At 36.9% G+C, this 72,089-nt stretch overlaps 3 protein-coding genes, 1 long non-coding RNA gene and 2 pseudogenes across 5 annotated transcripts; 3 read left to right on the top strand and 3 right to left on the bottom strand.

Annotated features, from left to right (window-relative positions):
• Positions 1–14,583: 14,583 nt before the first annotated feature.
• LOC137718549 (RING-H2 finger protein ATL38-like) lies at positions 14,584–16,170 on the top strand. The gene has a single exon (XM_088698138.1). The coding sequence runs from the start codon at positions 14,715–14,717 to the stop codon at positions 15,972–15,974; it is 1,260 nt and encodes a 419-aa protein (XP_088554264.1). The 5' UTR covers positions 14,584–14,714; the 3' UTR covers positions 15,975–16,170.
• Positions 16,171–26,166: 9,996 nt separating this feature from the next.
• Positions 26,167–27,597, top strand: LOC137718624 (putative clathrin assembly protein At4g40080 pseudogene; annotated as a pseudogene). Its single transcript, XR_015964988.1, has one exon. The product of XR_015964988.1 is annotated as a putative clathrin assembly protein At4g40080 pseudogene (transcript).
• Positions 27,598–28,523: 926 nt separating this feature from the next.
• On the bottom strand, positions 28,524–32,906 carry LOC137718827 (protein DETOXIFICATION 27-like). Its single transcript, XM_068458364.2, has 8 exons — positions 32,512–32,906; positions 31,058–31,599; positions 30,447–30,533; positions 30,263–30,319; positions 29,927–30,165; positions 29,409–29,527; positions 29,168–29,257; positions 28,524–29,027 (listed from the first exon to the last, which is right to left on the bottom strand). Exons 1-8 carry the CDS (start codon positions 32,809–32,811, stop codon positions 28,947–28,949), a joined length of 1,515 nt encoding a protein of 504 aa, XP_068314465.2. The 5' UTR covers positions 32,812–32,906; the 3' UTR covers positions 28,524–28,946.
• A 1,280-nt stretch (positions 32,907–34,186) lies between these two features.
• LOC137717144 (protein DETOXIFICATION 27-like) lies at positions 34,187–39,031 on the bottom strand. Its single transcript, XM_088699190.1, has 7 exons — positions 36,766–39,031; positions 36,554–36,640; positions 35,748–35,804; positions 35,376–35,614; positions 35,109–35,227; positions 34,518–34,607; positions 34,187–34,400 (listed from the first exon to the last, which is right to left on the bottom strand). Exons 1-7 carry the CDS (start codon positions 37,299–37,301, stop codon positions 34,326–34,328), a joined length of 1,203 nt encoding a protein of 400 aa, XP_088555316.1. The 5' UTR covers positions 37,302–39,031; the 3' UTR covers positions 34,187–34,325.
• A 16,201-nt stretch (positions 39,032–55,232) lies between these two features.
• Positions 55,233–58,055, bottom strand: LOC148694632 (uncharacterized). The gene is made up of 3 exons (XR_015965157.1): positions 57,405–58,055; positions 56,010–56,195; positions 55,233–55,444 (listed from the first exon to the last, which is right to left on the bottom strand). It is a non-coding gene; the product is annotated as an uncharacterized LOC148694632 (long non-coding RNA).
• A 13,579-nt stretch (positions 58,056–71,634) lies between these two features.
• Positions 71,635–72,089, top strand: part of LOC148694631 (uncharacterized) — a 2,027-nt pseudogene continuing 1,572 nt past the window's right edge.

The raw sequence follows: 72,089 nt of genomic DNA, 5'->3' as shown, positions 1-72,089 counted from the left end.
CGCTGGAAACTCTGCTCACACCTATCATCCCACTCAAATTTAACATCCTTCCTCGTTAACCTCGTCAACGGCAAGGCAATCACCGAAAAATCCTTAACGAATCTCCGATAATACCCTGCCAAACCAAGGAAACTTCTCACCTCGGTGACGGTTCGCGGCTGTTCCCAACTCTCCACAGCTGCAACCTTCTGAGGGTCAACCAAAATACCCTGAGCAGAAATGACGTGCCCCAAGAACGCAACTTGGTCTAACCAGAACTGGCACTTGCTAAACTTAGCATATAACTAGTGTTCCCTCAACCTTTTCAACACCAAAGTAAGATGTCGAACGTGCTCCGCTTTCGACTTAGAATACACCAGAATATCGTCAATGAAGACAATGACAAATCTATCCAAGTAAGGCTGGAATACTCGGTTCATCAAATCCATAAAGGCGGCTGGTGCATTCGTCAACCCAAATGGCATAACCAGAAACTCGTAATGACCATAACGAGTCCTGAACGCCGTCTTAGGGACATCATCCCTACTGATCTTCAGCTGATAGTAACCAGACCTCAAGTCTATCTTAGAGAACACACAAGCACCTCTCAGCTGATCGAACAAATCATCGATACGAGGCAATGGATAACGGTTTTTAATCGTCACCCGATTGAGTTGCCTGTAGTCGATGCACAGCCTCAAAGTTCCATCCTTCTTCCTCACAAACAACACTGGAGCGCCCCAAGGCGAAGTACTGGGCTGGATAAATCCCTTATCCACCAACTCTTGCAGCTGAACTTTCAATTCCCTCAACTCCGCGGGAGCCATACGATAAGGAGTTAAAGAAATAGGATTTGTACCTGGAATCAACTCAATGGTGAACTCTACGTCTCGATCTGGGGGTAACCCAGGTAAATCCTCGGGAAATACATCTGGGAAGTGTCTGACCACTCTCACATCCTCAACTTTGTTAGAAACAGCTTCATCTAGCACTACGTGAGCCAGATACCCCTGACAACCTTTAGATAACAACTTCTTCGCTCCCAGCGCCGAAATAACGTCATGTCTCACCCCACTCTGATCACCCATGAAAGTAACCACAGGTAGTCCAGGTCGATGAAACGTAACTACTTTCCCGTAACAGTCAATGTTGGCACGATAGAAGTGCAACCAATCCGTGCCCAGAATCACATCAAAGTCCACAATATCTAACGGGATAAGATCGGCTGACAAAGCAACTCCCTCTACGATCACTGGACATCCTGGGTACACACAATCTACAACGCAACTCTCTCCTCTAGGCATAACGACCTCTAAATCATACCCTAGAGGTGTGGGGCGAGGTTGCGTCACTTGAGCAAACGTATGAGAAATTACGGAATGTGTAGCTCCATAATCAATTAAGACTCTAGCAAAACAACCAAGAATGTTCAACGTACCCATAATCAAGTCTGGGTTGTTCTGAGTGTCCTGCAGAGAAATATTGTGAAGATGCCCCTGTCCCTGCTGACGCCCACCGCGGCCTCGGCTCACCTGAACACCGCGTCCCTGAGCACCACGCCCCTGACTGGGCTGGCCTGACTGTCTCGAAGACCCTGCGCTGCTAGTGGCAATCTCCCCCTGCTGATACTGTCCTCCCTGATACCACTGTGAACCACCCGCTTGAGCTGGAGGATACGGCATATAGCCGCCCGAATACTGGGGATAGCCACCCTGGGGATAGGGATCCTGAGGGTACTGATACTGCCCCGGAACATAAGGAACAGCATCACCCTGATAATGGTAAGCACCACCTCGACCCGTCTGGCCGTAACTACTAGTACCCCGAATCTGCTGGAGTGGTGCAGGTGGTGGCATAAAGGTCTGATGTGGTTTCTGCTGCTGCTGACCCTGGGGACAATTCGCCGCTCTATGTCCCACCTGTCCACATGTGAAACAACCACTGCTACCACGTCTACACTCGCCGAAATGCCGGTTGTTACACCTACAGCAAATAGGGGCTCTACCTCGACCACCATCGCCCTGCCTCTGGCCTCTAGCGCCACCAGAAAATCTACCTCCACGACCCTGTCCAGTGGCACTGAAGCCACCACTCGAAGAACTAGAACTAGCTCCACTTCTCTTGAAGTTCTGAGTCTGACGGGGCCCGAGCGATGCCTGACCTTTGCCTTTGTCATCTTTCTTCTGGTTGCCGTCCTTCTCTTCATCAGAATCGCTCGACATATTCTCAGAGTCCTCGATCCTCAACAGTATCTTATAGAAGTCCCGGTAAGTCTCGCTGTGGACCGTAGACGCCATAGAACGCCACTTCTTTCTGGTGCCCAGACGGAAAAGACGGAGCATCTCCGCCGGATTACCAGCGACATCAGGGTGATAACGGGACAAGTCCGTAAACTTACGGTAGTACTCATTCGCTGACATCTTCCGCTGTTTCAGTTCGGAAAACTCCTGTTTCTTACGGTCAATGTACTCAGGGGGAACATACCTTATCCTAAACAACCTCGTAAAAACATTCCAATCAACCCTCTGATCCGGAGTCAACCTACGAAGCTCCTGCTCCCACCAAGCTGCCGACTCCGTATCTAGAAACCAAGCGGTCGTCTCGACCCACCTCTCCATAGGCAAGTTCCCCTGATTATGCAGCACCCGGAAAGTCTTCTCTATGTGTTCTAGCCAGCGCTCTGCGCTCTCGGGTCCCTCACTGCCCTTAAACTTATCCAGCTTCAAATTGTACATAGTCTCCAGAGGAGTCCTCTGGGGAGGGCGCATCACTGCCTGAAGGGCTGTAGCAAAAGCTTCCCCCAACTGAGTAATATCGGGGAAACTAGGCTCAGAAGAGCGACGGGGTTCCCGACGAGGCGGCATAGTTCTGACAGAAGACACCAAAATTATTAGAATACTCACAAGGACACAGGACTGTCAAACCTAGGCTCTGATACCAAACTGACACACCCCGACCGAGACCGGAGCGTGCTGGCCGTCACACAAAGGTGACGTAGCCATGTGCACGTGCGGAAGCTAATAAAGTAGTAATCTAAAAGTACGAATAATTAAAAACTTACATACAAGGTACTAATATAAGTGCTAGTACGTGATATACAAAATCAGAGCAGGTCTAGAGCAGTCCAAACAAAAACGATAACAGTAGTACGCCCGAAGGCGACCCTACAATGTGGAGCGTCTGTCAGAACGCCGAAAAGCTCTCAAGGGAAACCACCGCAACGGCTAAGCAACTAGAACCTGGAGGGGCGCAAAACAAAAGCGTGAGTGGGCAAAAACAAAGCTCTTTGAAAACCATTTAGCAAAATACATTATAACCCCTCGCCGTAAAACCTGTATACTTCCCAGAAAATAAACATATATACGTATGTATAGATATGCCAGTCATGCTCAAAGATCTACTACTCATGCTCAAGAATATGCCATGTCAAAACCTCACAATGATATGTAAGTGCCCAGGTATAAATCATATCAACGTCATAACATCTGGCAGCCGGAGTCACCTAACGTGACCTGTACGGCTGCATCTAGAGCTCAAATCTCAATCTCAATATCTAAACCTGCCCACGAGTCGGAACCACCTAAAGGGGTCTGTACGACAGGCCTGGGTGTAACATGTATATACGCTCTAGTGCTACGATCACGTGAAGGCTGTGCGAATAATCGCGGGTCACCTACGAGTCGGAACCACCTACTGTGGTCTGTACGACAGGCCTATGCACCTAGCTTGGATCCAAGCTGATCATATGGTGCGGGAGGTGAACAACACGTGAAGGACTGTGCCCTACTCTGGGTGGGAGCACTAACACCGGGGGTGCAGGTTATGAGCTCTCTAAGCATCTCTAACCACTATTTAATGCAATCGTTAAATAACGCTTACCTGGCACTTACCTATGCCTCCACAGCACCAACATATAAATATATATGACATATGCATAATTGAATATATAATTAAACGTATATGCCACTACTCATGCATAACCACCAATTATATAAAGAAATGGCATATAACGAAGCATTTATACTAATTTCTGGGAATTAATATGTATATAGGTATATACGGAAAACAAAAGCCCACTCACTGGTATGTAGAAGGGTCGTAGCCCCCCTGTCTCGCGTGTGCACGCTCGTCCTCTGGGTACGTGTCACCTAAATGCGACACAACTATAAAAACGTTAACTTTAAAGCACATAACCTGTTTCTCGTAATAACTTCTCATACATTGCTCAAAATGGACAAATGAATATACCCACGTGCTCTACACAACCTCAGGATCACAACCATATTTCTAGAATAATTTTTGGACCCCACACGCGCCCCCACGCGCCAGCACAGGCACGGACCTATGCGCCCCCCACGCGCGGCCACGTGCCAGGCACACTGACGGTGTCAACAGACGCCGTCAGGAATATTCCGTCAAACTGACGGAATATTCCGTTAAATCTAACCGGATCCGTTAACGGCGTTAGGAATATTCCGTCAGAGTTGACGGAATATTCCGTCGCCTTCTTCATTCGATCGCCGGCGACGTCGCCGGCGCCGGAAACTAGGAAAACCTGCAACTTAGGTTTTCTCGCTCATTTTTCATCCGTTTTTCGTGATTCTTGGACCAAACGAAAGCCCTAGACTAGTAGAACATGTCCCAACAAGTTTTAAGGGCTAAAACTAAGAGATTATACCTGTCCAAAAACTCCAAGTTCGGCCAACTTCGAACCAGGCCTTCCCGACGTCCAAATTCGTCCAACGAGCTACTCCGACGCTCCTGGGAACCTCACCAACACATCTACAAGCTTTAAAAGTCCAAAAACTCAATGTATAAACTTTGCATGAACAGTACCCAAATCGGCCATTGATGAAACGACGTGAAAACGAAGTATTCCTCACCTGAAAATGGTATGGTTGTGCTCGCCTCGACCTCACGAGTTGAATGGCGTCTTTGGTTCCTTCAATCTGTGATGGTTTGAGTGTTTTTGATGTTTGTCCGTACGTCGAAGGAAGAAGAAGAAGAAGAAAGGGAGAGAGAGAGACACGGGACAGAGACAGAGAGAGGGTGAAGAGAGACAGTGTTTGTGCAGGTGTGTGTGTGTGGCCCAAAGCTTGCCAACACCACACAAGGTAACCAAAAACAATAATACGAAAACCAACTAGGGGTAAAAGGGTCATTTCCTAAGCACGTTTCCGATATTTTCGGGACGGGATGTCACAGATATATTATTTTGAAATAAAATAGTGCATGAGGTATGAAAGTAAAATGTTTTAAAAATATTGTATGAGGTTGTAATAGACCTCAAACTTAAGTGGGTATGTAATTTACCCTTTTTTTCACACAAACATATTATTACTAATACAAATAACATCAAATTTTTTTCAAACAGATATCATGAACTAATTAATCAAATTTATAAAACTCATAACCTTCCTCTTTAATAATCTACTGGCCAATTTAATTATGACCACCTAAAATTTGTAATTATTCTTTTTTTGGTTAGGCTGTAGTATTTTTTTTTTTTTAAGGAGAAATTAGGTTCTTATCCCTTATTTTGCTACTTCATTGATTAAAACCTTATTCTTTTTCAATTTTTGTTCAAGATCCTTGGGTATTAATAAATCATTAATTATGTCAATAATACAATATTTTTTTATTTTTAAATATATTCCTTTAGTGTTAAAAATGTTACCATTAGTATATTTATATTTATGGCTAAAATTTTTATCATATATTTTTATTTTTAGTTTGTACCCATTTTTAATTTGCAAACCTTTTTTTTTTTTTTAATTTGTACCAATTTTCGTTTTCAGTTTTAATTTGTACCCATATATTAATTTCTTTTTGTGCCACATATTGTTTAAAGTTTTATTTGTATTTGTGCCCATGTGTTTACCGTCATGTGACATTGTATAATTAATCAATGATAGAAAAATTACATCCAGTGTATTTATGTTTTATGGCTAAACTTTGTATCATATATTTATATTTTTAGTTTGTACCCACTTTTAATTTGCAACCTTTTTTTAAATTTGTAGTATTTTCTTTTTAGTTTTAATTTGTACCCATGCATTAATTTTTTTTTTTTGCGCTCATATTTTTTAAAATTTCATTTGTACTCATAATTTTTTAATCTTTTATTTGTACCCTAATTTATTTATAATGTACCCATTCTTCTTTATTAATGTACGACTTTGTTATATATGAAATGTACCAATTTTTTTAACACTATGGATACATTCTTTTGCCATTTATTATTTCTTAGTGTTACATAGTTTTTATCCATTTATTCAATCAAAATGTTTGAATTTTTTTTATTGTAGCCATTTCTAATAGTATTATAATAAGGGATTTTAAATTTATAGGATTATAAATTTCATAAAATATCAAACAATTAATGTCAAAACTATAAAAATATAAATATTAATAGTAACATAATGAGGTGTACAAAGTCAAGAGACTTTGATCAAAGTTTGAATATCATTAAGGTTTTAGTCAAAGAGTGTTAGAGACTAGGGACTGCATCCAAAGTATCCCTTTTTTTTTTTTGGTTTTTAAAAAGGTGCTAATACTATTTAGTTTGCATGATAATTTTATAATAGAATCATGTACACGCATAACAATTTAATTACCTTAGCAGTGTAATAGGGAATTTTGACGAATTCTAGAATCAATCATTTTGAATTCCTTCCAAGGATAAGTTATTATGGGGATTAAGCTCGACTAATCTCATGTTAATTTATATAAAATCTTGTGATTTTGCTTCTTTTCACCCCGTTTGGACTCGGTTAGAACACAAAAAGGGGTCTAAAAGCTCTGCTTTTTGTATGTTCTTACGTTTATAGCATATGTACACTACAAAATGTCCTCGGAACGCATTGTACATTGTTGCAAATGCCACCCTGTCTGACAGTCTGAGTGAGAAGTGGCTACAATTATTTGATAACCACTTAGTTTCAATTTTTGTTTTCATTTTTTCGAAAATTGAAAAATGAAATTTTGTTTGTTAATTTTTAGTTTTCAATTTTCAAACAAATGAAAACAGAAAATTACTTTTTGGATGACCGTTTGATAACAATTTCGTTTTTAGTTTTTGTTTTTACTTTTTTGAAAACCGAAATCTAGTTTGGTTACTACTTTCATCTTTCAAAAAAAAAAAAAACGAAAACTACTTTCTTGCTGGTGATAATAATTTTGTTTTTAGTTTTTGTTTTCACTTTTTGAAAACTGAATTCTTGTTCGGTTACTATTTTCAGTTTACAGTTTACAAAAAAATGAAAACTAAAAAATGACTCTTGATAGGATTTTTACGACACGCGCAAAAGGGTTAAAAACACCTATAATACTTGCAAGAGAAACAAGGATATTGTAGTATAGATGACTTTATCAAGATCGTTCTCTACAGGAATTATTAAATAATTCATATTAAACCAAATCTCAATTACTTATTTAAAGGCAAAGTTTTGGGATGATTGATTTTATGACCTAATTAAATAAAAATGAACTTAATAAAAAAGAGTGGAAAAATATGCAATATTAAGAGAAGGAGAAAGAAATAGTTTTTAGAAATCAAATTGAGAAAGCATTAGAGTTCCGCCGTCACCTTAACAATATATGCCTACTTGGACCCCTAATATAGAGCATATATCAAACATACAATCAATCTATGGTATTTAGATCAAATCTAAACATGCATGACTCATTACGTTTTGTAAAAATCCTCTGAAAAACCATGCAACCCTTAAGACGTGGTATTCATCCTAAGTGAACTTGCATATATTAACCACAAGAAGCATTCGTCAATTTTAGGGACCGACCTCCGACCAAAATTGCATTAAATTACTTTTCTGAACATCGTAATGTCGCGAATCATCAAAACACTTAGATAGTTTAAACCGGTGATTAATAATTTAAAAACCTGCATGCATATTATCATAAATGAATTGAAAATGAACTACATATTCTTGCAAAGGCTCGTGGCCTCAAGCTAGCAAAAGAGATTAGTTACACATATTCATAATTAAAATCAAAAGGAATTGTAAAGATCAAAAATACCTTGAATGTAAAAGTTTGAAAATCTCTAAGCTTGGCCAATTTCCTCTCTCAGATATCGCATAGAAGAAGAAGGAATTAGGGTCGGCCAAAAGGCTTATTTAAACTACTATAATTAAATCCTCCAAGTAAAAGGTCTTAGAATTATAAGACTGGGAAACCAAATAAATTAAAATAAATTACACAACATAATCCTAAATTGACTAGTAAAATTCGCCCAAAATCTATATAGCCACGTTTTGGACCCATATCTGCTCCAAAACCAACCCAAACAACAGGATTTAAAGTTTGCAATATTCTGAACACTTCTCCAGAAGGCCACAAACCCATCAGCAGTCCTTGAGCTCCAAAAATGGCAATTAAGCACCAAACGTCACTTTCCAACACCGCGCATGCTTCTTTATTTTATCATCAGAAAATAACCGTATGGTGGAAAAAGCCGAAATTTTGATACGAACAAGGTAAGGAATTGCGAACATCCTCCAATTTGAATAACTCCAAAATTCGTCCGTCTGGTCACGTTTTGCTCCAGAGGAAATCGAATGTCCTATATATTATATTAACATCCCACATATTGTTGAATAAACTTCACATACTTAATACACCCCACATTTATTTTTTCAATTGAAAATTATCTTAATATACCCCCACATACTTCCTCATAATACCCTCACATTCCACATTTTCAAAATAAACATTACTTTTCTATATGCACGCCACATTCTCTATACACCCCACATTCTCCAAATTTTATAACACTCATTTGTTTCTTGAATCTCTCCTTGTTCAAAGTTTTCCGCGTTAGTACCCTTCCCATTAAGGAAACTTTGGAAGTTCTTAGCAGTAAACCCCCTTGTTTATCAACCACAATCACCTATTGCTCCTCACTTGTGAGGGCGAAAACCATGTCCATCATTGCTCCTTCCACAATCTCTAAACTTCACTTGGTTGTTCTAGCGATTGTTTCTGCAGAGTAGTCGTACTCCAATAAACATCCAGCAGGCAAAACTGAAACATTCCTACAGCGATACCGACGTGAATAGAAATCCATAATTTAGACCACCCTCGCCACTTATGGGCCGCTGCTACGAATCATACACCTCAAGAACAAAACTATTAATATTGTTGATTAGTAGCAGCAGTGACATTGTAAATAAATATTAGGCTTGAATTAATAATAGGCTTAAATAAATATTAGGGTAGTATGGTTTCCTGGGGAATCACAGGCAGGCATTTGGGAAGAAAGAAAGGAATCCTATAAAATAAAAAAATTCACCTTGATTCACAGTTTGAAGCCCGCAACTATGTTCGAAAGATAATTATGATACTTTTATAAAGTTTAATAACCCAGAAAAAGAGAAAGGGATTGGGTATGGAGGGATGGGCATATACGTGCAGTAAACGTTTTCAAAAAGGTAGTTTCATTCGTTAGAGTTTGCTCAATAATGAAGGGTAGGAGGAGCTTTGATAGTTGAAAAAGATAAACAATATGTTAAAAGTGATTTGTAGTGTATTCAGAAATTTCTTATTTTTATTAAACCTAATAAAGTCGAAATTATCATTGTATAGTAAGGTACATAAGTAATTTAGTATTATGGGGTGCGTTCAATATCACGTGGGTGCTAATAAAAAAAGTCGAATTGTAAAGCAAAATATCAAATTCTACCAAAATAATTATCAAAACATACTAAGAATATGATAAAGTATATAATATGAAATTGACTCATCAACTCTCGAGTTTTCAAAAGTTGACCTTGAATTTTCATTTTTTGGTTTTCAAAGTTTTCAATTAAAAAAAAAAAAAAACGAAACGATTATCAAATACTCCATAAGTTTTAAAATTTAACCTTAAATTTTTACTTTTTGATTTTCAGAATTTTGGGGGGAGAGAGAGAGAGAGAGAGAGAGAGAGAGAGAGAGAGAGATGAGGACGTGGAAATGAATCTATATGGCAGCTTCTGGTTGGTTGGTTTGACAGGTTTGGTAACTGCAAGCCAATGAGGAAGAAATTACTATGCTACATGTCAGCACATTTAACCCATTTTGACGAAATAGAGAATCTGATTAAAGTGGAGCATACATCGAGTTACATGATGGACAGTGACAATGCTTCAGGGAGAAAAGTGAAATTAAGTTCGAGTTCAAAGAAGTATTGCAAAAAATAAGCATATCATTTTCTCATATTATAGTATAATATTTTGGAAACATATCAATTTATGTCTTTTAAGTTATTCAGCTGTCTAATCATTCATTAAATGGGTAATATGGCGAGTGTGGAACAATTTATGAGCTAAAGTCTCAACCAACACTTGCACCACATGACAAAAAAAAAAAAAAAAACATGCACCGTAGAGCTTCCTCCTAAATCGATGATTTGTATCCTAAAATCATAACCAATCATACAATTTGGTCAAAATGTTCAAGCTTGGCTTATACAACAAATCAAAACCGTTCTACTACTACATAATGATACGCCATCAATACAATGATACATTAGACATTTAAATGAATTAAGAAGTGTAAGTTGATACAACTTTAAAACTTCATAATGCAATATGAGAAAATTCAAAACTCATAACCAATTTTGAAAACGACCTCAAAAATTTAAAGCATATAAATTTAGTAAGCCCAAAAAACTTAAAGGTACTTAGCAAAAATTCTACTTTTACCATAGTTTTCACTTTTCATACAACAATTGTATTACCTTTCTAATAAAAATGAAACCCACTTATATCGTTAAACTATGTGTCTATTAAAGAGGTAATACAAATATAATATTAATAATATAATAAATGTAAAATTACTTGGCTCTTAGTAAGGTCAAATCGTAAACCTACCTCTATTGTACCATCAAATTGCAAGTGGAGTAGCTTAAATTATTGAGTTTTCTCTACAACTCTTCTTCTATATCTTTTGGCCCACAACCATGTGAAACTTGGTCCGTACTATCTTCCATTAGTCCACACGTGTCTCAAGGGCCCCAAAATATTTGTATTCACTTTTGTTTTTGTTTGAGCCTTGGGCCTTTTTCTATGGGTCGGTGCCTTGGGCTTAAACAACTCTCTCTTTTCACATTTGACATACTATATATTTTGAGTAATTGACTGTTTCAGAAAGAAAACAAACTTGTGACAAGATTGATAGGGACGGATCAAGGGAAAGGTATAGAACACCCTTGTGTATATTTGGTAATGAGGTAAACAATCACGGGGTGATCTAGTGGTTGGGGACGAATTTTAGGTCCGAATTTTAAACGGCACATCCTAGGTTCGATCCATGATGTTGGTGAATTGCAGAATGGTGGTCAGAGGGAGACTGAAATGCATCTGTGAGTCTTTTCGGTTCCCAGAAGAGTGGACTGGCATGACTAAGTCATCAACTGGTTCCCTTTTAAAAGAAAGAAGGTGATGAGGTAATGTAGATATTCTCTCTATGTGTTTGATATGTCATTTATATATTCAATTAGTTGTTATGGTTCTTGCTGAAAAAGGACTACAATATTATAACTTGTACGAAATTAGATGTGTCTTGATTTGGTTAGCTCAATTTGATCAACGTGAAATGGGTCATTTTTATAGATCAAAGGAATGGTGGTTGATAGTGTGGCAAATAATATGAGCTTTAATTTCTATGGGCAATGTTGTGTTTGATGATATCTCGAAGGTTATTTGGATTGGGGTTGTTTCTTTATGTTGATTTTTCCTTTTGTTTGGTGTTTTGCTTGGGCCTTAAGCCCCCTTTGTAACTAAATAAACAACGGAGCAAAATTTGGATTTTTATTAACAAAGTTAAGTGTTTTGCTTCATTTTTTTTCCCTCGGTTTATGAATTTGGATTTTTATTGAAATTGTGAAACTCAAAAGTTGGGGATTATGTACAATTTTTATAGGGTCAAATATAATTCATGTGAATGTAAAAAAAATTTCAGATTGTAGACGAAAGCTGAAAACACAAAGGAGACCGATTTTTTGTTACTTGGTTTTCGAAAAAAAAATGTGTCAAAAGGATCGTAGGTACTGAACAAGGAAGAAGATGAATATGATGGAGAAGTAAAATTTCTTACTCGAGGACCACCCTGGGACTCTTGTGTTCTTCTTTTCCATTACCAATTCATCCTCGATTAAATACCTAGGCAAGGAGAAATCAAATTCATCTGCCAAGACATATGCTCATGTGATGAACAATAACAGCAATAACAGGATAAATTAGTAATTGTATGTTACAACTAAACATAAAAATTAGATGAGGGGATTTCAAAATAACAATTAGTAATTAGTAATTGTATGATATTCGATCATTACCTATTTTTAATATTGAAAATTAAGACTTTGTTAAATCAAAGAAGAAACCAGGATTAAATGTTTAACAATTATGAATACAACTCATCGTTCAGGATGTATATAATTTTTAACAAGCCCACGGTTTTAATAGGATTAGAGAGTTTGAATTTCTTCTAGTTAAATTTGTGTTTTGATTAGGTATGTGATTGAACCAATGAAATTCTTCCATTAAAACATAATAAGGAGTAGAAGCCAGCGAAGATATATTTTAATTGTGGGAATAATTAATTAAAAAACTTGACGAACAAGTGAGCTTTCTCTATCACTGACTTTTATATTATATACATCACAAACATGAATTTTGCCCATGTGTATGACCAAATAAATGAAGAAAATATTGGACAAGTAAATTAATCAATCTCTTTCGTGCCTTACATTCTAGTGTCAAATGTATTCATCAAGTTTGGAAGCCGCAAATTGAATTAATGGAACCAAACAGACAAAAAAAATTATTATAATTGATCAAGTAGACTGATCACTTAGTACTATGAACTTATGATCTAATGATATTTTTCTTCACTTGTAAGTAAGATGCTTTAAGTTCAATTTTACCAAAGATAAATTTAAACCACTTTATTGCTAGTTCATTATGAGGCTAAACTCACCTCTTTCTTAGTATAGATAATATCGTTTATTGAAAGAAAAAAAGTGATCAAGTAGACTAATCAGATGATCTCCCAGGAATAGTTTTAGCTACAACTTTTTTGCAGTCGTGGCTATCTCCATTGCCACTCACCTTTGCAATTCCTATAGAATCCAAAAATGCATTTCCTATTTTAATCTTCTTTTTTTTTTTTTTGCCTACAATGCTGATCACCACATGCCCCTTGAAAATAAGTCCTTTTCTAATTACAACTAAGCAATCAAGAGCAAATGTTTACAACTTTACATGCATGCATCTAGTTAAAAAAAAGTAGAAGAACCAATGAGACACGATTATATCCCACACACAATTTGCATCACACTTTTAGGCATGAAGAGCAACAAAAGGGGCAACACCTCTTAAAGGCCGTTTGATAACATGCATCTCGTTTTCAATTTTTTTTTTTTTTAAATAATTTTTTTATTTTTTATTTTCAATTGTGTTCCCTTCCAACAAATTAAAAAAAAATACGATCCAATCTATTACAAGCATGAGCAGGCACATACATAAAAGAATATGACCGCATCTGTTTGCCTTCCAACGCTTCTTCCTTTTTTTTCGGTTGCCTAATCCTAGATGGAATGTAACGATGTAGGAATCCATATGTTAACATAGTACCTATTTAGATATACTCAAATGACCACTTCTTATAATTGAAATATGTATATAACCCTATTCTGGTCTAGTTCGGTATAGAATGAACGTATAATCATGAAACTGACTTGATCATCATATTATGGATTATGAATTCATAACCCTAGTCTAGTCCCATTTTGAACGTAACAACAAACCTATTAATTCTTGTAGAAGCTAATTTTAAAGTCTTGCCATGAAATGACATTACCTAACAGAACAATCAATATTCTAGAAATAAACAAACACAACAGAAAAATTAGCTTGGACATGGTTGCTACTTTTCACTTCAAATAACTGTTCCTATAATACTCAGCCACTTTGATGCATTTTGAAGACAACAACAGTTATATATGTAGGCATTATTGCTGTCCTAAAGATAGAATTTTGCCGGAATGAGAAAACAAACCTAATAGTTTTTCACAACATGTCAAATGTTCTAGAAGATCATAATATTATATTGTAGGATAAAATTACTCATGTATGTCCAGCTCCAGCTACACAAGCCGCCTTAACTAATGGATTTTCGCTTTCAAAAATCCACACCAAACATTTACAACCAACAAAAAGAATCAAACTCCCGTAAACACATGGGCACCATTGCCACACCCAAACCCTACATCACCATTAATCATCACATTCAACACCAAATAAACGACAAATTATCCTTTTTATTAAAAAAAAAAAATCCTAAATAATTATTTTTTGATGAACGATAAGATTATTATACTAAAATTTATCTAAATTAACAGCGGGTGAGATTCGAACGAGGATGCTGAGAGAGAACAACACTACTCTTAACTAATTTCATTAAACCCAAATCCGCCTAAATAAATCCTTCTTATCCTCCGTAAAAAAAAAAAAAAATTATTTTCCTAGTGGGGTTCCACCCTCGTCATTAGTCAACCTTCAAAACTCCTTGCCTATAAGCCCACACGACTCAGTCAATCCTTCGTTTCATTCCTTCTTTGCTTTATACCTCTGCACAAACCTCATGGAGTAGCACCAACCCTTTTTCTATTTTTCTCACCTTCCTATTTTTTTCTTCTCTTTCGAGCAACAAACCTTAATAACTTGCCAGTCATGAAATACAACATTCATGCCGTCTTGCTATGGATGCTCAGCTTCCTCCTGTTGTCGCAGCTGATCACAGCCCAAACGACAGCGCCTTCTCTGCCGCAAGCCAACGGCTCAAGCTCGTCGAAATTCGACATCAAGTTGGCGGTGGTGATGGTGGTTCTCGTACTTGTATTCTTCATCTTGGGCTTCCTCTCCGTCTACACCCGTCAGTGCGCCCAGACCCGCCTCCACGGGCGCATGGTTCGAAACGGTTCCCGCATGGCGCGTGGCCTTGACCCCGCCGTCATCGAAACCTTCCCCGCCTTCATATACTCCGATGTCAAGGCGCTCAAGCTCGGGCAGGACGCTCTTGAATGTGCCGTATGTTTACAGGAGTTTCAAGACCATGAAACGCTGCGTTTGATCCCCAAGTGCGATCACGTATTCCACCCCGATTGTATTGACACGTGGCTGCTCTCTCACTCGACTTGCCCGGTGTGCCGGACTTACCTGGTTCCTAAACCCGGAGAAGAGCCATACACTTGGGTTGATCCGACTGAAGAGGATATCGAGTCGGGTCAACCTGAGACTGGGCCATGTACAGCAGAAGCACCCTCACCTCCACTACCGTCGCATATGCCACCCCGCCAAGTGTCAGTTCGGATGGTAGAAGATCAAATCAAAGAGGAGGAATCTCCATCTCCAGCACCTCCAGTGTTTATCAATTTGGTGAATGGAAGTGAGGCAACCAATCAAAGAGGTCCACCTCGGTCTAGGTCAACGGGTTTTGGACCGCCTCGGTCGAGATCAACGGGGATGCGGTTCACCGAAATATTATTTCCACGATCACATTCGACCGGACACTCGCTGGTTCAACCGGGTGAGAACGTCGAAAAGTTTACACTAAGATTACCGGACGAGGTACGGGCTCAACTTGTGAATTCAGCCTTGATTCGTAGCAGGAGTACCAACGTGGCATTCCCAAGGGCCGGCAGTGTGAGAAAAGGTTTAAGAAGTGAGAGTGGGCGTGGAAAAATCCCCGGTTTGTATGAACGGTCTGACCCAAGTTCGCGTTCGAACCGGTCGGGGCGATCGGGCCGCTGGGCTTTCTCATTGTTGCCGCCCTTTGTGTCTCGGAACGGGTCCGTTAGGAACCAAGTTGGTGATAACGACGTTGCAACTGTGTCGGCAGCCGGGCCATCGGAATTGAATAGAGCACCGTTGGACAGTAATGGTGGCGATCAACGATCAACTGATGCCTTGCGGCCGAAGGATCGTGTCTAAACAAGGAATACGTTAGGGTAGTTTGAGTAAATTGAAATTTTGTACATATTTTTTTTTTTTTTAAATATAGTTCATTTTCTTTGTTTTTATTCATTTCAAATTAAATTGTGAGAGGGAATACGTGTAAGAAAATGATGTGGTACCTACTAGTTTCAAAATTTTGAATATGAAATTTTGATTTGTTGTGACAAAGAAATTGAATACGGATGCCTTGCTAAGTAATAATGTTGGAAAATTACTGTTCTTTTCAGGAGACTCGTCCTAATTTTGGTGTAAAAAGAAGTTTATGTTACTACTAGATATAGAGGATTCCATGGATTCTTTCTTTTTCTGATGGGTGAGTTGATGTTTGTTTGTAAGTTGATAACTTGATGGGCATAGGGTTTCCATACAAAATATCCCATTATAAAATCCGAAACGTTTTTCGCTTGCGATTAGCATACTTTTACCGTACAACTTTTTTTTTTTTTTTTTTTTTAATATTCCATTTTTTTAGTTATCATTTAAATATCATCTTTATAAAAAAAATCAATCCAATCGGTGATCAATTGGTTATCCAAATGTATAGAACAAATCAACAATTCTGTATCAAGTAACATTTTTATGATGAACTGTCAATTTCACTTTAAACATATAAATGTCTAAATGATCTTCGAGTTGATTAATTTTTTTAAAGATAATCTTTAAACGATTTTGATTGTGAAAATTATATGTTGAAAAGACGTTAGTTGCAAGAGGTGAACAACTGTGATGAATGCAAACCGATGTGAGCAATTGGAAATAGAACATTCATTGGAATATTGAGAGAAATATCTCAATCCTTCATAAAGTAACATAAACATGAAAGTTTACCGTTGGACACTAAACAATTAAAATGTCTGTGGGCCGTTATCCTAAATATATTGGGATGGTCAAAGCATTTTTTGTGCCGCAAATTAATACAAATTAATATAATTTAAATAAGCAAATGTAATTAAAAAAAATATATTTTGGAAAGAAAAAAAAATGCAAATGTAAGAGTTTCGCTGTGCTGTGAGTTTTGGTCTTCTTTGATTGCTGGGCTCACGTTTTATATGCAGAGAATCAAACCATATCAAGTTTGTATTCATGTGTTGAAAGTCAATGTTTACCAACTAATTAAATAAAATTTTGTTTTCAAGTGCGTTTCCAAATCAATGAAGAAAACAACATTATAAAAGAATGAAGACTTCGATGTAATCCAAGTCTGCGGACAGCCAACGCACCCTTCTTCGAGCAATCATCTGTTTTTCTAGTTTCCAGACGTATGCAAGATGAATAAATGATTTAGTCGTTTGCTGTTTATTGTATAAGCTAAAATGCGAGGAAAAATGTATTTTTGTCATACCAATTTCATCCCATGGCAATGTTTATTTGATAGATAGTACGTTTTTTTTATATATGACAAATGTTAAACTTGGTTGCATGGGAGAATCTTTTATCCAAGAGAAAAACTTGTGCATGACTTAACTTGTCCCTGAATTATACTAAGTAGAACTAAAATCCCATAAAAATTTGACACGTACTAATTTTTAAATATTATTTCTTATTTATAATTCATATTAAAAGATTTCAGAATACACACATTACTTCTAAATAGGAAATATAAACAATTAAATTATAAACTTATCTCCTTCAGAATTCAATGGAAAAGATTGAGGACTTTCAGATTCGTCGGCAAGTTTTTCCTCTATATGGTCCAATATTTTTGTTCTTTTCAAATTATGATCAAATTAATTGAAGAGACGCTATATTCTTGACGGATACAAAAGAAGTTTAAATTGTTGACGAATATGATCCTGTTTACAATACTAAGTCAAACCGCAGCATTCAAAGATCAAATTATCAGAAGTTAAAATTGTATTTTCATAGCTCCCTGGTCTCCCTTTTCCTTGTAAATGTTGAAAGAAAATTATGGAACTAATTAAACGGATAAATGTGTTAAACAAAACAAGTACGGAAAAATGCAATGGACTGATTAATATAGGATAAAACCTAAGATGTGATGTTGCTGCTGCCTTATTCATATGTGAATGTGCTTGACCAAACCAAAACCCAGGATTAAACCTCTTGGCTACGGCCCCATTCTCAATTTCTTGGGCTAGCTCTACCCTCCAGTTTTGGCATTGAGTGGTTCTTTGTATACCCAAACTTCATCTTTGTACATTTATTGATTTTATCTAAACGAAAAAGATGCTATTCCATATATATATATATATATATATAATTACTACAAAGGGCTTAGTTGTGACAGCTCGTCCCGAATTATTTGTACCGTAGGTGCAAAAAGACTAAAATGCCCTTGGACGTTAATTGGTGTTGTGGGTTGTTGTTTAGTTGTTTCTTTTGGTTGTTGACTCATCTAGGACCACACACCCACACACACCCGTGGACCTTTCTGTCTCTTCTTTCTCTTGGATTTTCTTCCATTTCCTTTGCAAGTGTAAAGACGAACTTCAAAACCAACCTTTCATGCACAGATCGACGTCTAGAAGGTAAGATTCGAACTCCTTGCAAGCTCCTGAGTTCATCCGTACCATTTGTGAGACTTGAAACCTTCGAAAACCTCGAGAACCCTAAACCCAGTTTTCATGCACTATTCATGCACACGTGATCGTCAAGTTTTTAGGAGTTTTTAAGGTCATAGGGAGCTGTTGGAGGTCCTCACGAAGCTCGGAGAAGAAAGTTGAAGTGTTTGGGACGTCGAGAAGCCTAGTTTCAGTGAGTTGCAGGTTTGGCCGGAATATCATAGGTTTTTCCGGAAAGATTTCGTTGGTTTTAGGGCTTCAAAGTGGTAAGGTTTTGTTCTACTCGTTGTAAGCTTCAATTTGGTACCAAATTCATGGAATTTGGTTGAGAAATGAAGAAGATATGAAGTTTTGAAAATTTTCTAGTTTCTGACGAGAATTCGAGTTGTAGACAGCCGCGCTGACGGCGGCAGACGGCGGCGGCTGGTGAGACTCATCGGAGAAGACGGCGAATATTCCGTCAACTCTGACGAAATATTCCTAACGGCAGTTAACGACGTCAGGTTAGTTTTAACGGAATATGCTTGCTTTTAGATAGAATATTCCGTAACGCCGTTAGGGATTCCGTCCGTGTGCCAGGCACGTGCCTACACGTGGCCGGCGCATCTGGGCGTGCCTTGGCCGGCGCGTGGGGGCGCGTGAAACCTCAGAAAATTATTTTAAAAATATAGGGAAGTCGGCTGCGCCTGTCGAAGCACCCTCGACTCCAACGGTCGTTTTGGAGGTATAATTTTACTTCCACTTGTTTCTTTAGGTTTCTGGTCGTAATGCTAAATGTTTTCTCTTCGACAGGCGCAGCCGACTTCCCCATTGCAGGCGTCACGACCGGCTCCGAAGCTGGAGCTGGTGCGACGATTGGATCGGCCAGGGAGACGGCTGGAGGAATCGGGGTTGGAGATGTCGGGGCAGCCGTTACAGATGGAGAGCCGGCAGGAGCAGGCGTTCCATTAATGTCACTGGGGACAACATGAATTTCCCGGTCGCCCTTCTTCGCCAATTTCTTGACGCGTTTAGAAGGGCGAGGGGTATCATCCGCCGGCTCGGCCCCTCGGTGGGGGCGTTTGGCAGGGACCATCCACTCGGTGACAAGAGTCCTTTTCGTGGGCACCTTCTTCGCCCTTGCCACCACGGCGACCACTTCGACCGTCTTCGACCCGCGCCCCTCTGAAGAGCAAAGTAATTAATAACAAAAATAATAAATGAAAAAAGAGGAAAGGAAAGAAAAGCGGAAAGACTACCTTGGGCCGACTCCTTAGGTTGAGCCGAAGACGTTGACCTGGGACGGTCGCCGAAGATCTTCCTCACCAGATCTTCGGCCGGGGCGCCGAAGAAGTCGTCGGTATACTCCTCCCATCAGTCCCCGAAGGTGTCGGTTCCCAAAGATTCAGGAACCGTCGGCCGAAGCTGAAATTTCCTGCACTTCTTTTGGAATTCCTGGTCCGACGTCTTGCATTCCCTTTCAGAGGAACCGGTAAGACGCCCTCGACTCAGGAGAGACCGAGATGCGAGCAAGGGGACGGGGCAGCCTTGAAGATAGCCGAGCTGCCGGGCGACAAAATGGGGATGGTAGACCTCCCAGCTAGCTCGGCGGGCATCGCAACCAAGAGGAAGGTCGCGAGCCAGAACGAACGACCCCCAGCATTGACGAATGCCCGCATCCTCGGACTCGGCCCATGCTGCCGTAGGGAGCCTGAGCGAGGAAGGGTACTCTTGGCGCCGGCATACCAGGAACTCGTCATCCGAGATGACGTCAAGGCTGAGGAAGTGTTTGAAAACCTCGTCGGCTCGGTGAGGTGGCGCCGGTCGAGAGGCCAGTTGAAGGCCGAGGGCGGCCGTTTGCTGGAAGGCAGGAACCTCCGGTCGAAGGGTGGAGAAGTAAACCTGCAACTAGAGTTGGAACACCCAGAGGGGTCCGTTCTGGTGCGGGTCAATCTTGCCAATGGTCGCCTCGGCCAGGCAACGGTAGAGGTTGGCGAGTATGGCTGGACTGAGCGCCAGCGAGCGACCATTAGCCAGTGCCTGGGCCACCGGCATGTTCTCCACCAGGCATTTGTTTGACCTGGTACAACAGATGAATTTGTTGTACCAGTAGAAGAGGAAGGCCTCGTGCTCTTCCTTCCTAAGGCCTTCCTCGCCTCGGCCGGCGAAATAAAGGATGAGAGTGTTGTAGTTGAAGAAGTTCTTGTGGAGCTTCTGAACTTCTTCCCTTGAGGGCTCTCGATCGCCCCGGCTTAGCATTTCGACGACCCTTTCGTCAAATAGTGCCTTCAGGTTGAGAGGAGAAGGGTATCCGGAAAGGTTGGCGTCAATAGGTAGGCCAGTCGGGAAAGTCCCAAGGATGGCCGAGACGTTGAGGACTGTGGGGCCGAGAGGGCCGAAAGGCAGGACCATGGTGTTGGTGGCCGAACACCATAAACTCAAGGCCGCCATGAGCAGCTCCTTATCCATGGCAATCTCCATGGTTGACAGAATAATGGCATCGTAGATGCCGAGAGCCTTCCACTCCTTGCCAAAGAATGTGCTCATTCGGTCGACCCAGGCAGCCCAAGTCGTGGTGGTCGAGGGCCAGGCTCCCTAAGGCCGCGCCAGAGTCCACTTCGACCAGTCGAACCCTGCAACAAGGGTATTAAACACTGCTCATTGAGCAGATTAGTAATAGACGACGACACTGCGTCTCTGAAAAGGGGGCCCAGAATCTGGTGAGTGGTGGCCATGTCATTTTCAAATCGCAGCGTCTTAACGACGCTCCGATCAATGAAATCTTTGCACTTGTTGACTTCGTCAGAGAGCTTCGAAATAAAGGAGGCCATTGGTAGAGATGATAGGAGATAGTTTGGAAGAATAAGAGATTGCAGAGAAGAAAACTGGAGAGGAAATCGCAAAAGGAAGAACTGGAAGGATTTTTGCTTGAACGAACAAGAATGATAAAATTGGGATTTTGGAGTTTCTGAAAGCGTAAGATGTGAATGCCAGAAATGTGGGTATTTATAGGCATTTCAGAGTGAAGATCAAACGTCTGGAATTCGAAAAAAGCAATGGAATTCGAAAAGCACTGGTTCAAATTGGGGGAAAATTTAACCGGGAAAGTCTCCAATCATTTCGGATATTTTGGGAACCTGCGAAGATGGGATCGAGGAGTCGAAAATCCAGGACGCACGATTGCGTACGGCGTCAGTTTTAATGCATTAATGAGGATAAGACGTTTCAGTTAGTGCACGGTTTCGAGGCCCATGATTGAAAGCTTTTAAGAGCGGCGGAGAATCGACACGTGGCCACGCGTTGGGGGCAACGAGGAAAGTGCAATCATGTCTCATAAATGTGCAGGAATAATGGTCATTAAGGAAGTAAAGTCCAAAAAAGCAATAAACGTTTTCGCTTCTTCAAGGCCGAGGCCCGACCAAGAGTTAAAAGTCGGCGACCTCAGAAGCGAGGGGGCAATGTTTGGGCCCAAAATATTATTGTTGGGCCGAGCAGCAGGATGTGCTCGACCCAAGGTGATGACAAATACTATGGGCCGAATAATAAATCCCGGGCCAGCTGGCAGGGTCGGCCAAATCCTATCCTAAGTAGTCCGGATGAATAGAAAAGGTCGAGGAAGTCCTGGTGCGACCAGGATTCTCGACCGGCAAGGAATGGAGTCCCGAAAAGAAGGAAAATTCAGAATCCCAGTAGGAGTAGGTTTGTTCGAGTTACAGGCGAAATGGGACAAGGACTCCCAATACAAATCAGAATTGGTTTCAAGGAATGGGGCACTATAAATACAAGAAATCATGCAACAGAAAAACCCCTTCAAATCAGCATACAATTGCCCTACGCAAAACCTCTCAAACACCTTGAGATTTTTCCTTTTCTTTTCCTACTGACACACCTTCAGTTTGGATAAACAGCACTGTGGAAGCACCCGGCGAGCACTTTCAGTTTGGATAAACAGCACTGCTGCCGCAGAATCACCTGACCGAGAGGCACCTTCAGTTTGGATAAACAGCACTGCGTCGAGGTCGACCGGTTATCTATCTAAGTCTCGGCTGAGAAGGGTTTTCGAACCTTTGTTGGCAGAGGTCACCTTGCTAGCCCTCTTGGCATAGTCAGGTGTTACGAATTACATTGCTCGGCGTACTGGACGCCGAGTGGTTTTATGATTGGATACTCGCAAGTGAGTTTCAGGGTTCGGCATTTTGACGGCCGAACTACGTTTACCATCAAGACATACATCACGTTTGAGTACCTGTGCCCATACAGTTTGGTCTCGATTCGACGTGCTTATACTCTTACGAATATATCACAGTGACCGAATCGGGCTCCGACGATTTGTGAACTCCGCAGAATTAGTAGCCTTGTCTTCAGGCTGTAGAACCCAGAGATCGAGAGTGTTCCTTCCTCGGTCGCAATCGCAAGATAGAGAAGTCAACGACGCGCTCAGAGTTACATCAACAAATTTTACTCCTCGGCCAAGGTCGGCCGACGAGTTGGCACGCCCCACATTCGACCGAAGGACATAGTTAGCTTATTAGTTACTCGGCCTGCGCGCCACGTAGGTTTTGTAATTTTTAAAGTCAACATTTCCTAGTTGGTGGATCGGAACCTTCTCCACCATCGTCGTCGCAATCTTCCACGATCCCTTCTACAACACATGCCCGCTGTTTGATTCGGGATCGCTGAGTTGTGAGGATGTCCGCCGAGACAAATTTCATTTTCTCGGCGTGTCACACTTGTGGCCTCGGGCGGCGCAACAATGATCGGATTTTTTGTAGGGTGCAAATCCTGCCCAAGGCCTTGCATTGGTAAGTCAGTTGTTGACTTTCCCGTGGTTGTTTTCTTCTTTGTAGACCGTGTTTCAACGGTCATGAACTCTGAAGGTTTAGCACAATGGGTCCCACCGGGCGTGCCAAAATGTTGACTCTAAAAATTACAAAACCTACGTGGCGCGCAGGCCGAGTAACTAATAAGCTAACTACGTCCTTCGGTCGAATGCGGGGCGTGCCAACTCGTCGGCCGAGCTTGGCCGAGGAGTAAAATTTGTTGATGTAACTCTGAGCGCGTCGTTGACTTCTCTATCTTGCGATTGCGACCGAGGAAGGTACACTCTCGGTCTCTGGGTTCTACAGCTTGAAGACAAGGCTGCTAATTATGCGGAGTTCACAAATTGTCGGAGCCCGATTCAGTCACTGTGATTATATTCGTAAAAGTACAAGCACGTCGAATCGAGACCAAACTGTATGGGCACAGGTACTCAAACGTGATGTATGTCTTGATGGTAAACGTAGTTCGACCGTCGGAATGCCGAACCCTGAAACTCACTTGCGAGTATCCAATCATAAAACCACTCGACGTCCAGTACGCCGAGCAATGTAATTCGTAACACCTGACTATGCCGAGAGGGCTAGCAAGGTGACCTCTGCCAACAAAGGTTCGAAAACCCTTCTCGGCCGAGACTTAGATAGATAACCGGTCGATCTCGACGCAGTGCTGTTTATCCAAACTGAAGGTGCTTCTCGGTCGGCTGATTCTGCGGCAGCAGTGCTGTTTATCCAAACTGAAGGTGCTCGCCGGGTGTTTCCATAGTGCTATTTATCCAAACTGAAGGTGTGTCGACAGGAAAAGAAAAGGAAAAATCTCAAGGTGTTTGAGAAGTTTTGCATAGGGCAATTGTATGCTGATTTGAAGGGGTTTTTCTGTTGCATGATTTCTTGTATTTATAGTGCCCCATTCCTTGAAACCAATTCTGATTTGGATTGGGAGTCCTTGTCCCATTTCGCCTCTAACTCGAACAAACCTACTCCTACTGGGATTCTGAATTTTCCTTCTTTTCGGGACTCCATTCCTTGCCGGTCGAGAATCCTGGTCGCACCAGGACTTCCTCGACCTTTTCTATTCATCCGGACTACTTAGGATAGGATTTGGCCGACCCTGCCAGCTGGCCCGGGATTTATTATTCGGCCCATAATATTTGTCATCACCTTGGGCCGAGCACATCCTGCTGCTCGGCCCAACAATAATATTTTGGGCCCAAACAGGTAGCTTCGAGGCCAAAAAAGATTAAATTTCGATATGAATGAGGTATACCTGTGAAAACTTACATACGAGACATTGTTGCTTTAGTTAATGTCGATACCCGCGTTAGAAATTATGGGTTTTAAGAAGAAGGATCCAACACGTTCGTTTGACTCATCTTTCTATACGTGCCTGTTGGTGATTCATAATTATATATGTTTGGATGATCTCATATTTCTAGATTCAACATAAAGTCTTGGAATTTTAATCCATTAGAGATTGTTAAACTGATGATATGTTAAATCATAATCCAATGGGTCAAAAGTAAAATCGCTTGAGTTGGAAACCAAATAACTTGGTTGAAATATACAACGGTTGTAAAACTAATGTTTGAGAGAGAGAATAAAGGGAGGGCCGGCTAGAGAAAGAGAGAAGGAGAGATGGGCTTGAGGAATTGATCCTTGTGTAATTCATGTTGCTTAGTGCTTTTATTTATACTAGTTATAATGAGTTTTACTTGCTCTACAAGTAATACAAGTTAAACAAGAAAAGATTTTTTAACCAAAATGGTCATTGAGATTTGCATAACTCCTTACTTTTGTCTCTGAGATTTGAAATCAATACAAGTGGTCCCTGAGATTATTCACCATCAATCATTTTAGTCATTCTGAAAATAGTTATGTTAAATAAAGATTATAATGACTTAACTATCCTCAATCTAATAAACAATAGGCCAAAATGATTTAACAAAAAAATGAGGGTATTTTTATCATTTTATCTTATTTAATGAAGATTTTTCACGGAATGACTAGAATGATTGATGGTGGATAAATTCAAGGACCAATTCTATCGATTTCAAATCTCAGGGACCAAAATGAGAAGTTATGCAAATCTGAGGGACCATTTGATAAAAAGCCACAAGAAAATGATCTTCTAAATCCTATAAGATTCCTATTTCTAGTTTACACAATCACACTAATTAAAAAAAAAAAAAAAAAAACTATTTACAACAAAAATCTTAACATAAGTTTACAAAGTTGTGGAAATGCTCTCCATTTTTCTCATGGTGAACTAAACATGAGGAAATATCTAATTGGACTTCGGACTAGTCAATTACCTACTCTAGCATAATATACTTTGCCATTGCAAACTTGAACGTTTCAAAATAATTAATTACGAAATATCCAAAAGAGAATGCCACTAGACCAACAAACAGGAGAAGACTTAGATGTCACGATTTAATACCTAATAATATTAGGGAGAATACTTTTAGCACAACATTTTAATACCACTTGAAGTCAAGTAATACATATAATTAATCTCCGATAAGATAAATCATTTCATACATAAAAAATATCATGTTAATTTCACATGTAACACAAAAATACGCAAAATCATTGTTTTATATCACTTCTCCATAAATCTTTCTTCTCACGTGACTTATATGTATGTGGTGAGAAAGAGAAGTGATACAAAACCGATCCGGAATGGTAGTCGACACTCAATAAACAAATAGGCAAAATCATTTAGAACATATATACTTATAGACTTTTTTATTTTCTTTATGTAAACAGTTCTGTAAATAGTTTTAACTTCTTTGGAAAATACAGATATTATCTGTAATTCTTCTATATTTACTCCAAAAAATTAAGAGGAGGTTTTCCATATAGTTTTATTAGTAAAGCGATGTTCGCGCTCCAACTTGCACATAAGCGTATGAACACATTATAAAGCGTCAAAAGCTCTCTCCTCACACAGTAAGATCCATGCATAGTTTGCACACACACGGACACCATGAAATAGTAAAACCGCGTCCAACTGTCATTTTATATCTTTCTCTGCCCTCCCACCTCAATGTTACTCAACCCTTCCCATTCTTTCTTCATTCGCAATGGCCCGAATCAAATTCATTGGCATCCTGAAAGACAAAGCCTCAATCCTCAAAGCGACTCTATGCATCAACGGCCGAGTCTCCGTACACCTCGCTGTCCTCCGCGCCACCACCCATGACCCGTCAAGGCCGCCTTCAGAGACACGAATCGCCTCCGTGCTCGCCCTAGGGCTTTCCTCCCGCCTCACTGCATGCGCATGCATCGAGGCCCTCATGGACCGACTCCACGTCACTCGGAGCGCCTTTGTTGCCCTAAAATGCCTCCTCACAATTCATAACATTATATCAAGAGGGTCTTTTATTCTCAAAGACCAGCTTGCTTATTACCCTTGTTTTGGGGGATACAATTTTTTGAATCTCTCCATGTTTTGTGACAATTCCGATTTGTGCATGCTGGAATATTCATCTTGGGTCAGATGGTACGCCGGTGTGATCGAGCAGAATCTCATGGTGTCTAGAGCAATTGGGTATTATCTCAATTCGACAAAAACCGATGGTAATAAAAGAGACAAGGAAGAGAAGGCACTTGCCCTTTTGGACTCGGATTTGGCAATGGAGATTGAAGTGCTTGTGGAATTTGTGGTACGAATTTGCGACGCACCCGATTCATTAGAACTTCAGAAGAACAATTTGGTATACGAAGTGGTGAGAGCAGCGGGCGAAGATTACAGGTCGATTCAGCGTGAAATTGTTGTCCGAGTCAAGGAAGTTGGAGATAGAATCGACTCAGTCGAGGGTTTGAGTTCGGATGAGTTGACTCGGTTGATTGACGCATTGGAGAGGCTGGAGAGTTGCAAGGGGAAGTTGATGCTATTGTTTGTGAACAGGAAGAGGAATGATGGGTTGTGGGAGTTGGTGAAGGAGACGAAGGCTAGGCTTGTGGAGATGCAGGAGAAGCGAGAGGAGAAGAGAGTGGTGGTTTTTATGTGTAGGAACGAGTCAGCCGAGTCGACTCAATGTAGGAACCCATTTCTTGAACCAGGACAGTTGTTGCTGTTACCATCTGGTGGTGCGTGGGTAGGCTTGGGACCGACACCAATAGCCGTTTGAACAGCAGATTATCGTGTCTTGTCGGGTTTTTGTACAGTGGTATGCATCTAATTGTATGTGTGAATTATATTAGCATTTATACATAAGCGATTACCAACTGTTAATAATACGTTATGGAATATAAATGTGAACCAATGACTCACCATCACGCATTGCCCTTGTAGGAGAATACGAGCACTAGCTACTCCATATATATGTTTCTAGATTAAATTAACAAAAGAGTTATCTTTTCGTAATCAACAAAAACGAAAAAAGTGACTTTTGATGTTCAAACAATGTTCTTTGGTGTGAACACCTAAAATTGGTACTTTGACAACCCAATAATTGGTGTCACAATTCTTCCAACAATGCGGCTGTAACAGTGTGAATGTATTTTGACATGCCAAAAAGAATGGTTCAAAGAATTTTTTTTATTTTTGGGACAACAACAGCAACGGTGTGGCATTGTTGTTGTTGGACAAAAAATTGAATGGGGTCTGTTTTTCTTTGGAGAGAAATGGACAAAAGAGAAAATGAAATTCTAGCCAGGTTTGCATTATTAACCCAAAAATTGAAGTTTGATTTTTCTGATGGTGGCTTTTGATGGGGTTTTCCATGACGTGTTTGACGAAATGACAATAAGATAATTCTGATGTTGTTTGTGTTCTTATCTTAATTTCTTTCTGTGTGTTGCTAACTATGTTAGGAACAATAAAATGCTGACTTTGGTTATATTGTTGCGTTTTCAAGGCACTGTAAGCTGTATATGTACCCAAAACAAAGAAAAGAAAAAATTAGAGTAATTAATCTTCATCACTTCATCCTGCCCAGTCAACTATAGTAGGCCTTTCATAATTGTTCTCCTAAAAGAAGTGGATGGAAATAATTGATAAGAAACGCCATTAAGAGAGAGTATTGAATTAAGAGAGAGTATTGAAGGAGTGTTGTGAAATAGACAGATTATGAGAGTTGAGTTTTGTATGCTTCAACTTGAGAATGGGTGAATCACAACATCCCTTTAGGGGTTTCACAAAATAGAGCATATACAACACTTGAAAAAAAAAACACCCTATAGAGCATTAAACATGCTTCAAAGAAAAAGTCGCACTTGACTTCGATTATATTCAATTATCTTAGACGCGAGTTCAATACCAAATTATAACTGACACAAAGCTAAATATATATGGCTTCACTCCAATTAAAAGGTTGTATAGAAACACAAAGGTCGTTATTTCACCACACTATTATTTCTCCATACTACTATTTCACCCACATGCAGCTATCCATATATTTACAACGAGTTCTCTTTACCTATTTGTTGGGAAAACGTTTAAGAACTACTCTGTGGTTAAGCTTTTGAATTCACAGGGATGGCCTAAAAACCAAAATGCTACATCAAAGAAAGTTGGTTTAAAGTAGCTCGAAATATTTATGCTCAAATAATTCTGTTTCCTTATTTTTTTTTTCATGTATATTCATGAAACTAGAGTAGCCTAACAAACTGCAGGTAGCATTTCATGTATATTGTTGCTCCTCTGTCTGATCATCTGGATTAGGAGTTGACCACTTATTTACACGCTGGCTGGCCTTCTGAGCCTGCAAAATTTGTCAACCAATATTATGCTCGTTTCAGCTTGGACATTTTTTTTTTTGCTGAAAAGAAACAAGTGTACACGTAGCTTTTATTTTTGGTGAAATTAAAGAAATAAGTGGCCCTTTATGATCGAATCTTATACCTCTTTTTCCCAATCACGTCGCGATGTCACGATGCCCAAAATCACTGTTTGGACAGCAGTTCCGCCGAGGATCATCCCACCCCATATGCCCTATTTTTATATGAAATTTTAACAACCATATATAATGAGATAATGTAGTAAACTGATGCTTGAAGAGTTTATTAGAAGTACATATAATTATGGAGTCAAAACACACAATAACAAGGTTGTCCATTGAGATAGATGAAAGAGCAAAATGTACCGTAACACCCAAGTCAGCGACCCATCCCATTACAAATCCTAGAGGGAGCCCAATAATGTAGTAGCAGAAAAGATTTATGTATGCCACCCATGCCTGCCATCCTGAGCCTACAGCTACTCCTGTAATACAAGTAACGACCATCTTCTTTACAAAGGAACAAAACACTAACGTTTTAGGCATAAAAAAAGTACCATTGTTACTTTTAGAGAAGTGCTATCGTACGAAGGCAGTTGTTGGACACCTACATGCATCTATGACCAGAATTAGCGCAGGCATGCACAACTAACAATAACAAAACGATTACTTCTACCTTCGCGACACTAATATTAAATCTGGAAGTGCTGTTTAAGCTCTTGAGATAACTCAAATGATGATGTGCAAAGTTAGAATTAGGATAGTTCAATGATTTGATTCCCACTTATGTTACCCAAAGACAAAACACGACCATCGTAATCACTCCACAGGAATTGAATATCTAAGACCCGTAGCTAACAATTTATGAAGGGAAAAAATTTAACCTGACAAGACGGGTTGAACACCGTTAAGTAGAATTGTGATACCCAGGATGTAAGACATTTGATTAACTCGTTGGATGACATCACTGCTTGTTGTGAATATGTATCCAAAATTATCACGGAATGCAATAATAAGTATGCAGAAGAATAGGGCAATCAAGCTGGATTCTGCCACAGATACTTTTGCTGCAAATTTTGCTGCCTGACCATTTCCAGCACCCAGCTCATTCGATACTCTTACTCTGTGAGACCCATGACAAATTCTTTTTAAATTTTTTACTTCAATCATAATGCAGACTCACAAAAGTAGTAACAGATAAGATAAAAAAAATCATTTACCCAGTTCCAGCGAAGAAGGCTAAATGAATCATGAGCTCCCAAGCATTCATAGTCATGCTGCAATAAGAAAAAAGGTCAAAACTCGCAGTTGATATGGTCATTTGCATTTTTATCTTTTCACTAAATTACCAATTGCAACCCAAATTCGAATATATGCTAAGCAATGTTGATAAAGGTCTAGTACCAAACTGATAAGGCATCCACAGAAAGAGTCGCGTTCTGTAAGTGTCCAGTCATCAATATCAAGATTCTGTAGTACCAAAATTCCAAGCTGCATAACAACACTTGAGATCAAGGATGATTAATTTTAAAACACGCGATATTAAACGGTCCAATCAAACCCTTATTACATTTCTTTTTGACAAAATGATATTCTGATACTCTACCTTAGATAAGACCTTATATTTGCACTTAAAGATCAATCGAGCAGAAACCAAAAATCATCTAATCATCGAACCATAACAACACCAACAATTAGGGTAAAATGATCACTGTAATAAAATGCTTACAAGAAAATATTGACTTGATCCTTTTTAGAAGTAAAATAACTCTCTCACAAGAAACTTTAAAATTCTAGTGACTGCCGACATACTGTGCATCTGCTGAGCAGTCCGGTATGTTGCTTAAGTTGACATAAATATTTTTCTATAATTAAAACTTCTCACTTAATGTTGTATGGAAAAAAATTAGTAAAGCAGGGACATGGTTAACATTTAAAAGAAAAAGATTTACCAACACTTCAAATTTTTATGATAGAAAAAAAAAAAACGTGAAGAAGAAAGGAGAGATCTATACCAAAGCATGACCCCAGAAGCAGTAGATAGTTTGACAAATTCCCAAAGGCCAGAAAAGGCCTCCATAGAGAAACCAGTCCAACTGAGTGGACACCAACCACATGTCACATATCCTAGTAGCACGAAAAAGGAAACCCACCAAGAGATATCCAAAGCAATAGCAGCACCCACAACCCCAAAGTCTAAAACATACACAAAAAGCCAACTTATCAAGGCATGAAACACCAAAACCACCAAGGCAACCCACAAAGTCACAAAGTTCTTCAGCTGGCTCTGCAAGAACCTCTGCAATGGGAAAAAAAACGCATAGCTGAAGTGCATGGGTAAAAGCCACAAAGACACCACTCCCGACATCTCTGCAACGTCATCGGACTGTCCTAATAGTTTCAGAATCGGAGAGGCGAAAATGTATATAGGCGAGAGCAGAATGCAACATAGGAACAACACAATCCATGACCTTTGGAGGTATATCCCCAACATATGGTGCCTCTTGGCCCCAAAAGCCTGCCCACATAGTGTCTCTAGTGCGCTTGCCATGCCTAACTGGTTGATTGTGACAAAAAAACAAAACAAAAATACAATTATGTCAAGACGTAAACATATAATAGAGCCCAAAGCTATTTCAATTGGCTACGGGTACCACATCATTTGATTTACAAAATTTAGTTTAAAAATTTGGTATCTTTAGCATTTCCCTAGCTCTATAACAATGTTAACTTTAAATAAATTAAAAATTAATTATACTGAAGAATTGGAAAAAACCAAAGCAAACCTAGCAGCCACACCGTGAAACCCAAGTCCCCCACCCCTGCCCACCCCACAGGCGGTTCGGCCAGTCTGCGACAGCCTGCCCTCCCCTCCCCACCCCACCCCACCCCGGTTCAAGATCTGGTGTGGATTAAAAGTTCTGCAACGAATAAAATGCAAGTCCACATTAATCGTTAAAATCAATCCCCCTTCACCGAAATCACATTTTAAATAAACAGCACTCTCAGTGAAATCAAACTCAAAAACAACAAATGGAAACCAAAAAGTTCAAATTGATCAATGATCCATTAACCCATAACTTCGAAAATCGAAAAATTGAAAGGAAAAAAAAAAAAAGATTGTTAGAGGAAAAAATTGTATACTGTAGACACAAAATAGATGGGGGCGGGGAGGGGAGAGAGAAAAGGTTGCAGCCGGCAGGGTGCGGTGGTCAGGGTGGGTGGGGTCATGGGATGGGATAGCTGCTAGGTTACAGGTTAACAATGTACCGTTAGAGTTGAGTGATTGGAAACGTGTCGATTAATGACAAAGGAGACAGAGAGGGACACGGAAATAGGGACACCAGACCTCTGGCCATTTACATTTCTAGTTTGGAATTGTGTACAATTTGAAAGTCGGAATAGCACGTCACACAAAAAAAAAATTATTATACAAACAGACTAAAATTTATCGTATTTTGATCGTTACCAGGAGACCAAAAGTGAAGCCGACAATGACATTGTTGGCAATGGAAATGGAAGCGAGTTCAACCACACCAAGGTGTCCGGCAAAGGCTTGTGTTATGACGATCATGGAGAAGGAAGACAAACGGCCGATGATGGCAGGACCGACCACGCGCCATAGTTTCTTGGATTCTATCCAAACTCTTGACCAAAGGTGTGTATTTTGTTGATCATCATCAGTAGTAGTAGTGTTTTTGCTTGATGATTCTTCTAATAGAGATTGGTGAAGATGAACTTCTTCTTCTCTGTCAACGATTCCCATCATACAAATAATTTCCTGCCCAGTGGGTTGGTTAGTTGGAAGTGAAACTAAAAAAGAGTCGTGACTTGAATAACAGATAATAGCTAGTTGACGATTAGAAGTCGTTGCAGAAACGTTGTTTAAAAAGGTAAATACTAGCAATCCAGCCAGGTTCCCACCCCCCAAATATTTTTATGGAACGTCGTGTCTGACGTCCAGAAACCCATAAACAGAAAAATCAAATCAAGGCTGGGTTCAAAAAAAAAAAAAAAAAAAAAAAATCAAATCAAGGCAAGTGATGAAGTACAATAAACATTGGGCATCATGTAATATTTAATCTCCCTTGATATGATTTTAAAGATAAATGTTGAGAATATTGCCTCCGTTATAGAAAGAGGAAATAGTAAGTTGGTTTTTTAAAGCAAAGGAAGGCTATGTTGGAATTATATCTAATAATAATTATTATATTTTAATAATTTTAAAATGTAAAGAAAAATGTTTTTATATCCTTTTACATCAAATAATTTATATCTAAATTAAGTTGGTGTCATTCTTTTTGAAGTGGAACTAATGTTTGTATATGAATCTTTGGCAGCCGAAAAAAATAATAGAATTTTAACGAAAATTTTTTGGTACTGTTCACTTGAATGAAAAACCATATTTTTATACTAAAAAGTCAACTATGGTGCTATTCACTTTACCCTTTATTTTGTCCTTATCGTTAAAACTCAAAGTTTTCAAACCATTTTTCATTAGTTTTTCTTAAAAATAAAGAACTGATGGATATGCCCTTAGCCAAATGACCACTGCTTATAAATGTAAAGTTACATCTGTTTAACAAGCAGCATTTGGATTTTATATAAACCTATGAATTCTAGTTGTGTAATATAGAGAATTAGTGAGTCAAATCTTATTCTTGAGAAATAAAGTTTCTTCAGTTTGTTTCTCCCATTATTTGTTGTTCAATTCCGAATCATATCTTGAGAGTATGAAATATATTGGGTTTGTTTTCAAATTATAGATTGTTGAAACTTAGGAGACGGTCTCCTACCGAATTATAAGCATAAGAGTAAGGAAGAAATTCTGTCTTGATAACATTGCATTTATGCAAGTCTCAATTTTCAAGTTTGTCAGTATTTCTAATTTTTTCTCTAATTGTTTAATTTTTTTCTATTTGATCATTTTGTCACACAGTGGGCAATCTGGTCATATTTTCTAAGAGTACCTATCTATAATATGAAAAGAAAAGAAACTTGAATTTTCAATTCTATTAGGTACCAATGCATTGTTCTCAGCCGGAGAAGAAAAAGTCATCCTTGAATTTTTAAATACTGATGATTGTAGTGTACGTAGAGAAAAGCCTATAAAAACAAGACCTAGCAGGTAAAAACCACCATTGTTTAAGATCTAGCAGTTCGAGGCCATCATTGTTTAAGATCTTTAGCAGGTAAAAAGCACCATTGCTTGACCACTTACGAATTTTACAGAAATTGTAAATCCGATTATCCAAATATAACAAAAAGTGGATTTATTCCATTTTATTTATGTTCCTCTAATTTATTGTCTCGGTTAGAAGTCGACCAGTTGTTCACACGCTGCATAGCCTTCTGAGCCTGCATATAATTGATCAAAACCATTGTTGGACTTGGATTACAACAGTGTAACTTTGACTTGTATACTTAAAGAAGCAGGATAAATAACCCGAAATTCTTATGTTTATTAAACCATACCTCCATTTCCCAATCATGTCTTAATGTCACGATGGCCAATATCGCTGTTTGCACAGCAGTTCCACCAAAGATCATCCCACCCCATATACCCTGTTTTCCATATAAAATTTAATCAATTAGTTGATCCTTTGAGATTTTATTGTAAGTAGTAACACATGAATTGGAATAGTAGTAACACATTTTTTACATTTTGCCGTACATTAAAATGATGAATGATGGGGGTAACAATGGATCAAGATCCTCTCCTGATCTTTGTATGGGGATCCTCATGACCAAGAAGTGTGGGCCGTTGAATGAAAATCCAACGGCTACAAACAGGGAGGTCCTTTAAAATTATAATAATTATAGCCGTTGGATTTTCATCCAACGACCCACACTACTTGGTCATGAGGATCCCCATACAAAGATCAGGAGAGGATCCTGATCTGGTAACAATGCTCATTCTATAGGAGAAATCAAATCACTTTGTCTAATGACTTCTTTTCAATGTTGCAAAAAAATTTCGAATTCGAATATTTTCCACTGCTTGAGGATGTAAAAGAAATCATTCGAGGAGAGAACATTCTGTGTAACTTCGAGAATGAAACATACCGAAACACCGAAGTGGAGAGCCGATCCCATTACAAATGCAAGTGGGAGCCCAAAAATGTAGTAGGAGAAAAGACTTATATATGCCACCCATGCTTGCCATCCTGACCCCACCACCACTCCTGTGAATATACAAAGATGGATTTGAAAGAAAAACAGAAGCACTACTGTATATAGAGAGTATAGAATTGACCATGTGATACCAGTATTAAGGTTAATTATTCTACCACCAATTTACTTTTAAAAACTTGATGAAGGATCAAAGTTAACCTGCCAAGACGGATTGAACACTGTTAAGTAGAACTGTTACGGCCAAGAGATACGACATTTGATCAACTGCTTCGATGACATCAGGACTCGAAGTGAATACGTGGGCGAACTTGTGATGGAACATGATAACAAGTACACATAAGCATAGACCGATTGAAGCAGATTGTGCCATTGAAACCTGTTGTGCAAATTTAGCTGCCTTCCCATTTCCGGATCCCAGCTCATTTGCCACCCTAACTCTGTGAGTTTCATGACAAGAATTTCAGAAGACTCTTGAAGAATTACATGCTAGAAATGCATTACAGTGCGTAAGTAAATAATGTCACAACCAAGAATTACATGACTGAAAGACATGATAAATATGGTACGTACGCCGTGCCAACCAAGAAAGCCAAATGAATCATGAGGTCCCATACATTTATAGTCGTGCTGCAAGATGTAATCAAACCAATAATCAGAATGGCAAACGACCAATTTAAGTCTGCTTTGTTAACAATTTAATTTTTATTTTGAGTTTTACATTTTGTGTTAGCGACAAAGGAAAAATATATGGAAGAAATGAGGATGAAGAAAAGTGGATGAACGACTGGGAAATATGGGAAGATATACAAGGAAAGACATAATGAAAACCTAAAATTAAAAATAAAAAACCAAAGTTTTAATTTCAAGATTTTGCTTTCATTCATTTTTCCTTTTTTCTTCGCATGCATATCTCATCGTCCTTCTTCATCTCTAATTTCCCCTATATACTTCCTTTCATATTTGAAGCACAAAAGTAAAATGGTTATCAAATGGACAACTTTGTACTTTTCAGATAGATCCTTGTAATCTTGAGTTTTAAGGTCTAAGTCCTTATAAGGTTTTGATGTATTGAAGTCCCTGTAGTTAGGTTTCACTTTTGAAAAAGTCTCGTAATGTCTTACACACGCATCTTCTTATTAACTATATTTGAAAAATTAGTGAATTGAAGAGTAAATCAGAAGAAAGATGAACACAGAGAGTTTGGAGAGAGAAATATGAGATTTGTGTTAATTAAAAAAGAAATATTACACAATTCTGTTTTTATAAGAGAAAACCTAACTACTCTAACCAAATACTAACAAACTTACTATATTGCTGACTTGTACAATCATTTAACTAATCATCTAACTAATGATGTGGAACCTTAATACACTTACCATATTGACAAGGCATCCACAGCAAGAGTTGATTCCTCTAAGAACCCAGTCATCAGTATAAGGATTTTATAGCTCCAGAATTCCAAGCTTCAAAGAAAAATAAGAACAAACAAAAGTTGGCTAAAAAGTGTCTGACTGTTAAGTATGGTACAAATGTATATGTGCAAGAAAAATAAAAATAAAAAGAGCAAATTAAGGAAGAAATTTAGTACCACAGCAGGACCCCAGAAGCAGCAGAATATTTGGCAAATTCCCAAATCCCAGAAAATGCTTGTATTGAGAAACCAACCCAACTCAATGGACAACCACCAGACACAACATACCAAAACAGCCCCAAACCGCAAGCCCAGCATGAGATATCCAGAGCAATGGCAGCACCCACAACTCCAAAATCCAACACACTCACCAAAACCCAAGTTGTTACTGAATGAAGCACCAAAACCGCCAACGAAACCCACAAGGTCACAAAATTCTTGAGCTGGCACTGCAAGAACCTCTGCAATGGGAACTGAAATGCATAGCTGAAGTGCAAGGGTATGAGCCACAAAGCCACCGCCCCAGACTGCTCCGCCACCTCATCAGACTGTCCAATTAGTTTCAGAATCGGAGACGCGTATAGGTACACAGGCAACAGAAGAATGCAGCACGAAAACAGCACAATCCATGACCTTTGCATGTATATGCCCAGCATGTGGTACTTTTTGGCACCAAAAGTCTGCCCACATAGAGTGGCTAGAGCGCTTGCCATCCCCAACTAATTGATTGCCAAAACAAAAAATATATAGTTTACAATTACGATTTTGTTCATGAGTCAGATCCTTACGAGTGAGGAGCTAATCCTTCAATTATGCAATTCACAAGATGACACGTCAACAAAAGGATAGTGATTTTACACTCTTATTTTCTCGTTCTGCACTAATCTCCTTATTTTTAGTCCCTTCTCCTCTGATTTATTGTATTCAAGGGATAGAAGGGGGGAAACAAACCGGGAGAAGTGCACAGGAAGAGAAGGGGAGTGTGGAAATCACATACCTACACAATACTGACTCATTACACATGCAATAACTTTTGTTGTTTTCGTTTGCTTATGTGCATATGGAGGAAAAACTTCTTATAAGAAGCCAAATATTTTCCCTTTTGTTATCAATTTCGGCAAATTACCGAGTATTATGATTAAGGTTCCAAGAAACATTATTGAAATCAGACTAAAACAAATAGAAGAATGTAATTAACCCATATCATAATATATTTTATACATATATACATATAAATGTCAAGAGTAAAAAAAGCCAACTGTATATATTTTCAATGTCTATCTGTGAAATAACCAACAAAATATACAAGAGAGTAAGTGTTTGATATGTATACCAAGAGACCATAACCAAAGCCAACAATGATATTGTTTGCGATGGAAATGGAAGCAAGTTCAACATCGCCAAGGTGGCCAGCAAAGGCTTGGGTGATGACAGTCATGGAGTAGCCAGCCAAGCGGTTAATGATATCAGGACCTACAATGTGCCATAGTTTCTTGGACTCTATCCACACTCTTGATAAAAAGTCAGTCGCTATTTTCTTCATCTCAGAAGTACTTGATGATTCTATCTCCAATAGGGAATATTTTTGGCGGTCCATTACTTTTTCCTCGACACTTCCCTTCATCAAAACAATTTCTTGTTAACTAATGGACTAGATGACAGGGTAGGTTGGTCTCTGATCAAAACTACGGTTAAATGAAGACAGCTTCAATTCTTGACTAAGTGTGGATGTCCACATTGAGGATTGTGAGTTCGGAGAAATGTTTTATGTTGATGGCCACACCTGTTATAATAAAGATGGATGACATGGTTGATATTTGATAAATTACTTTTGTAATATATGCCTCAGTGCCTTTTTCCCTTATCAAGCACAAATTTCAGATTAGAGAGGATTAACTCAGTAAAGAACTATAAGATCGGTTCTTTTTTCATTCTTTTATAGAGACTCTATTCAAAAGTAAAGGAGTTCGTAACCAAAAAAGAGTTTAAGAGAATTACTGTTGAATGAACATCTAATTAATAGTTAAAGGGTACAATTAGTTAATTATGTTTCGGATTCCTGAAGTCGAATGAATGGACGGGTAAGGAAAAAAAATTTATATCCTTTCTTCCTTAGTTGCAAGCGACCACGTACGTTAGTAAAAAATTTGTTGACAGTTTTACCTTGACAAATAAAATTGTCATAAAGGTTACACAAACTGGGGGATCAATAATGTAACGCTTGTAACTTAGAGGATCATTTAATTCAACTTTTATAAAGTAGAGGTCATTTAGTATTACAGTATAGTGACATTCTTCTTTATTTGTAGGTGAGAGGTTTTAAGTTCGATTCTCGTCAAATGCTAAATTGAACCACATTATTGCTAGCCCATTTTAAGGTTCAGCTCGCCTTTCCCTTAGTGTAAATACTATCGTTTGTTTAATAAAAAAAAAAAAACAAAAAAAAAAGAGGAGAAACTATTACGAACCGCAAACTTAAAGGGATGCGGAGTATGTAAGGGACCAATATACTAATAACGGACTAAACGAATTGCAGTACATATATAATCAATATATAATCAATTACAACGCGGCATCTCACTTGTTAATTTTTTTTAATGGTTAAAAGTAAGCCACAAAGTTCAAAAAACAAAACTGAAAATATGTTTTTAGCTTCTAAAACTCAATTGTCTCCACATAAAACCCGACATAAGATTTTTACTTAAACAAAACCTATTAACTAGATTCCACATCAACAAATTCATTAATTATGTTTGACTTTACACATTTAAAAGTTTTTGGATGCCTAAACTACCCCTATTTGATGTATACAATTAATTCCTCGCGGATGGTAAAGGAGAATTAATGATTTTGCAAAAATAAAAAAAAATGTTATAAATTCATTGCCTAATATGTAATAACAGTAAAGCATACCTAATATATGTAATAAGACTTGCTTAATAAAGTCAATAAAAAAATTATTACACTAATTAATTTACCTATATGTAAATTTATGATTAGCAAATAACTTATATTTTGTAGGTAAATTAATATTTAATCAAATAACATTCCTTCATTTGTAGGCAATTTATTTTCCATGTAATATTATATATATATATATATATATATATATATATATTTGGCACATTTTATTATTATAAGATATATGTACAAATACTAGGTAAATTAATTTTAATCAAATAACATTGTTTTGTCGGGTAAGTAAATGAATTTTGAATCAAATAACATTTCTTTGTTATCTAGGTATTTTATTTTGTATGTATCATCATATATATATTTATTGGGCATATTTTATTATTATATATACAAATAATAGGAAAATTAGTATTGTATAAAATAATATTGTTTTATTATGTAGGTAAATTATTTTGCATGTATTTTACATATATTAAGTAAATTATGTTGCTTTTTTTAAGCAATCTAACATTTTAAAATTTTAAAAGTAGGCGCACTATTTGAACCAAATAACATTTTTTTATAGGTAAATTATTTTGCATGAATTTTTACATATATCAAGCATTTTTTTTTTTATTACATATGTGTGTGTCAAATTATATAAATATATATATATGTATATGTATATGTTGAATTTATAGTACTACTATATACTTTTGAAAGTGTGTGTATTGAACTACTATTAGAATTCCAAAAATCTCATTATGCACTACAAACGGTGTCATCACTTTCTCCTACTAGTTGTTGTATTATACAAGATGCATGTTGCATCTTTTCATTAGATTTAAGCCCTTTCAAAAGCTGCTTTGAGTTACATAAACTTAGCGCATCCAGCAGTGAAAAATAAGAGTGATCATCTTGAAAATCCACCAGTGAAAAATAAAAGAGTGATTATCTTGAAAAAACTCTTCTATTCTTTAGTTGTCTAAATGTTCCATTATTCTTCCCGTCATGTATCTTGAAAGTTGAAAGTACAAATATATAACGGTTTGTGTGAGTCCGAAATTTGCAGTGCTTGGATTTCATCAATCGTTGAATTTGAAGAGATGGATGCCTATTGAAATGTAAGCACTATGACACATGGAAAATTTTATCTTTAAGACATTTCATTCATGCAAACCTCAACCGCCAAATTAACTTGTATGCATACCTTTTATCTTTTACAGTTTGGAGACGTTTTTAGGTTGCATAAGAGTCAAATTACAATTGATGGCTTATGTGGCAATCTGAAGTCTTATGTCATATTTTGTACTTTTTCAACCGAATTGTCGAATATTATTTTATTATTTAAATAGAATTTTAAATGATTGTAATTATTAAAAATTGTTGAAACAAAATTTTTATTGGTTGAAATGCTAGTGGAATAAAGGCACACCATTACAATGAATTAAAAATAAATTTGACATTGATGTCAAATTTGACTCCAAATCACAAAACCTTCAAATCCAGTCAGCAAATAACACTTCGGTTGGAAAGATTTTTGATGTCAAATATGCACAGTGACATTCAACCTAGGATTTTGACATCTCCTTTGGAGATGCTCTTATAGTTTTGTCATAACGTTGTCTTCAATCAACTTGTAACAGTAAGAGCATCTCCAATGGAGATGTCAAAAGATAAATGTCAAATGTTAATTTGATGGCTGACGTGGCAATGTCAGATTTTCTTTTTTTTCCAACCGATATGTTCTTGTTATAAATAATATTTGTAAGATCCATTTTAAAAAGAAATCAATTAAAATAAATTTTCAAGATCTATAATTGGTGTATTAATGAGATTCACGCAATAAAATAATTAAAAATTATTTGACATCACCTTTTTTCATATGTCAATAATCCACATAGGATTGACATATCGGTTGAAGTTTGCTCCTGCCTTCAAATTTGATTACATGACATTCTACTAAAGATATGACATCTCCTTTGAGATGGTTTAAGTTATCTAATTCCTCTTTTGTTAACTAGTATTTTCTATGCTCCAATTAATGCATGGAGAATCTGTTAGCGAATATTATAAATGACGAATATTTCGAGAAGTAGTTGTATTAGTTCGATATATTACATTCCTTTAGTTATGTAACGAAGAATGTATTCATTTATCATGTAGAGGAATGGGAAATGTATCATCAGAGACCATCAAATATTTGAAATTTTCTTTAGGAATTGGTTGGAAAGTAGCATGGGGAAGAATATAGTTGAGAATGCTTTAAATTTGTGAGAAAGTTAAAGACTTGGGATAGGATATATAAATTAGTCATTTGTAATCGTTCTGAAGGAAGTATCTTACATTTGTATTTGATGACTACGTCCCATGATCTTGATTCTTTGCAACCGTTTTGTGCAGTTAAGAGAATAAGGCTATAGTTCAACTCGCATAATTCTTCAGCTTTTCATTTTTTTTTTTTTTTTTAGTTTACATTCATTATATGGGTCTTCTATTGTAAAATTGATGGATGGATGGATGAATGAATGTCCACTAAAAAAGAACAAGACTTAGGAATAGTGTTTGATACTTTCAAAAGTATCATCATTGTTTTGTGGATGGTTGTAGTTACGGGAGTCTCTCTATAAATAGAGCACTCCGTCTGTTATCAAAAGCACTGCAAAAGAAAACAAGAGAAATAATATCAGTATCCTTCCCTCTCTTTATCTGTCATCCTTTTTGTGTTATAGCTACTAAAGTTATAATATTATATTTTGCACATGCTTCTCTCCTGTCCTTAGAAATGTTATCTCTCTAACTTTTGCCTATTTATAATACGTTATCAGCACGACTCTCTACTACTTCACATCTCCCTTCACCGAAAGAAAGAAAAAAAAAATGCTTCCTTTAAGGTTTTTCCTATTTTCTTCTTCTTCTTCTGCTTCATCTGCGTGATGCACCCTCGCGATGAACTGCTAGCACCATGCTTGCTTCTCGTTGTAAATTTAACAGTTACTTATATCTTTGATTTCTTGTTTGGTGCAGTTCCTGGTTTCTAAACTAGTGTTTATTTATGTTAATTTTACTGTAATCAAAGATGGTGCGGTACAATCGCCCATCTTGACCTGCAAATTTAATTTTCACTGCGATCAAAGATGGTGCGATATAATCGCCCATCTTGAGCTGCAGATTTAATTTTACTACAAATTTTAGGTGGTGCGGTATAATTGTCCACCTTACTCTACATATTCAAATCGATTACAACTTGCTTTGCATAATTTTATCACAATTTTAGGTGGTGCGGAATAATCACCTATCCTGCCCTGCATATTTAAACTACTTTGCTTATTTAAATTTTCCTGCTGTTCAAGTGGTGCGAAATAATCGCCTATCCTATGCTTGTTTCGACGGGAATGGTGCGGTACAATCGTCCTTCTCATTAATCATGAAAATCTCGAGTCTGAAGTTTCGAGTGCTTATTATTTTGGCCTGAAGATCAAAATGAAAAATTTGTAAGAACCAGAAATTCTAACACTAAATTCCTCCAGGAATACAAATTATTGCAAGTTCTTACGTATCTCATTTTTCTTTCAAAAAGAAAAGAAGATGGTGAACTTGGCAAAGCTCGATTTTGCTGCCCTAGACATTATTGGGAAGAATTACCTTACTTGGGTACTGGATACCAAGATCTATCTGGAAGCAGGGAATCTTGGAGATACCATTAGGGAAGAAAACATCTCATCTTCTCAAGATCGGGCGAAGGCCACGATCTTTATTCGTCGCCATCTTGATGAGGGACTAAAGAGGGAGTACTTAACGGTTGAAGATCCGTTAGTTATCTGAAAGGCATTGAGAAACAGATACAATCACTAGACAATGGTGATTCTTCCAAGGGCTCGCTATGAATGGACTCACCTAAGGATCTAGGATTTCAAGTCAGTGGCTAAGTACAATTCTGCGTTGTTCAGAATTACCTCTCATATGAAGCTCTGTGGGAATACCATTACTGAGGAAGATATGCTGGAAAAGAATTTCAGCACATTTCATGCCTCTAACATGCTTCTGCAACAACAGTATAGAGCGCGAGGCTTCACTGAATACAACCACCTAATATCTGTGCTCTTGGTAGCTGAACAAAACAATGAGCTCCTAATGAAAAATCATCAGTCCCGACCTACTGGATCTGTACCATTCCCAGAAGTGAATGCTGCTTCCCTTGAAGTGAACGCCACATCCTTTGGTGGCGATAATCATAAACGAGGACGTGGCCATAAGCGAGGCCGGTGGAACAAGAAAAGCAAGAATCATAGTGGTCAGTTTCACAACTAGATTCCAAGGCAAAATTCAGGCCCGAGCTTTAAAAATGGAAATTGCCACAAAGGTAAAGCTCGTATGAACAATGCTTCTAGAAACTCTGATGGAGCCTGCCATAGGTGTGGTGGCGATGAGCATTGGGCGCGTATCTGTCGTACCCTAAATCATCTGGTGGATCTATATCAAACCTCCATTAAGGAGAAGGGTGTCGAGACTAATTTCCTCGACCAGGCTAGACCAATGGATATACCTAATCCAGTGTGCGACTTATCAAGACAGTTGAATACAACTCACCTAGATGTCTCAGACTTCATTGTGGAAATGAGGAATGGAGTGTATCGGTCCGACTAAATCATTTATATTTGATGTACTTTTATTATTCTGAACTTGTAGTTTAAAAATTCACATTTCAATAAAAAAGGCATTTAAATTTCTAAGTTGTTTTTAATCGTGATCCCCTTTACTCAGAAAGCATGGAAAAAAGCTATGGTTATTCTCAAAACATGAGAAATGCTGAAGATATTTGTCTTGCAGACAGCACAACCACACAAACAATATTTTGTGATCAAAAGTATTTCTCAAGCTTGATGCTTACAAGAGTAAGAGTAACAATAATATCAGGTCAATCAGATGTAATTGAAGGTTCAGGGAAAACCCGGATTATGTTTCCAAATGGAACAATATTGTCCATACAGAGTGCATTGTATGCTACTTGATCTACTCGAAATTTGTTAAGTTTCAAAGACATACGTTTAAATGGATACCACATTGAAACGAAAAGTGCAGAAAAGTATGTATGCATTACCTCTAATGATACCCAGAAGTGTATATTGGAGAACTTGCGTGGTTTGTCGAGTGGATTGTATTATAGATACATAAGGACAATAGAATCACATGCTATCATGAACCAGAAGTTCTTTGATTCAAAAGATTACATGCTTTGGCATGACCGTTTGGGTCATCCAGGATCCACCATGATGCGTAGGATCATTACCAACTCTAATGGACATCCATTATTAAGCAGAGACATTGATATCTCAAATGATAACCCTTGTAAGGTTTGTTCTCAAGGGAAGTTAGTAATTAGACCGTCACAACTAAAGGTTGATGCTGAATCCCCATCATTTTTGCAAAGAATTCAAAGGGATATTTATGGACTTATTCAACCATCTTGTGGACCATTTCGATATTTTATGGTTTTGGTTTATGCATATAACCGATAGTCACATGTTTGTCTTTTATCTACTCGGAATGTAGTTTTTGCGAGACTTCTTGCTCAGATAATCAAGTTGTGAGCACAGTTCCCATATTACCCCATTAAGTCAATTCGACTTGATAATGCTTGTGAATTTACGTCTCAAACCTTTGATGATTACTGCATGACATTGGACATTGATGTTGAACACCCTGTTCTTTATGTCTATACTCAAAATGGTTTAGCAGAAGCATTGATCAAGCAGCTTCAGTTAATAGCTCGCACTCTGCTTATGAAAACAAAATTGTTAGTTTCTGCATGAGGACATGCCATCTTACATGCTACATCATTAGTTCGATTGAGACCTATAGCCAACCACCAATACTCCTCAGTACAACTCGTGTTTGGACATCAGCCAAACATTTCACATTTACGAGTTATTGGTTGTGGTATTTATGTGCCTATTACACCGTCGCAACGCACTAAAATGGGACCTCAACGTAGACTGGGAATTTATGTGGTTTTTGATTCACCATCTATCATTAGATATTTGGAACCCTTGACAGGTGATATGTTTACAACTCGTTTTGCTGATTGTCACTTTGATGAGAAAGTCTTCTCGTCGTTAGGGGGAGAAAAGATCGTTCCAGAAGAACGGCAAGAGCTGACATGGGTTATACCCACCTTGTCTCATTTTGATCCACGTAGCACTCAATATGAAAATGAAGTGAAAATGATTGTTCATCTTCAAAGTATTGCCAATCAAATGCCAGATGCATTTAATGATGCTATGAAAGTGGCAAAATCACATATACCAGCTGCAAATGCACCTGCAAGAATTGATGTCCTTGTTGGATAAAATAAAGTGGTAGCAAATGATTCATCTGGTGCATGCCTGAAGCGTGGTAGACCCCCAGGATCAAAAGATTCAGCTTTTCGAAAGAGAAAGACAAGGGCAAAGCTATATCCAAATGAAATCATTCAGGAAGAGAAAATTAATGAAAAATCAGTAATTCATGATTCTGTACTTCCAGAAAAAGAAAATGTCCTTGATGAGACACATGTTCCTGAAAAGACAACAGTACATGAAAGCAAAGAAATCTCTATAAATTATGCATGTACAAATGAATTGTGGGATCATAATGAAATAATCATCGATGATATGTTTGCATTCGCAGTAGCCACTGAAATCATATTAAGTGATGATATTGAGCCCTGCTCTGTTGATGAATGCAAACAGAGATAAGATTTGCCTAAGTGGAAAGATGCAATCCAAGTAGAATTAAATTCCTTAGAAAGGCAAAGTGTTTTTGGACCCGTAGTCCAAACTCCACCTGATGTAAATCCTGTGGGTTACAAATGGGTATTCACAAGAAAACGCAATGAGTAAAACGAGATAGCAAAATACAAAGCACGACTCGTTGCATAAGGTTTTTCACAAAGACCTGGAATTGATTATGATGAGACATATTCTCCTGCAATGGACGTAATTACGTTCCATTGCTTAATAAGTTTAATGGTTTTAGAAAAGCTTGACATGAGACTTATGGATGTCATCACTGTGTATCTATATGGAGAATTAGATACTGACATATACATGAAAGTCCCAGAAAGACTTAAGTTGCCTGAAACAACTAACAAACCACGAGGTATGCTCTTGATCAAATTAAGACAATCATTGTATGGGCTGAAACAATCTGGATGAATGTGGTATAATCGTCTCAGTGAATATTTGATCAAAGAAGGATATATCAACAATGTCATTTTCCCTTGTGTGTTCATCAAGAAATCCAATTCTAGATTTGCTATATTGGCAGTATATGTTGATGATATGAACTTAGTTGGAACTCCTGAAGAGCTCAATAAAACTACTGAATATCTGAAAAGCGAATTTGAAGTGAAAGACCTTAGGAAAACAAAATATTGTTTCGGCCTGTAGATCGAGCATTGTGCTAATGGAATTTTGGTCCACCAATCAGCTTACATTGAAAAAATCCTGAAGCGATTTAGCATGGATAAGGCTTATCCACTCAGCACACCAATGGTCGTTCGTTTTTTGACATTAAGAAAGATCCATTCTGTCCAAAAGAAGATGATGAAATGGTCCTTGGTCCAGAAGTACCATATTTGAGTGCAATAGGTGCTTTATTGTACTTAGCGCAATGTACTAGACAAGATATAACTTTTTCAGTTAACTTGTTAACAAGGTATAACTCTACTCTAACAATTCATCATTGGAAATGAGTCAAAGATGTTTTGTGATACCTTCGTGGGACAACAGATATGGGTCTTTTCTACTCAGGAAAATCCACAAATAACCAGATCCTTATTAGATATGCAAATGCTAGTTTCCTCTCTGATTCGCATAAAGCCCGCTCACAAACTGGATATGTGTTCACTAATGGATATACAACAATCTCGGGGCACTTAACAAAGTAAACATTAGTTGCTACATCTTCAAATCACTAAAAAATACTTGCTTTACATGAAGTAAGTCGTGAATGTTCCTGGTTAAGATCAATGATCCATCATATCTGGAATTCATGTGGTCTACCTTTGAAGACAGACAATCCAATTGACATCTATAAAGATAATGTAGCATGTGTTGTCCAAATGAATGAATGATTCATTAATGGTGATAAGACTAAACACATATCTCCAAAGTTTTTCAGTGCACATGAGCTTCAGAAGGCTAAAGTTATTGAAGTTAGACAAATCCATTCTAATGAAAATCTGGCATATCTGTTCAACAAATCTTTACCAAAATGCACATTTCAGAAGTTAGTGCAGAGTATCAGATTATGTCGACTTACCAATCAGCTAAATTTGAAGAATGCAGCCACAATAGGTGGATCCGGCCGACATATTACTTTTTATGGATTTATTTCACCTGAATTACTTATTCTTTGATGAGATGTTGGACACGGCCTATTGGGGTTTTGCTATGCTGATTATGGTTTTGAGATATAGATATTATGCATGCTATTTTCTGGGAATGTATACATGTTTCATGGTGAGGGGTTATTACTTGAGAAGAGAAATGATGTTTTCAAAAGCTTTGTTTTTGCCCACTTACAATTTCTATTTTGCACCCCTCCAGGTTCTAGTAGCAAAGTTTCCGTATCAACGACGATTTGTGGCACTTCCTAGTATAGGTGGCTTTTTGTGTTGGTATAATCATTATTTTACCTCACTATATTTTACTCTTGCTCTGCATCACGTCTGAAAAGGGGTCCATAACCGCTCGTGGCACACTCGTGTACTTAGACACTTTTAGTTTTAAATTTGTTCACATTTTACACTCCATCACGCCTTATGGCTTTGTCACCTCGACCAACACAGCTCGATTCAGAGTCCTAATAGATTTTTCAGGTCGGGGTGTGTCATCACCACATCTATTCTACTTACTTGATTGAGCTCAATTACAAATTGGCACGCCTGCATTCAGCAAAAGCAGATAATTAACTTAATAGTTACAAACATACACACCATGTAGGCTTATTAATTTTAGGGTAACAAAGCCAATCTTGCACCTATGGATGTTGTGCGTTATGCGAACGTGCAAAGTGTGCGTTATGCGAACGTGCAAAGTATGTAGAGATCAAACTAATAAATCGCTTTATCTAACCAAATAAATGTTTCATTAGCTGCCAAAGGCAGAGCCAATAATCATCAAAGGGTAGGTTTTCGAATCTTAGTGCATGCTGGCAGACCAAATAAATAAAGTGTAATACTTTGCATCCTTTCATGGCGGATGCACATATCGCATCCCTTATGAAAAATATATCTTCAACAAATATATTTCATAATAAAAAAATGTTCGATTCCTTAATCTTTATTTAAAACCCTTATGAACAAAGTATAAATTTCATAATCGAAACTATTTTATTCTTTAATATTTATTTGAAGATCGTCCTTAAAAAAAAAGAAAAAAAAAACACACATTCGAAACGGAAATCGTTTGGTCACCAAAATAGATCAAATAAATTGACATTTATCATGAAAATGTTACTTGGTACTCATATCGTCGATTTATTCCATATATTTGGATGCATAAATGATCTCTAATTTGAATCTTTTTCAAGGATGGTCTTCAAATGAGGACTGAGAAAATTTAACATTTCAAGTTATAAAATTTTTACATCATCGATTTATTTCATATATTTGGATGCATAAATGACATGTAATTAATTTAAATGATTTTTTAGAATGCACTTCAAATGAGGATTAAAAAAATTGAACATTTCCGATTATAAAATTTATATGTAAAGATACGTTATTTGCAAGGAGTACTGAAATATATTCATTCCCCCAATGCGGGTATATATACACGTGTTATCCATAAAGAATCTACGATGTAATTGTTCAATGGCTAATCCCATCTAGTGGACTATTTGTTGGATATATAGGTTATGGCTATGTCGAGAAAGATAGGATGAAGGTTCCTTCAAGGCATGTAGGAATCAAGGTATCTTTCAGACTTAACTCGCGCCCACAATTTATGCGCAAATTAAGAGGTGATGCGAAATTACACTGTGAATACAATAGAGCTCGTAATAGCGTTTAGTGTGTGTCAATGTTTTACACGATCCTTTTTTACAAGCCCCAAAGACACCAAGAATAACAAGAAGGCTCAATTATTACCAAGAACAAAATTTCTGTGCTTTGGTTTTGGAAAGAAAATATGGAAGAATTTGGAGAGCTTTTCTTTCAACGTTTGTAGGAAGTTTTAATCTTAAGTCTCAAAAACTCCAAAATTCATCCTCTATTTATAAAGGAATTCATGTGCTTTTCTGATATGGTTTAGCAACCATTCAAATCCAAGTATCACTTTAATTGTACCTCTTTAATGAGGTACCACTTCATGAGTAACGTGTCTTTTCTTTTTTATTTCAATTCAAACGTTTAGAAATATTTATGAAATTCTTTTAAACTTAAATATGAAGTGGCAAAGCTTAAAACCCAAAGAACACAACTTCATTTCAATACCAATGTGCGCGATAAACAAAACTACAAAATAATAAAAATATTATTAAATAAATAAGAATGTCGTAACGGCTACAAAACCTCAAAAGGCTATATCTTGACTAGTTTACTACTGAATAACAAAGCTCTCTAATTATAACCCTAATCCCTAATAAGCAAGGAAACTAGAACCTGATTCTAATGATCTGCGCCTAGAACCCAAACAATAAAATTAAACAACTAATTTTCCAACAACTTTACCTCCGAAGAGGTGGAATTTTGAATTCTGCAGAACTAGGCTGACCGGTCATCTCTTTACATAAAGAATTCTTTCGTGCTTTTGCTGTCCAGGCAGACTGGTAGCCATATTAGGCCTACAGTTCGCTAATGTCTGATTGTTGAGATATTGGGCAACGACCCTTGTAATTATCGTTTTGATGTTTCTTATTCTTGATACAAGCTAGATGTACATTAGACATGAACAAATTCAATGGATCCAAAGTATAGCTTAACTGTATACAATGGATACATTGACTAGCTTAATTCTAGGATCTATACAATCGATCCAAGTGTATATGTACCTGTATAGTTCTTCCAGTAAAAATAACGAAGTCTTATTCACGGGTTTGAAAGAACACCGTCTCCTCCCTCGAAAAAAACCCTCGCTACACTCCTGAATTAGTGCTACAAGGGATTGAACGACTCCACCACCACAAAATCTTCCATCACCGACACAGATATCTTCAGCCACTGTAGCCCGAAGCCGGTCACATAAAAGTCGATGCTTTGACCTCGTGGGGTTTCCAGGATGGTGGGACCAATGTCTCAGCATTGGTAGCCGCTGCAAGCAATGGTAGTAAGGTTTTAAATATGTCTGCATCTGCTTTTAATGGTGCATAGATAATTGATTTCGGTGCAACGGATCATATAACATTTGATTCTAGACAGGTCTCACCCCTTAAACCATCCTTACAGTAGTTTGTTTCCACCACCAATGGTGCTCATGTCCCGGTTATTGAGGAAGGATCCTTGTCAATCACTGATACTTGGAATTTGGATCCTGTTTTAGTTATTCCCTCTTTGGATTATAACCTTCTTTCAGTTGAACAAATAATCACAGCCTTATTTTGTGTTGTAATTTTTTGACCTAAATTTTATGTGTTTAAGGGCATCCAAACGAGGCAAACGATTGGTTGTGGTGTTAAGCAAGGGAAACTCTATTACTTGAATTTGGTGCTAAATAGTTTGCTCAAATAAAGCACTGTATCGTGCTTTTTGAGATACTGGTAGCCAGATAAAGCTGACCGTTCGCGAGTTTCTGATTCTTGAGATATTGGATTCATTGTAGGATCTAACAAGGGACCCATTGAATACTTAAAAAAAGAAGGAACCATGACGGAGGTTCTCCGATTCAGTTTTGAAATCTTAAGCTATTAAGAGCGTCTCGTGCTAAGAAATGGCCAACCCATTGACAAACTGTACTCCTGAAAATCCTTCGTAAAATCTTATTCAAATCCTCAATCAGACAACTGTAAATTTTAAATGCATAGAAGATAACTTGTGAACGCATATAACTTGTGACTTATAATTTAATATCCTTATAAATCTTATATAAAAGGATTCTTCCAAACAAATACAAAAAATGAAAAGTTTCAATACGATAGAGGTTTTTTTTCCCTACTAATTATTATTTTGTCTTCTTATCAGTAGCGTAGCTAGGATTTTCAAATAATGGGATCATACTATCAACCAAAAAGTTTCATTGGGCTGAACACCTAATAGACACTAGTCAATTCCTGTCAACATATACTGAAAGTTTATGCCAACATATGTCAACAACAAATATTATTTGTAGAGGCTTGTCAAGGGTGGATGTAGGATATTGTGGAGTAATGTTGAAGAATGTCAAGGCTTTTCAACTGAATTATTTCATACAAGAAGAGAGAAAAGGAAGACAAATATGATAGAAGGAAATAGAAGAAGTAGGAGGACGAGATTGTAATTTAGTTTATCTTAGCTATATATAGGGGTCAAATACAATATACAGAAAAATATACATGGGATTTTTAGAGTTATTAGGGTCAATAACAGCAACTCCACCCCTAAAAAAATACGCTGACACCTAGTCCATTTAATCCACTCAGTGAACAATAATTGGCCAAATGCATCTTCACCCCTAAAAAATGCGCTGGCACAAAGTCTATAAAATGTGTTGGCACAAACGATCTCTACTCCTACAAAATGTGTTGGCACCTAACCCGTTTAAAATATTATTAATTTTTTTACAAAATAATAAATAAAAAAAATTAGTTTTAATTTCGGATAGGATTTTTAACCAATTTTGTCACGTCACGTGTCATTATCTGAAAGTACTAATTTATGGATAGATTTCCGATAAGATTTTCAACCAATCCTGACGCGCCATGTGTCAATATCTGTTTACAATAATTTAGCCTAGATTTCGATCAGATTTTCAACCAATCTTGTCATACCACATGTCATTATTCGAACATACTATTTTGTGGATAAATTTCCAATTAGATTTTTAACCAATCTCGACGCACCACGTGTCACTATCTATTTACAATAATTTAGCCAAGATTTCGATAAGATTTTCAACCAATCACGTAGTGCCACGTGGCATTGTCCAGAACCTCATCCTTCCTTTTTTTTATCCATATAAACCCTACATCCCTACATCCATCTTCATTCACACACCAAACTGAATCCTTCTATTTAGCTCATAATCATTCTTCATTGTTTTTAAATCTTAAGTTCTTACAATGTCTTTGTCAAGGAGATTGTATGAGCAACAGAAAAAATTGTTGGCATAACAGGAAGAATTGTTTAATCTCGAGGAAGGTAGAGATGAGGCTTTTCCAATGGAAGAGGATGAGGATGTTGAACATAGAAGATAGAGGACCTCACATTCCTGTCATGTCATGGAAACTGTGGGTCAGATATCCAAACCCAAACGTGCTGCAAACTTGGATAAAAAGAGGGAAATACGAGGTAAAGATCTCTTGGAAGATTATTTTACCCCCCCCCCCCCCACAAAACAGTTTATTCCTTGATCATATTTTTAGATGTCGTTTTAGAATGCAATGAAGTTTGTTTGACAAAATCATGAGTGCTATTTGCAACCATGATCCATACTTTATGCAAAAAAAATGATGCTTTTCATGTTCTATGTGTTCTTTCTTAGTAAAAAATTATTGTTGCCTTACGGATGCTTGCAAATGGAGTATCTATAGATCAAGTGGATGAGAAAACGAGTATGGGAAAATTAACTGTTCTAAAGTCCATGATGCAGTTTTGCTCCGCAATCGAAGCCCTCTACATCGATGAGTACCTCCAGAAACCCATGCCAAGGGACATGCGAAGGCTTCTAAAGAAGTGTGAGATGTGAGGCTTCCTTGGCATGATTGGAAGCATCGATTGCATGCACTAAACTTGGAAAAACTGTCCAAGTGCGTGGCAAGGAGCTTATGGTGACAGAAAATGAGCCAAAAGTATCATTTTAGAAGTTATGGCTTCATTTGATACATGGATTTGGCATGATTTTTTTGCTGTTCCAGGAGCTTAAAATGACCTCAATGTGCTTGCCTAATCTCCAGTGTTCCACGAAATGCTGCAAGTAAAAGCATCAAGAGTCACATATTGGGTCAATGGCCATAAATACGAAGGAGCATACTACCTAGTAGATGACATTTACCCAAGGTGGACAACGTTTGTCAAAACAGTGTCACATCCACAAAGTGAAAAAGAAAAACACTTTGCAAAATGTCAAGAGGGGTGTAGGAAGGATCTGGAGCATTGTTTTGGTATCCTGCAAGCTCGTTGGGCGATTGTCAGGCTTGCTACCAGAATGTTTGATGTCGAGGCTCTTCGATCCATCATGATGACATGTATTATTCTCCACAACATGATTATGGAAGATGAGTATGAGTATGATTATGATGTCGTCGATGAATACGAGCCGGACACGATGAACAACTCAATAACACGTATCTATTATGCTCATGACCGCACTGAAGATCCCGTCCAACACGAGCCATTGGAACGGGATGGACGTTACAATCAATTGATCGTTGAGCGGTACACTTCAATGCAAGAGCCATACTGGCACTTAAGTCATCAAAGTGACTTGATTGAGCACCAATGGGATTGCAACAAGGTGAAGATAATTAAAATGAGCTTGTGGTAGAGAAATAAAGTTCCTAGTTTATTTAGTGTGTTTTTTTAAAGTTTATTTGGTGAGTTTTTGTAATTTTATTTGGTGTGTTTTTTTAAGTTTATTTGGTGAGTTTATGTAATCTTATTTGGTTTTTTTTTTTTTTTTTTTTAAAGTTTATTTGGTGAGTTTATGTAATCTTATTTGTTGTAATAAATAAGAAATTACATAAAGTACTACAAAAAAAAAAGAAATTACATAAAGTACTAAAAAAAAAAAAGAAATTACATAAAGTACTACAAAAAATAAGAAATTAAATAAAGTAGTAAAAAAAAAAAAAAAAAATTCTACAAAGTCTGAGGAGCTAGGATCTGTGTAGCTAGAACCCCCTCGACTTGATTCCTCGTCTCTTGCACGCCTCCTTCACTATGGCGAGCAAGTTCGTCCATATATTTTGTGTAGTCATTTTTGGAAGAACTCCCTTTTTTCTTTGCCGCCTTTTTACCTTGAGGCCTTAGGGATCGATGAGTCAACTGGGTCCCCAACACTTCTTCAGGTGTCCCTTCCCGCAATTCAAATGTGCCTTCTTCTTGTTCGGCTGTCACTACAAAAAAAAAAGGTCATTTGCGAGGGTCAAATGGCATCGGAAAAGGCATTTTGCCATCACAAATACTTATTTACGATGGGAAAAAGCCCTCACTGGGCGTCACAAATTGATCCATTAGAAATACTTTTTTTGCTTCATTTACGACGCACTGTGGCCTGTCATTACTAGTTATCTTTTCGTCAGAATTGATTTTTCAAAATGACAAATTATTTTATTTTTGACATGTCTGTGTGGTCGCAAATACTTGTATGGCCGTCGAATATACTTTCCAAACAACATCTATATTGAAATGATTTTCTTACGACCAAAACATTATGTCAAAAAATGATTTTCCAACAATAAAATGTTGTTTACAAAAGCGCACAATCGTCGCAATTACGATAACCGACAATTAAGAATTGTCGAAAATAAGCACAAAAACATATTTGTGAGGGTCAAGAGTCGTTGGAATTATACATTTCCGTTAATCCTACTTCGTTGGCAAAAATAAAAGGATACAAATACAATTTTTTTTAATTTAATAATATTTTCAATGCCAATTTTTATATTAATAATCATATATTCAACTACATATACAAAAAAAGATCAATGTAAAAAATTTACAAGTACTTGTTACAATCCTATGATATGTCTTAAATGCTAGTTTTTCATGTCCACTTTAACCAACTGTCAAGGAGTTCGAATGTAGTGCTACGACCATTGAGCCACAATTATTATCTTTATTCTGCAAAAAATTAAAATAAATTAATTAAATTAAATTAAATTAAAAAAAAAAAAAAGATAACTTATATCAAGCACAATATAATTGTCAATTGATAAGAAACCCAAACAATGAAAATCAGAAAATAAACATAAACCCAAACAATATAATTGTCAATTGTCAAGGTGTGAGCATATATAGCAACCACCAATCTATAGCATAAATAATGCAAGTGAGTAGTTGAAGTGAAAAGCAAAACTATATGCACAGTTTAACAATTCAGATGTTTCAAAGTTTCATGATTATAAGGACAACTATATCATATAAACTGAACCATAATCACAAGTTCACAGAGAAGTTAAAAGTATATACCAAATCACAAGTTCATAGAGAAGTTAAACTGAACCACACACATGCTGAGATCCAAAACTAGCCACAAAGCTAGCACAATACATACTTTAAACATTCTAATACTATAACCCACACACTGCATTACATATTCCAACATCCACACAATCCAATTCAAACCCAATTCATAAATCCACCAAAAATCAAACCAAGAAATTGAATCGAGAAATTTGTTTATTACCTTCTATGAGCTTTGGCATGGAAGAGCTTAACCATCTCATCAGTAGACATGTCGAGAAGAGCATCCTAATCAACGCCCATGTACTCACTAACGTTGTACTCTGAGCTTCCATAACTGAATACCATTCTATGACACGGTATAATTCCCTCATCCAAATGGCACATGCAAAACAATGTTTACATGGATCTGTTAAACAAGGAAAATCAGCACAGTCAAATTGGAATTATTACATTACTGTAGAAAAGAGAGACAGAGAGACAAAGATAGAGAGAGCGAAAGACAGAGAGACCTTCGTACAAACTGTTCTTTATTACATTGGAGCTTTTCTCTTAACATCTCAATCAGAACAAGACATACTCATGCGCATACCTAAGAAGCAAAGTGGATCATCCCACAGATTTTTTTATCACAATGGACATATTCCAAATATATGGCTTACCAAGATTTATTCAAGCTTAAGTTATTTAATGAAATTGAGGGAAACATCTTCAATTTACTAACCATATGATGGCCCTTGAACTAGTTAAGTGGAGAATTGGTCTTTTGCGGCGCACAAAAAGCGCCGTAAACGGTTATTCACGGCGTGAGCCCCAAAGCAGTAAAAGCCCTGTCGTAAAAGATGTTTTGTCTAATATGACGTTCTATAGTAGCCATGAATCATTTTTATCCAATAGTACAAACTAAACTAAGTATTACACTACTACTAAAACAGATTCACAGAGTACTAGGCTAACCAACAAAGTCAATAGTTTAAGTACTAGTCTAAGCCCCAGTGTTATTCTACTACTACAACATGCTCAAATTATTTGGATTTTCAAAACAGATTATTTGGATTGCAGTATCACTGTAAGTCTATAATATCTCCATCTCCTTTGCAAAAGTAGAACCTTGCTAAGTACCTCATGTGACCTGGAGGTCTGAGACATGCATACAAAGAAACCCAAGTCACTCTGCAATCCCAACCAAATTAGAGAGAGAGAGAGAGAGAGATAGAGAGAGAGAGAGAGAGAGAGAGAGAGCAAAATTAACAAATCCCCAACACCATAATTAAAGCTCCTTAGAGTTCTGAAACAGAACCAAGTCTGAAACTAAAAATTAAAAGTTTGCACTATGATTCTAGAATTATCTATTCCTTATGATGACTTGTAAACTAAAAATCAAAAGCCGTGATTTTGTATTCGATGACAGATTGAAAACAAGCACTAAGTGGTTACTAATTGACAAATGGTCTTACTGTCAGCACCTGAGATAACAAAACCCTAATTTTGCATTCAAATTGCCTAAAATTAAACAAATTATAGTTAACATTGATTCCAGAATTGACCAAATCCAAATTCAAATCCCTAAAGCTAGAAAACCCCAATTTATTTCAATCTTAAATCCCTAACTGCATACCTTATTTAGAACATATATGGTGGTCAGGAGTCGAGACCATCAAGTGCAAGTGGTGGGAGAGTTGAGAGTTGACAGGAGATGATGGTGGTACCATGGTTGGAGACAAGAGAGATATCGTGGCCGCTGTGATTGGGAGATACCAATTTCTTAGCCATAAAGTGAGAAAGGCTAGCAAATGCAAACTACCCTGCAACCCAATCATCATCCACCATCATTCATAAGAGAGAATAAGCATAGGGGTAGTTTTTGAACAAGAAAAATATTACTGCGACAAATTATAGGTTGTGGAGTGCGGATGTGCAGGTGGATGGCTGTTAGAGGCAAGAACCTGCAAATTCAAAACCAAATTTATAAAGCAAAAAGATAAAAATATGAAAAACATTCAACCTTAGAACATTGGCCAAAAAACGGTGGTCTTGTGAGTCCAAGAGATGAATATTAGGTGTGGATTTGAGTTTTTTTGGAATGGATCTCTTGGGTTCTTGAATTTTCGGTGGTGGGCAACAAGCGACATGGAAAGGAGGCCACGGATTGCGACAGAGTGATGGAGAGAGAAGCTGTGAGAGATTTTAAGAAATGAAGGATGTAGGCTAGGGTTTTGTTTCTGAAAGAGGAAAAGTTTGTGAGAGAGAAATGAAAAGGAGGAGAGAGCGCTAAATGGCGTTCTCTTTGGAAATACAGTTCAGTTTTTGGGCACCATGCCAAAATTTTGGCAGCCCGCCAAAAACACTTTTATGATTTAATTGCTAGATTAAATTCAACGGTAATGATTTAATCTCACATATGTAAGATTAAGTCATATGGCTATTATTGTAGTTAAGATTTTAATTGTTTCTTAATTAATGTAGAAGTACAAAAAAATATACAAACGAAAATTCAAAAAACAAACATTCGGATACCACAAAATATTATGTTCTACTTAATGGAAGTATAAAATAAAATTGTTGAATCTATCGTTTTGAAGGAATACACATTCTACAAAACTAGTTTCAACGATCCAATGTCAAAGTTGTTTGTATATGCTCCAAGATCGCATACGTAAAAAATCGCAAAAAATGGACATTTAGATATTAGGTAATGGGACAAAATCTTTCGATGGTTATAAACGAAAACTCACGATTTAACGGTTATTTTAACTCCGATTTTGATGATTTTTTACAAATACACTCCTCAACCCTATAAGAGTACGATGAATGAATTTGATCTTCAATTTAAAATATTTGCACTAGTGGATACCACAAATTATTTTGTTCTACTTAATGGAAGTATAAAATAAACTCCAAGTGTTTGTTGAATCTATCATTTTGAAGGGATATGCATTCTACAAAACTAGTTTCAATGATCCAACCGTCAAACTTGTTTGTATATGCTTCATAATCGCATACATAAAAAATCGCAAAAAACAGACATTTAGATATTAGGTTGCAGGACGAAACCTTTCGACGGTTATAAACGAAAACTCACAGTTTAACGGTTATTTTAACTTTGATTCTGATGATATTTTACAAATATACTCCTCAACCATATAAGAGTACGATGAATGAATTCGATCTTCAATTTAAAATATTTGAACTAGTGGATACCACAAATTATTATGTTCTACTTAATGGAAGTATAAAGTAAACTCCAAGTGTTTGTTGAATCTATTGTGTTGAAGAGATACACATTCTACAAAACTAGTTTCAACAATCCAACTATGAAACTTATTTGTATATGCCCAAGATCGCATACGTAAAAAAAAAAAAAGCAAAAACAAACATTTAGATATTAGGTAACGAGACGAAACTTTTTGACAGTTATAAATGAAAACTCACAATTTAGTTGTGGAAGTGATGTGATTATACTTTGTTCAATGTCCAAGACAAATGTTATGAGTTAACAAAGGCATGCAAATTATTTCTTTATTATAGAATACTATGTTAAGTTATACACCTTTTTGCATAACTGTTTTATTTTAAATTTATGGTCCAATCTTCTCCATATGTATTCTAAGTTATATGATCTATTTATTGTAGAATTTAAATTAAGCATCAAACTTATTTCAAGAATATTCCAATGACACATGTGACCATTAGTAAATAATTGATTCCAACAAAACCATATGCCTTAAAAATTTATTCTGACAAAGAAAAAATTTTGTCGGAAAAATATGATTACTTCCTACAACAACTAAGCACCCTTGAAAATATAAAGGCATTACCAAGAGGACTTTTTTTTTTCCCTCCAAAAAAATAAAAACATTACCGATGACCCATATTTTATGGCCGCAAAGTGTGCTTTTTACGACGGTTTTTTTGGGCCCTCGGAAAATCTTCGTCAGTAATGACTACTTTTTTTTTGTAGTGCGTGTTTGCTTATGGTGAACTGTGTAGAGGGATGCCGTGCATGACAACTTCTGGACTGGTTGGCACATGTTTGTATCTCGGACAATCTTTGACAACATCCCAACATTCCCATTTGGTGAAGGATTTCTTCTTGTTCTTTGTATTGTAGAATGCTTGTGCTTGTAGTGTCTAAAAAAATGTGGGATAAGACAATATTATAAAATGCAGGTGTAACACAAATAAATAAATAAATAAAAATATTGATGCGGGTGGGATACATATAAATAAATAAAAATAGATCACTTGATCCGCTACACTTCTCCCACTAATGAGATTAGTGGAAGCATGAGAGAGAGCGTTTTTCCAACAAGTAGAGGATATGTTGAGTTTTGTCCAACGACCTTGAAGACCTTGACTGTTTCTTGTGCGATCTCCAAGCCTATCGCAAAACACTTCCCTAATTCTACTCCACATTTCTCGCAACTCCATCTTATTACCTGTAAGCGGGTCATGAGTAATTTGAACCCAGCATTGATACAACGTGACATCTTCGATGACCGTCCACGTAGCCATTTTTTCCACACAAAAGTATACGAAAGCTTTGGTTGAAAGTGTTGAAAATATTGAAATGTAGTGTAAGGTGGAAGATGATGGTTAGGTATTTATAGAAAAACATAATTTTTTTTTTTTAATTTTTTCTGTATTTTTAAACAATTTTTATTAATTTAATTAATCTAGACCGTTGGATTTGAAAAAGATTCAAATTCAACAGCCAACGGTCATAATTCTGACTGTTTGGTTTTTTTTTTTTTTTTTTGGACAAAAATCATAGACCGTTGAGCTTGGGATCAGATGGCCCAGAACATGCCACATCAACTAGCCGTTGGGTTCTAATTTCAAAAAAAAATTTGACCGTTGGAAATCCAACGGTCCATAACGAGCCATGTGGCCACTCACAGGTAGAATTTGGTGAGCTGCAATGGTGGGCCCCACCGCCTTTTTTTGTTGGGGACGCGCGCCCATTCGGGCGTGTTTCCTACACACCTGACGCAAAAAAAATATATATATATATATATATATATATATATGTATATATATATTAGTGGCCTGTGACGTCATGCTGACGCAAGCCTGATGTCACATAGGCTGTCCCTTGGGTCAACACATTCTAGGCCGTCCTGGAGACTGGCTTGGGCTAGGTGCTAGCCCATTAGGCTGGGTTGGAGCAAAAAAATGGGAGGCTGGCCTATTTTGTGTGCTTTAAGCCGGCCTACCCCAATGAGGTGGAACTGCCCTAACAACCAATGACCTCATACTAGCTCGACCATTGCTTCTTATTACACACCATTCCAATTTTAGCAAGAGTATTTTTTAAACAATAAAAAAAATAGTAGGTGATTTTTTTTTTTTTTAATTGTTCTTATATTCTTCTTATAATTTGTTGAAAAGTTATAATACAGTTTGATGCCATGTGGATGTTGAAGGATATGAATCCTTTGCAAAGCCATCATTTGATTCATGCACCGGAACCTCAGAAGGAAAAGTATTAATACAGAACAAGTGGATTACTGGATATCTTATGATTATTCCGATACAAATATAATGTCCAAAACCTCATTGCTGTAATACAATAGTGGGTTAAGTATATGTCTCTTTCATGTGATGGCTTAATGACAACTACATATACTCAGAATTCGAGATTTCAGGTTGAGAAGAAGGTTACTTTAGATAGCCGCCTTGAGTAATGAACATAATATCTCATGTATATAATTCTTAAGAGAAAGAGCTATACATCAAATTAAACAAAGATAACGATAATAATGTGTAAATAACCTATAAAATAAAATAAAAAGAATTGTTAAACTAAGTATGTGACATGTGAAGAAAGTTGAAGCTTCTTTATAAAATTAATTGGCAATATGTAGAGTAACTCAACTATTTATATACACAAGTAAGACTTCTCATTTTTCCGATATGAGATCCACTATCAACCACACCCTCTTATGTGTGACAAATTTTGAAGTCTAACACATAGACAACACAAATCGGGTGACGTAGAGCACGTGTGATAGACTTGACACATAGGACAATCTGTTATGATAGCATGAAGAAATTTGAGTTTCCAACATAAAACTAATTAGATATATGGAGAGTAGCCCAACAACTTTTTCAATATTTTGATCACAAAAGCAAGCTTTCCATGTTAATTATTATGGTTTAAGTACATTTTTTTAAGATCGCGATGGATAATGTGGGAATTTATTGGTTTATTTAGAAAATTAATTAGAGATTTGATTTTGTATGAGGGTCTATTTGGTATTTGATACTATATTTTTTTTAGGTTTAATTCTTTGTAAATATTACTTGTAATATAGTTTGAGAAGCAAGTCAGCTAAAATGTAGCTTTCAATTTGTAGCCGTTTTGACATTCTTGTTCATTTATTTTCCATTAATAATATTCGTAGTATCATAGTTTGTTTGTTCGTCTATTTGATCCTCTAATTTTCAACTAATAATGGATTGGCAAAACTCTCTATATATAGACAAGGGCAATATTGTGTTCGATGATCCTCCATTTTGGATTGTTCACTTACTATACAGGATGATATATTTGGAGCGGTTCAGATTTGAGCTATAGAAATAAAAATACTTTTCTTTTTATTTAGCGTTTTGCTTCGCCTGCCCCCTTTGTAACAACAAATAGAAATAAAAATACTTTTCTTCTTACGAGAGAATCAAACTAGGGATGTACTGACAAAAGATAAAGCTATAGTGATTCCAATATAAACTTTAATAAAAGTAAATTACATGTTGTAAATATTATTTAATATATATATATATATATATATATATATATATATATATGATTGGGTAAATCTCGGTTAAATTGGATTTTAGTTTACTCATTATTCTACTGATTCTTTTCTATTAGACAAGTTCTCCTCTCCCTCCCTCCCTCCTTAAGGAAAGCCACACAATCTTTAAGCGTTCTACAACCTCTCTCCACTCTCTCTCTCTTGCCGCATCCTCTTTATACCCTTCAGAAAATCGGCCACAATATTACGGACATAATTGGAAAATGGTAGCATATATATGAGGAAGGAAGAATTTGAAATACTTTGCTGGCCTCCTTAGATATGCGAAGTTTATGATGCGATATAAAAAATGACAACTTTTGTTGAAAGAATTATTTTTGAATGGAAGGCCGGAAAGGTTGCTACTTGCTACCTTGTTGCTATATATTCAACAGTTGGACTATTTTGTTTGCAATTTGCTTAGGTTCTTTTGAAAGTACTCTTAAAATTACTAAAAGTACTTTTAGTGAAAATGTTTTTGGATTCTAAAAGCATTTAAAGTGTTTCCTATATGAAGCAGAGAACTGATGCTTCTTGTAGAAAACACTTTATGTGCTTTTCGAGGATTCATTTACATTTTACTAATAATTAGTTTTAAAAATATTTTCACCAAAAACACTTTGAGTCATTTAAAAGTACTTCCAGACGATATCTTAATCTATGATCTAAAAAAGCACAAATATATTTTTATAAAAGAGCAGTACAGCACTAGAATGCATAGAACAAAGTGATTATCGGCTCTGATGAGCTTGCAAAGTGGATAACTTTTTGCTAATTTCATCGCGCGATTGTTTTGTTTATTAGAAAATTTAGCTGAGCTTTTAGAATTTAGATAGAGACCCACCCAATAATGCATACGCTTGGAAAAACATCCCTAGTGTTGTAGAAGCCTTCGTATTCAAAGGCCACTACTCTATATTTTATTTTTACATAATTAAGGACAACTAATTGTATAAACTTTAAAGAATAATTTCAATTATTATGTCACTTGCAAAAATGAATTTTTTTTTTTGGGTAGACTTGGAAACTTGCAAGAGCTTCCGTTCTAGTTACTCCCATTACTAGTACAAATATAGCCTGAATGTCCATCCATTATATCCATCTCTCTGTCTAGCATTTGCAGAGGGAGATAAGAGTGATAGGGAACTTGTTCAAATTCCCCATAACAAGGATATGGGTTACCCTTACTACTCTCCACCACCACCTTCACCTACTCTACCATGCCCTCCACCACCACCACCTCCTCCTCCGCCAGTACACCCTTCGAAGCCATACCCACCAAAAGCTTCACCACCAAAGCCGTACCCACCAAAAGCATCGCCACCAAAGCCCAGCCAACCTCCAGTACACCCTCCGAAGCCATACCCACCAAAAGCATACCCGCCAAAAGCATCACCACCAAAGACTAGTAGTCAACCTCCTGTAGTGCAAACCCCAAAGCCATACCCTCCCAAATCATCACCACCAAAAGGCAGTCACCCACCAAACACGGCGCCACCAAAACCCGCATACCCACCAAAACCACCAAAGGGCGCGACACCACCTGCATTCCCTCCTGGTTATTACGCTCCACCGACTTATTACGGCAACCCTCCTCCTCCTAATGTGGTACCACCCTCATTCGAAATCGTTGCACCACCTCCGGGGAAAAACCACACCACCGTTATCGCGGTGTGCGTTTCCCTGGGTGGGGCATTCTTCCTTGCATTCCTCTTGGTCGGTCTCTTTTGTTTTGCTAAGAAGAAAAAGAAGAAAGTAATGATTCCCGCACCTGTTCCTTGTGTTGAGGAAGAAGAAGAACATGTCCAAGTTACGGTAGTTGGAGGAGGACGCTATGGTGCTGAGCCAACTCCAGTCGCTGTTCCCGTAGAGCAACATGGATATGGTGGTGGTGGTGGTGCAGCTGACATTAGACCTTCTTATGCTCCTCCTGGTCATCATCCAAGTTACTAATAAGGCCACGTCATTTTCGGTTGCATTCGTCTACGTTGGTGTGACTGCATTATTCTGTAGGGTTTGCAGTAAACTTTGGTCAACTTCAAGATTTTAATTTCTGCATTATTTTTTTGGAGGATAATACTAGGAGATCAAATTTTTTAAACCAAATAATATGTCACAAATAAATAAATAAAAAATACGTTAATCGATACTTAATTAATCATCCAATCATCTACAACCACATTATTTGGTTTAAAAAATTTGGTCATCATTATCCTTTTTGGGATTTTATTTATTCGTGTTGTGTGCCTGTACAAGGAGCATCAAAGAAAGAAATGTTAATGTTTGTGGCCCTGAAATTGTTTTGCAAGAAATCGAAGAAATGCACTGGTATTGCTGAGAGAATTCGAAGAAGAAGGGGTTCGCTGCTCCTTGAATTCTATTACATACTCATCCACACGAAGTGTGTGTTTTATAATAGGATTTTTACCACTTGCATAAAAGGGTTAAAAACATAAAAAAAATGCTTACCAGAGAATAATGTTACCATAATATAAATAACTCCAACAAGATCATCATTCTCCGTAAAAATTGATGTAAATTATTTGTATTTAAAACCAATTCTTAGTTAATTATTTAAAATAAGTTTTAGAAAATACTTGAAAAGTTGAAATCGAAAGACAGAACAAGAAAACTAAAATAATTGAAATTAGATTTTTACAAAACGTGGCAGCAAAGAAGAAAAACACACTTTTTAAGAAAAATTAATTGAAAAAGGCACTAGGGTTTAGCTGTCGTCATTAACAATCTTATGTAGTTCCTACCAATTACTTATGAAATTACCATATACATGCTTTGAATATTAGGTTTTTCTAATGCATATTCTCCTTGTGATATTCAAGCAAATATGAACATGCACAACTCATTAAACTTTGTGAAAAATATTTTGAAAACCCATGCAACCCCTAAGAGCGTGATATTTGCTTTAAGTGAAATTACAGTTATCAATCACAAGAAGCTCTAATCAATTTTCTAAGGTGATAATCCAACAGAATTGCATCCAATTACTTGTTTAAATATCCTAATAGTGGCTAATGATCAAGACATGTAGATGGTTTAAACACATTAATTAATAATTCAAAACAAATATACATTAATCCATAAGCAAATTGATATAAACTACATATTCATACTAATTCATGACCTCGCCCTAAAAAAAGAATCAATTACACATATTAATAATTAAAAAGCAATATATCATTAAGAAGAAAAAGATGGAAACACCTTGCAATAAAGTCTGCAAATCTATCTATGCCGAGTTCTTTCTCAAAAGCCTATTTATTCTACTACAATTAAATCATTCCTAACATGATCTTAGAATAGAACTCGGAAACTAAATAATACATTACGAATCAAACATGGAGAATTTGCCCAGCTAGAAATCCTTCACGTTTCTGGCCCATCACAGCATCAAATCCAGCCCCAAAGATCCTTTTTTATTTATTTATTTTTTTTTATTTTAAGATTAGGACGTCCTCTACAAGTTCAAGAAGAGCCTAACTCCAGGAAACGCCATCTTCATGCCCCAAAAGTTCCAATTGAGCTCAATAAGTCAATCTACCATCATTGCGCTTTGGGCCTTAATTAATTCACCATAATCCAACAATTTGGCATAAAAATATGGAACTTTGACACGAACAACTTGAAGGACTCATGAACCCGCTCCAATTGGAGTTACTCAAAAAATCATTCATTTGGTACTTTTTGCTCAAAGTAGACTCACATGTCCTACAATTGAAATATAACCCAAAGTATCAAAATTTTCACATAATAGCCAATAAATTAATACCAAGAATAGAGTAAAAATATAAATTAATATTGACTCATTAATTTAAAAATGACAAAATGTGACCATTGTGACTCCATACGAGCCCCACGAGTCATCAGCGAAAACTACTTCATGTGAGCTGCATATGGTTCACTTGATGTACTTAACAAAAATGACAGGTGAAAAATTACACAAGATATTGAAATGTTTTCATCTTAGCCGTGCATTGCAGCTAAGAACACAAGCTAACAAAAAAACTAAATCAAATGAAAAATTCCCATAAAACTTGAACTCTAAGAAAGTGATCTCTGCAACAAGCTTATTCATCAACGCTCCCTTCTAAGGTTGTTGCAGATTTGACCCTAAACATACTCCTGAGAATATAGAATCTGTTTTTTGGCAAAACTTTTGTAAAGATGTTTGCCAATTGTTCTTCAGATTTGCAGAAAACAAGATTGATTATGCTATTCTACAAAGCATTCCTGATGTAATGGTACATTATGTGAATATGCTTTGATCTTAGATGAAGGACAAGGTTCTTTGTCATTGGTATAGCTAATTGGTTGTCATAGTATAGGGGAGTTACTCAATTTGCAATTCTCTAAAGTCCTCAAGCACAAACCTTAGCCAAACTGCTTGAGTCGTAGTCTCAGAGGCACTAACATACTCAACCTTAGTAGTTGACAATGCAACACTATGTTGCTTCACAAATGCCTAAGCAAAAATGCCACTGCCAAATGTGAAGACATAGCTTGATGTACATTTCATGTCAACCTCTCCAATCATTATCATAACAACCCACAAGCATTGTTGATTTCCCTTTAACATATTCAATCCCAAAGTCAATAGTTCATTGGATGTACTTGAGTACTCTCCTTGCAGTTTCAAGGTGCTTCTTGGTTGGATTGTGCATGAATCTTGATAATAGGCTTGTTGCAAGCATTATGTCAAGCCTTGTTGCAGTGGGATATAACAAACTCTCAAAAATTTCCTATACATTGCTAAATTGGCAAGCTAACTTTCATCATTCTTCTTAAGCTTCTCATTCATTGATAAAGGAATGCTCACTGGCTTGCAGTCCTTCAAACCAAACTTTTCATTTTTACACCATTTACACTTTATAGGTATATCACCTTCTAGGTGTCGACCAGCACACCTTGACTCTTGTTGTGTGTGTCATCTAGTTTCAATGTTGTCTTGAATACCTATTTGACACCAATAATAGGCTTATGTTGGTCTATTAACCAACTCCTATGTTTCATTTTTCTCAATCATTTCAATTTCTGAATCCATGGCTTTCTTCTAAGCTTCATTAGTGGCAACATTTTTATATTTTTGGTCCAATAATATTGAGATTACACCTTGCATATTATATCACTCAGTGATCTTAGTTTCACTAAAGTGGTACTTGCAAAGGTGGTTTCTCTAAATTCAGTCACTAAATCCTAAAAAATAGTCTTTTCTGGAATACTCCTTTTCAACTGTGTTGATCCTGCATTTATACTGCCTTCAACATTTTCAATAATCTTTTCCGGTTTACTGGAAATGACATTGACTTCTCACTTTTAGTATTCCAACTCCAGATAGCATTTTCATCAAATAGGACACTTCTGGAAAGTATAATCTTCTTAATGTCAGGAACAAACACTTTATATCCATTCTCATCCTTTCCATATCTCACAAAGATTTTCTTCATTGAGCATTCATCCAGTTTGTGTCTCAGTTTACCAGGAATACTATAGCAAACACATTCAAAAACCTTGATAGGCTTGACTTTGGTTTTCTTCCACTAAAAGCCTCAAATGGAGTTTTGTCCTTCATTGCCTTTGCAAAACATCTATTAAGCAAATAGACTGTTGTATTGGCAGCTTCACCCTACAAGTAGTAAAGCAACTTCTTTTCGTGCAACATACTATTTGTCATTTTCACTATTGTCCTATTTTTCCTCTCAGTAACATTATTTTGTTTTGGAGAATAGGCAACAATCAATTGTCTTCCAAGACCCATGTCTTTACAAAAACTGAGAAAATCATTTAAAGCGTACTATCCTACCTCTATCACTCATTAGTTTTTGAAGTGCATATCTAGACTACTTTTCAATCATTGCTTTGAATCGTTTGAGCTCCCCAAATACCTCAGACTTGCAAGTTAGGAAATAAACCCAATCCATTCTGGTGTAGACAACTATAAAGGTTAGGAAACACGTATTGCCACCCATTGTAGTCACTTGCATTAGCCCACAAATATTAGAGTCTATGAATTTTAATGGTTGTAAGCTCTCCAAACTTGTTTTCTACTGAAAGCTTCTCTATGTTGTTTCCTTGCAGTACATCCTGCATAAACTCCACCACAACCTTTCAATTTTGGTAGCCCATACATCATTTCTTTTTCATCCAACAACCGCAAGCTTTGAAAGTTCAAATGTCTCATTATTTTTGCCAATCCCACACCTTTTCTTCCATCACAGCCTTTCTAGCTACTGCCTATAAATCATCCATGAGTAAAAACACCTGTTTCTAGCAGTGCTTTAAAAATCGGCCCAGGCGCTAGGCGGTAAAGGACCGAGGCGATTTTAACTTTCCTAAATTCTCAATACAATTATATTTTTATTTTTTTAGTGTAAGTAAGCACTTATTTATATGTTATATAATAAATTTAATTAAATCCACCTAGGCCCCAGGCTATCACCTTACTAGCACCTAGCATATTTTAGATCCTTGGTTTCTAGTCATTTGCACAATGGCCACATGATACTCAAGCTGCCTATCTTCAAAGATTGCCACCATATCATTACCAAACAGCAAGAAATATCCATGTTGGATCATTTGGACAACATTGAGCAAGTTTTCATCAAGACCAGGAATCGACTTACTTCTTTAATGTACCGAGTACCATTTTTAGTCTCAATTATCAAAGACCATTTCCCTGTGGCTTGACCAATTTATTCATTACTCATCTTGATTCTGGTATTCACAATCCAATCAACATTGACAAGTAAGGACTCATGTGAAGTCATGTGGTTACTACAACCATTGTCAATAAACCGGACATGTTCATTTTTAGCCATAGTAGCTGAGTTGCAAGCAAAAAACAACGAAGTTTATTCCTCCACTTGTTTAGCATATTGAACTTGTTGAACCACATTGCTACTGCAATCCTTGACAATATGCCTAAATTTGTCACACTTATGGCACTTTGGTTTTCCTTTGAACCAACATTCACTATAGTGTAGGTTTCCGTAAGTTTTAACTTCTTTTGTATTCTCCTTATTGCTTCCAAACTTAGCTACTGTATTTGATTTGTCACCATACTTCACAACTCCTTTTCTCTCCTTATTCTTCCAAGGTTTCTTCCTTTTTGAATTTCCAGCATATGAGCTATTCTTGGACTGAATACTCAGGTTGCTAAATGCTCTTTCAGTAACATCACCATCCTCAGCATGCTTAATAGGCCTTGTTTTCAAACCCTTTCAGTGTAGCACCAACCTTAGTATGTCTATTTCACTAAGATTCTTAGTTTCCTCAATCACAAAGACAATATTATTATACATATAGGTAGGACTAATAGGCAATTTCTTAACAATTCTGTTACCGGACAGTTCCTCAGCATACATCTTTATTTGATTTATCAAGCCAAACAGTCTAGTCAAATAAGCAGATAATGATTCATCACTTTTCATTCTAACATATTCAAAGTCTCATCTAATACTTTGAAGTTTCATTGCTCGGACCTGAGAATTCTTCTATACTCTTGCTTTAGTGTATTCCAAGTTGCCTTGGCAGTTTCTTGATTTGTAATCCTTGGGAAAATTTCATCTGAGACTGCACTCAGAATCAGTCCTAGAGCTTTAGCATCACGAGCAATCATGTCCTCAACAACGATACGCTCTTCCACAGTGAGTTCTTCATCTGAATCTAAAGGAAGATCATAACCTTCCTCTACAAATTTCTAGAGATTATGAGACTTAAATATGGTCTTCATTTTGATACACTAGAAATCCTAGTTGACTATGGTGAAGATCAGAGCTCAAAGCTCCGCTTTAGATCCAGCCATTTCAATCTATATCGCCTGAGTTCTTCCTTGAGAATTCGAGAAGCAATCCTTCACAGTTCACACCCCTTGATTCATCTCAAACCAAAATGTGCGGCCAATAAGTGCATGTCCTATATATTGTTTTATTAAATGTAAATGTTATACATACTCTCAAATTTTTTTTTTTTTTTGAACAAACGATATTATTTACATTAAGGGAGAGAGTGAGTTTAGCCTCATAATGAGCTAGCAATAATGTGGTTCAAATTCGTCTTTGATTCAAATCCCAATTAACTTTGCACTATGTATCATTACACCTACACCTACTAGGATGCCATGGGAAACATGTTAACTCGTCAAGCACTTTCTCCTTAATGTGCATGTGGTGGATTGGTATTGTAGATAGACTATTCTCTCTTCAACTCACGCTATTCTGAATTCGAACTTTAATATAATTTACAATAATAGTATTGTATGTAACAAAATCAAACACTTCTTTGTGTTTTATATTACCTTTTTCGCATAGCACCAGTGTATATCACATTTAGGGTGTGTTTTGTAATGCCCGAAGTATTTCTAGAAAACTGCAGTTTTACAGCATTCAGCAACTTGGAAGTAGTTTAAGCGCTTCTTGAGAAAAATTTGAGAGGTGGATGTTTCCATTGGAAACACTTTCAATTTGAGTTTTTGATAAATTTGTTATTTTCTTTTAATAAAAACACTTGGGTTTAACAAAATAGTTTTGAAAAACTGTTATTAGCACTCTAAAATTTTCATTTTTCATTCTTCACAACTGTATTTTTCTTTTTTAATGTAAAAAAAAGTACAAAATAAAAAATTTTGAAGTTCGAATAACAATTTCCTGCTTCTAATGTAAATAATTCCGAGTTGGTCTAGAGGTAGCATAAATAAGATTGTGAGTAACCTCGTAGAATAAGACTATAAACAAAATTAAATTAACTTTGGAGGTATTGTGCTTTATAACCTTATTTCTTCGCTCAAACTGATTATTATCAAGACAAAAGATTGACAGTCATAATTGACCTAGAATTTTCGCGGACAAAAGGTTGGAGGTCCTTTTCTTTTCGAAAAACAATTGCATCAAACATTTATATACAAGTGGTTAAGTACATAAAAAATAAGTTTTTCATAGACATGGACATGATTGGTTGGCCCAACATGGGCTCTTTATAACTTAGATGTTAAAAATGCTTTTTACATGAATTTATTTGCGAGTCAGCCATGACGTATACATGGCTCAACTCCATGGTTATCTCGACACTTCCCTTATCCCACTCATTACCAGTTTCAAGGCCATTTGTGGTCTCATGCAGAGGTCTCTCAAGTATGGTTTCAACGCTTCAGTTCCTTTGTTTTGCATCATGGTTTTGTTTAGGCTTATTTACGGCAATGCTTATGAAAACTCAAATTTATTCTCTCCTTGGCCTATGAAATTTGAATTGTGTCATTTAACTTCATGAAACTCCAATATAGTCTCACTTAGTACTACGGTTTAGTGATATTCTTCTTCACTTGTAAGTGAGAGATCTTAGTTCGATTATCGCCAAAGGTGAATTTGTACCATATTATTGATAGCCCATTGTGATGCTAAGCCTACCTCCTCCTCCTTAGTGTAGTTAATATCGTTTGTTCAAAAAAAAAATTTGTCGAAACTTTAAAAACAAAAATTAATAAAAAAAAATTAATT

This window comes from Pyrus communis, chromosome 8, assembly GCF_041283825.1.
Source record: "Pyrus communis isolate YQ-2024b chromosome 8, ASM4128382v1, whole genome shotgun sequence".
NCBI lineage: Eukaryota > Viridiplantae > Streptophyta > Magnoliopsida > Rosales > Rosaceae > Pyrus > Pyrus communis.
The sequence above is the reverse complement of the archived record's forward strand: the minus strand, read 5'-3'. Positions and strand labels throughout refer to the sequence as shown.

Excerpts from the sequence above, each read along its gene's own strand:
- LOC137718827 (XM_068458364.2), bottom strand. The coding sequence starts at position 32,811 with ATGATGGGAATCGTTGACAGAGAAGAAGAAGTTCATCTTCACCAATCT. Across the intron at positions 30,534-31,057 it reads GCTTCTGGGGTCATGCTTTG|CTTGGAATTTTGGTACTACA; the intron begins GTATAGATCTCT and ends GTTGTTATGCAG. Across the intron at positions 29,028-29,167 it reads GACGTGATTGGGAAAAAGAG|GCTCAGAAGGCCAGCCAGCG; the intron begins GTATAAGATTCG and ends CAAATTTTGCAG.
- LOC137717144 (XM_088699190.1), bottom strand. The coding sequence starts at position 37,301 with ATGGCAAGCGCTCTAGCCACTCTATGTGGGCAGACTTTTGGTGCCAAA. Across the intron at positions 35,805-36,553 it reads GTGGATGCCTTGTCAATATG|CACGACTATAAATGTATGGG; the intron begins GTAAGTGTATTA and ends TACATCTTGCAG. Across the intron at positions 34,608-35,108 it reads CTCTCCACTTCGGTGTTTCG|GGTATATGGGGTGGGATGAT; the intron begins GTATGTTTCATT and ends TATGGAAAACAG.
- LOC137718549 (XM_088698138.1), top strand. The coding sequence starts at position 14,715 with ATGAAATACAACATTCATGCCGTCTTGCTATGGATGCTCAGCTTCCTC.